Source organism: Phasianus colchicus, chromosome 8 (assembly GCF_987193195.1).
Source record: "Phasianus colchicus chromosome 8, bPhaCol1.hap1.1, whole genome shotgun sequence".
In the NCBI taxonomy this organism is placed as follows: Eukaryota; Metazoa; Chordata; class Aves; order Galliformes; family Phasianidae; genus Phasianus; species Phasianus colchicus.
The window spans coordinates 17,856,465-17,916,595 of record NC_143443.1 but is presented as its reverse complement, the minus strand read 5'-3'; the positions used below and the strand labels follow the sequence as shown (position 1 = coordinate 17,916,595).

General features: G+C 48.3%; 2 protein-coding genes and 1 long non-coding RNA gene across 3 annotated transcripts; 2 read left to right on the top strand and 1 right to left on the bottom strand.

Moving 5' to 3' along the window:
* Positions 1–3,217: 3,217 nt before the first annotated feature.
* SCD (stearoyl-CoA desaturase) lies at positions 3,218–21,997 on the top strand. The gene is made up of 6 exons (XM_031602082.2): positions 3,218–3,532; positions 7,037–7,313; positions 13,083–13,213; positions 16,004–16,209; positions 17,326–17,558; positions 18,719–21,997. Exons 1-6 carry the CDS (start codon positions 3,506–3,508, stop codon positions 18,916–18,918), a joined length of 1,074 nt encoding a protein of 357 aa, XP_031457942.1. The 5' UTR covers positions 3,218–3,505; the 3' UTR covers positions 18,919–21,997.
* A 3,808-nt stretch (positions 21,998–25,805) lies between these two features.
* Positions 25,806–45,041, bottom strand: LOC149917043 (uncharacterized). Its single transcript, XR_016468787.1, has 3 exons — positions 34,784–45,041; positions 28,223–28,784; positions 25,806–28,077 (listed from the first exon to the last, which is right to left on the bottom strand). It is a non-coding gene; the product is annotated as an uncharacterized LOC149917043 (long non-coding RNA).
* Positions 45,042–45,084: 43 nt separating this feature from the next.
* WNT8B (Wnt family member 8B) lies at positions 45,085–55,862 on the top strand. The gene is made up of 6 exons (XM_090145135.1): positions 45,085–45,199; positions 51,555–51,588; positions 52,484–52,667; positions 53,148–53,273; positions 54,734–54,876; positions 55,305–55,862. The coding sequence occupies exons 1-6, from the start codon at positions 45,102–45,104 to the stop codon at positions 55,860–55,862; spliced, it is 1,143 nt and encodes a 380-aa protein (XP_090001261.1). The 5' UTR covers positions 45,085–45,101.
* Positions 55,863–60,131: the final 4,269 nt, after the last annotated feature.

Sequence of the window (60,131 nt, the reverse complement as noted above, 5' to 3'; positions counted from 1 at the left end):
CCATTAACCCATGAAACTGCTGGCAGTGGTGAAACACACTGATGTTCATCTGCTCTTCATAGAGGGCTAAAAGCTTTTGAAAGTCAGATTCTGTATGAGGGGAGGGAGGAGGAAGAAAGGAGGACTGATGAAATGGCATTAAACCACCCCTGCACTTCTCCTTGGATTAAAGGCTTTGGCGTGATTCTCCTTTTCCAAGGAAAACCTCTAAAGCTTCAAGTGCTTCACGCTTCTTCAGGAAAACAATGCAAGAGATGCAGAAAATAATGAGTAATCCTCGCAGATTTTTTGCAAACCTTTATTTTTGGCAGTAGGGAAGGGGAATAGGTCAGCTCTTTCCCCAGTTTTCAGCTTGTTTTCTTCTGTCTTTGATTCTCTTTTTTTTTTTTTTTCCCCTCAAATTCTAATGGTGAAATAGAAAAAAGAAGGGAGAGATGAGGAATGCTGTAAAATAAGATAAACAAATAGCATGAAATAAACGTTGCAAAGCCCTTGCAACAAGCTTTGCACTGTTTGGTTTTTCAACACTTCAGAAGGGACAACTGAGGAGATTCAGTAAAATTTCCAGTATGTCAACACCAGATGAAATCTTCTTGCAAAACTCAACTGCTGTGTGGAAAAGCAATATTTATTTATTCATTTATTTATTTTTAGGGGAGAGGGGTAAGACAATGTTTTGAGGAAATGTACTAGCTTAGACTTGCTCCTGTTTTATTCCTGAATTTTGGCAGTGGTTGGTTAGCACATCCTATGAAAGGGATGCAACTGCTCCCTCTTACAGAACTGCTCACTGATAAGTCACTGGTGATGCCGCTGCTGATTTCTTCTTCTCTTTACTCAGCCTTGATAACCTGCTTTGAGATCCTCTAACAGAGAGGACTTTGCAAGAGCTTTTCGCTACTGCAATGCTTTGGCTAGGCTGTGAACCCACAGGGGGCTTCTTGGAAAAGGTGAAACCAGCCTTACATTAGCACCATGCATTTGTGATGAAATCCCGTGCTGAAGTTCACGGTCTGCTCTGTTCATGGTACAGCTGCTGCTGCTCATCGCTGCCCTGTGCCCCACTCCTGGCATTGCCTCAGTGCATTTATGGAAAACCATGACCTTAGGCATCGGTCACCACATGCAGAAGATTTGAATAATTTTCACAGAGACGATGACTAAAATTGAATCTTTCCTAAGAGATGTGAACTCCACCAGGAAGGTGCTTCTACTGAAGGCTCAGCTGGACAGCTCTCCCTCGAAGGAAAAGCTGCCAGATCCCAGCCCTGCTGCCCTGCCTTGCCGGGGCAGACCTTCACTTCTGTCATGTGGGGGCAAGCAGTGCTCATCTTAGAGAATGGCAAAGACTTCCTACCCTGTAAGTGCCATTTTGGCCATGCTCTGCATCTGAAAAAAGAAACTGGTGGGAAAGGAAAGGGTTCTGGTGGGTCTTGGTTTCCGCAAAATTGTAAAGCTGGAATCCCCAAGAGCCTCCTTTGTACCAGCTGGTAGCATGTCCCTGGTCTGTGGTACTGAGGTTATGTCCACCATGAGGAATGAGCTGCTATACATATATATATGCTAATCAACAAGTACCCAACTACCACCTTATTTCTTTTTCTTCTTTATTTATTACCCTGTTTTTTCTTTCTCTTATTTCCTTAGGATAATGTTTTAGCACAGTGTTCTTCCAACACTCGTGTACAAAGTAAGTAGAATCTTTAACCAAATCTTTGTTTCTCTCCAGTGTTCAGTAACCACCAGCATTGTTAACTGAGCATTTAACAGAGAGCCTTAAAAGAGATGGTTAAAATCCCTCTCTGACTCATGCCAGCTTTCATTGTCTAGGAACGTCTTCTGTTGTGGGTTCTCTCTTTCAATATTGTGTCTGAGAGTAGGCAAGACTCGATCTTCTAATGTAAAACTAAAACACAGACCCCTCTCAGACCTCTTCATCCATCACAGTGAGATGAAAAAGGAGAGACACATTTTTTCCCCTTTGCCAGCCACCTCTGGATACAGAGAACTGAGCTGCTGTTATTTTTCTTCTTTTTTCCCTCCCAGTGATTACAATGCAGCTCATTTTTGACAGCTGCCACTGAATCAGCCCCACTGTATGTGAGCTGGGTCAGCCCGGGGATGGACTGACTCCGCAAGAAAGTGGTTGTCCATCTGCACCTCGTTTGGTCGGCTCCTTTGCTGAGAGATAGTTGCCTAGGCAGGATATGGCTCAGTGGATACGGGTACAATTCAACATGGCTTTTGACGTCTCTGTTCCACTGTGAGTTTTGTGCGAGGAGTGGGCACTGCCTGAACACGGGGTACACTGCAGTTTGGGTGATGGGACTGGAACATTCCAGCCCTTTCTGCTGAACATCTGAGGGTGCCTGGCATGGTGGCCACACGGTGGGGGATGGGGTTAGGAGAGCTGCCTCAGCTCTGCCACCAGGAAGGCAGCAGCTGGAAGGCTCTCTTCACTTTTAATGAGAAACGTCTCCCTGGTAAAGAGCCCGAGCAACAAGGAAGTCCAGGTTCTGTTACTGGGGCTGGTGAGAGAACGTTGTTACAGAAACTGGCTGATACCAGACCGAGCTTTTAATTTTTTTTTCCCTTTCTTCCGCCCTCCACCAGAAAGAACTGTTTGCTGGTGGAAAATGCCCAGGATTCATTTTGAAGATTACAGCCAACGTTTTCCAGACTGTGTATATCAAGATAAACCCCTATACAAATATACATGCGGTTGTGAATGTGCTTTTCTCCACAAACAAACCATACAATTTTTATACATATACATAAGTCTCTCCGTAGAGCTCCCAATACAGAGCAGCTTCTTGACAATGATGTCCCTTCTTTCCAAGTCGCTGGCCAGGCAGGGGTCCCCGCTCCCCTCTTGCTTCGCTCCGCGCCGGGGCGGCTGCTTCGCGGAGCAGAGCGGAGCTGAGCAGAGCTGAGCAGAGCAGTGCGCGGAACCGCGGTGCGCGCCGGCAGCAGACCCGCGCAGGGTGCGCGCCGCAGGGAGCGAACAGCAGATTGCGGGCAGCCAATGGCGAGGGCAAGTCGAGGTGGCACCAAATTTCCCGCAGCCAATCGGCTCGCGAGGGGGAGGAAAAAAAAAAAAGAAAAAAAAAAAAAAAAGGAGGAAAGAAAAAAAAAAAAGAAGAAGAAGAAAAAAAAAAACCAGCCAGGCATCATGCGAGAGCCTGGCCCTCGCCATCCTCCTCTTCCTCAGCATCCTTCCTCCCGCCCCCCGGCCCGCCCCGCCTCCCCTCCCGGGCACGCCGAGAGCCAAGCCCCCGCTGCTACTCGCCGCCCGTCGCGCTGACCCCACGCATCTCGCAGCGGGCAGGGGGTCACAGGGAGGCCGGGGTGCCGAGAGCCCGGCCCCGCTTAAATACCTCCGCATCCGCCTCCCGAGCCGCACAACTCGCCCGGCGAGGGGCCGACAGCAACCAGAGTCCCGCAGCAGCCGCCGCCACCGGGGACATCCGCACACCGCCTCCGAGGGACAGGGACACGGAGCCACATGCCTGCGCACTTGCTACAAGAGGAGGTAAGCGGAGGGGCTTTGTCCGCTCCTCGCCCCGTCTGGTTCCCTGCTCAGGGGAACGGCCCGGGCATCCACGCGTGTCCGCGGCACACGTATGTGCGTGGCGGCGCGGGCCACTTCTCGGCCGGGAGGCGAAGGCGCTCGGCGCGCTGTAGGGCATCGGCATCGCTCAGCCGCCGTCGGGAGACGGTGAATGAAACGGGGGCATCTGCCGCTGGGAGCAGCGCCCGGAGAGGGTTTGGCGAGGGGGGGCGATCTCGAATATACTGAGCATGAAATACGGGCTTGTTTTAAAACATCCATCCAAAGCTGCTAGCAAGGGATAAGTCCTTTGTGGTATGAGGTCGTGGGGATTTGGGGAGTGGAGCGCTCGGGCTGTGGTTTGCATTTATTATTCATTTTCCGAAAAGAAAGGGCTCCCGCTTCGCAGCGTTTTTTTAAAACAAGTACTGCAGCAGGGAGCGTCTCTAGGACGGACGCAAGGTGAAAGCGGCCAGCTGCCCAGATGAAATGAAATGAATGACTGTGTCTGCATTGCCAAAGCCGAGCAAACATACAATGGGGAGACGGCCCATTTTTGGCAGAAGGCAGCCTGAATAACAACCCGGCACTGGGAAGATATGTAGAGTTAGAGAACACTTGAGATTTTATTTATTTATTTTTTGTTTGCCTCCCGGCCGTCACACTCCCCAGGGATGCAGGGGGCTCCTGCTCTCACATTCTCATCCTTCCCTTTTCTGCCTGTGCTGAGGAATGGGAGGTAAACCACAGCCCCCCACCTCGCCTGTCACCAGCACGTGGTGGCTCTTCCCATCCTTTTGTGCAGGTGTTACGACCTTCCAAGGATGCTGTTATGTAAATAATTGTATTCCTTTCACCACCTGAAATGGATGCCAAGGACAGTGTGCTCAGACCACGTTCCTTGGTCTTGACGTGTACTTTGGGGCATATCCTGGAGGCTGGGAAGATTCCTGTCCCTGGGTCACACTGGGCATAGTGAAATGCGCGGGACCTGAGATTCAGTGCCCTGAGGGCCCTGGGCTGAACGCTTGGAGCTGCAGCTGGCTGTAGAGCTGTCTGGTTGCCAGGATCACCTATGCAGTGTTTGATGCTGGTCGGGTATGTGGGGGGGCGTGGAGATGGACACAACATCTGTTGTGCACATGAGAGCTGCAGAGTCATTCAGAAAGGAGAGATCTCACACAGATGATTTAGTTGATGCTCTCCCTCTCTCAGCTCTAGACCCCAGATCAGTTCCTCTCCCATTTTCCTTGGTGGGAGCCACAGGAGTCATGGTGGCCATGAAAGGATAAAAATCTGTTGGTTTTTTTTTTTTCCTCCTGGTTTCCCTGGTCTCCAGCTAAATAGCTGCCTACTTCTCCCTCCTTCCTCCCCCCCCAATCCTTTCCACCAGGTCCGTAACGATGGAGCTGTTTCACAGCCATTTTATGGTCCTTTTGATTTAAGGCTAGTTTACATGTGAGAAATGACCTGTTTGATTATATCACTGTAATTCTAGCAGCAAAGATATGTCGGTAAAATTTTTCACTTGTCTACTGCAACGCAGTAAGAAGTATTTTTTTCTTCTCTGCTGTTTTCTTTCTACTCTCCCTCCTCCTATGCAACTCTGACTGTGACATAATCTATCACAGAGGAGAAAAATGCAGTTCCAACCTCACATTCTTATTGTGGAAGCAGCATGTCCATATGGGGAGTATTACCCGTCTAATTATACCACCAGATCTCTGCTGGGAATTTTTCCTGCATAGACAAGTCTTCGGTCTTTTTGGTTTATTGTCTTCCAGCCAAGGAAGAAAACTGTGCCTTCCTGCCAGAATGTCAGATGAGAATATCTGACACTTTGGAATGGGCAGGATTTTTATTTGCCTAATCTCTGGATTAAAAGCCATTTCTCACAGCTCTTCTTGCGGGGTTGCCTCTAAATTCTCCAGCAGCTCGGAGTATCACACCCTCAGAGTGACATTAATTAGAGAAGCAGGGAGGGTTGGCCAGTGGCTGTAATGCGGAGATGGCCAGTCCCAGCACAGCGGTGCCTGGGCACACAGGGAGCAGCAGGGTGCTCAGCAGCATCTAGGGTTTATCCTTCTAGCCAGGGTATGTTCAGCTGCGAAAGGAAAAGCTTAGAGGGCTCCCTGCCTAGCAATCATTACTCTTCCCAAATGTGAGGAATCTCCTGGATTTGCCAGCTCCTCCCCATAGGAAGGTATGTCTGTAACCCTCTAGTTTCTGCCCTTGGGAAAGGGAGGAGTTGGAGTGGCCATGTAAGCTGCCTGGCCTGATTTTAATGCTTCCCTCAGGAAACTAGGCCATGGCGGGGTGGTGGTCCTTCATACATCCTGGCCGCCTTGGGTTCAGTCCACTTTTAATTCGGGAGAGGTTTCTCTTCAGAAGGGAGCCCCGCAGCTGCAGGCTCTGAGCTCAGCCATGGCCTCTCCTGCTCCCTCTGGGTTGCTTCCCAGCCCGCTGTGCTGCGCAGGCCCACGGCCCCCAGGCATGGAGGCAGGGCAGGGCAGCACACCCCCACCACCCACAGCCCACGTGCACAGCATCTCCGGGTCAGGCCCAGGCGTGTACTTGGGCTTGGGCCTGCGGAAGGGGTGCGAGTGCCAGCAAACACGCAGCTGTCAGGATGGAGGTGGAAATGGGTGATTCAGGGTTCAGTGACCTGTTTCATGAGGGTCAGTCCTGCCTGCTCTTTTCGTCATGCGTGCCTGCTCGGGCGGGCTGTTACTGTGCCAGGGAAAACAAGCATGTGGAGAGGGAATGTTGTGTCATGGTTACAGGAGAGAGCCGGGAGCCAGATCCAAAGAGCTTGCTTCTTAAACCTTCCTGTCCCTGCGTTGGTGGCCTCAGCTCGTGGGATTGCCTTCCAGTGCCTCATTTTGTCGGTGAAGAGTGAGAGAGGGATAAGGAGCCCAACAGCAGCCGTGAAGCGGGGGCTGTGGGGCTGACTGGTCTGTAGGCGAGAGGTCCTGTTGCATCCCAGCCTGGATGGGGAGGCATGGGGACACAAAGAGGCTCTCCAAAGGAGCTTCCTGCCGTTACCTTGTGATCCCTATTGGGCTAACACAAAGACACTTGAGATTGGGAGAAGCCTGATGATTTAAAAAAAAAATCGTATTTCAGATCATATTTCTCCCCCATCTCTTTATTTGTTCACAAGGTTTCCTTTATTTTTGTCTGGTTGTGTACAAGCCCAGACTGAAAGCCCACCTTAAAACTGCCCACTTTTAAAACAGGAGGAAAATAGAAATCCTTACAGCCTGCAAAAGAACTCACCAAAGCACTGATAGATGAAAATACTGGCTTTCAAGTCTTTCTGTTTACTTTTTGCATGGTGTCCACCATTCACCTCCTCCCCCAAGAAAGAAAAAGCCCTCTCCTTTTCACAGACCATCTCTACATTCTTGCATTTGTAACCACCAATTTCTTGTCTTGTTTTCCCTTTTTCCCTTTCTTGAACACATCCATTGCCATCTCTCCAAGGAGTTCTCCTCCGCTTCCAGCACCACCACTGTCACCTCACGGGTGACCAAGAATGGGAATGCCGTTGTGGAGAAAGACTTACTTCATCATGACAATGTGGCTGCAGAACGAGGCATGGTAGATGACCTCTTTGATGAAACCTACCGTGAGAAGGAAGGCCCCAAGCCCCCTTTTCGATACGTCTGGAGAAATATCATCCTCATGAGCCTGCTGCATCTAGGGGCCATAATCGGGCTGACGATGATCCCTTCTGCAAAGATCCAGACCCTGGCATGGGGTAAGCACATTTCTCCTCTTGTTTCTCAAAACATGGTTGTTGGGTGGGATTTTTTTTTTTTGCTCCAGGCTTCAAGAAGGAGAAGAAGTAAGTGGAGATCTTTTAGAAGATGCTCAGCCAGCTTCATAGCAAGCTAGGAAACACTAGCAAGTGTCCTTTGAGGGAGAAGGATTTGACAGGGATTGCCTGGATGATTAAAGAGCAAACTTGCTGCAATGGTATAGAGAGGAATTTTCCTCATGCTTCAATACTGCATCCTTGCTGGCTCTTGGAGGTCCTCTGCCTGGCAGGCATTTACTACGAGAACTGGCAGAAGTAGAGGTCCAATTTTCTGGAGTATTCAACCCTCACAGGAAGAGTCCTGATGCTGACTGGAAAAAAAAAATCTTTACACAAAGAGATTCTAGTCTGCTAGACTTTGGAGTAACACACACCTGAATGCAGCACCTTCTGAGGTGAAGCACAGAAAATGTTTGATGGAGCACAGTGACAGTCCTGGAAAGTTAGAAAGAAAGATATTAGCAAGAGTCCATTCAGGAGTGGCTGGGAATAGAAGACACAGGGAATTTGGTGAGAGGCTGTTGCCCAGAGTAACCATTCCTATGTAAGTCTGCAGATACTCCATGGGTTTGTGAGGGGAAAGAGACAAAATACAGTTGTGCTGAGGGTAAAAGTTCATTCTTGTATCATTCTTATGAGAACACAATTAGCCTCCATCATCCCAGAATTAAGTGTGACAGCTTTCAAAAAATAAATAAGCGGCTCTCCAGGCAGCGAATTCCGATAGAAAGCACAACCAAGCAGAAGGTAGCTAGGAGAAGCTCCTTTTTTTTCTGAGACCTATCCCTGAGCAAGAACCAAACTTCTTTGACTGCTTGAAAGACAGCTGGGACTGAGGCCCAAGCTGCTGGGGCGCCTCACTTTGCATGAGGCTTTATATGAACTTCCAAAGGGTTCAAGAAGCCAAACCGTTCCCAGTGGGGAGTTCTGGAGATTACATCCAGCCCTTGCCTGTCTGTGAAGCAGTGCATCCTGAAATGGGAAGCCCCAGTCATATTCAGAGACATGCTGGCATGGCAGCAGTGCTTTTAGTTTCAGCAGTGTCCCTGTGAAGTACTCAGGTGGGAGCAGTATCCTGGCCAGCCCAGGAGGACAGGCCCCAGAGAGGTCCTCTTGAAGTCCCTTGCGCTGCCTTGCTGCCCCCGCTGGCTGGGACCCAGAGTGGGTCATACTCTCAGTCTGTCATCCTGACAGCTGCGAGCTATAAGCACTGCATCTGTACTGATAAGGAGATGGCTCCCTAGGCTGCCAGACTTTGTGCTTCCCCAACTACTTAAGCATCTCACAGTGAGACATCTGGGGATGAGCCCACTGGATGCCACAGGACTCAAGAGTCTGGCTACATCATCTGCAGAAACAGAGGCAGCGTTCTCTGTTCCCACACTGTCAGCATGGCCTTTCACAGGGATGTTATGAAAGAAAACGTTGCTGGCCTTTCCCTTGTGAAAGCTTGACAGGCCTCAAGGACAGGCTGCATTTTTCCCTGGGGCTGGCAGGGCTGGGCAGGACATGCAGCCTCAGCACAACATTGGAGGAGTGTTTCTGGGCTGTGTGGTGGGGTGTCCCCTTCCTGAGCTCTTGGCTGCAGGCAGGAGCTGCTGACCTGTCTCACACCAGTGTGCTGGCAGCCCGAGTCATCCAATCCCCACCCAAACAGCTTCAGCTTTACGGCAAGGAGGAGGGTGAAGGTGAGCTGGGCCTATTGGTTTAATGTCTGCTGAGATGTGCTGTTATTTCCAATCCATCCAACCCATCTCCTTGAGCTCCCCGGAGATATTTAAGTGGGCTTGAGCATCTCTGTTCAGATGGTAAATGATGGCTTGCACTCTGATGAGCCCCGTCTTACCCTCAAAATGGTCTCTGAGGCAGTGTCCTTGCAAACATATGCTTGTTCTGTATGGCATACTATGGCACTTCTTGGGAATCTGCCCTGCTTTTTTTCCTGACCCCAGTCACTCCTCTTCCTCAGCCAGCCCTGATGTGAAATGCCAGTGGCTGTCCAGCCACTGAGGCACTTCATGATTCCTCAGTGGCTTCTGGAGTGACAAGTACCCCGGGAAGGGGAGAACGTGGAATTTGAGGAACTGCATTGTTTTGGGCAAGCTGGAGATCCATCCTGTGTTAAGGGAGCTGCAGTGGCTTCAGAGAGCTCCCTGTCCTAGATGACATCCTCTGGAAAAGGACCACCCTTTCTCTCATCCTGCAGGCCAGACAAAGCTTTTCCAGCCTATTCTCTGGGGCTGGGATGCTTCCTCCATAAATTTGACTTCTCAACAAGGCTTCTTGCTCTCTCTTGCACTGTTCTTGTCTCAGCTCACTACCTTTTCTTGGAGGGACATAGAGAGCCTCTGTGACTGTTATCTCACGGTCTTCTTGTTACCTTCCCAGCAAGGAAAGGACAACAGTTCCCCTTTGACACACAAAGACAGAATAGCAGGGACTTGTCCACATGCCATGGACTTATGGCAGAGCATCCCAGTTGTAGTTTTGGAACTGTTGGTTTTTGTTTGTTTCTTTGTTTAGATCATTCCTTCCTCAGGCTATGTACATGTAATATAAAATCATTGTGGCCCCAGATGTTCTCTATTGTGTCAGGTAGCTGATCTACCCTACTGTATTTTTTATAAGGAGCAATCCTCTGCTTGTATTCTCTTCATCTAGGCCAATGTCTCCTTGATGTTTCTGTCCCTCTGAAACCAGTTATATTGGTGACTGTGTCCTCTTTTGTTTTCATTTCTCTGTGTGCTAATTCCTCTTTGTCTCCCAAGCTCTCGAGCCCTGCCTTCATCATTGTTTGCTGTTCTGCATTGCTGTGTGCATTGTATCCCCTGATCTCTTTCTGGTACAGAGCTTCCCAGAACGAGCTGGGATTGTTGATCAGGTGAAAGCTCACCATATTTAAAGCTTTCTGAGCCCTTCCAGTGCTATGGCTTTCTTGCTATCTCCCCTTTTTAATTACTGTCTTCTCCTCTACACTTGACAAAATCTGGTCCAGACTTTTTATCTCTAGGGATTGTGGGCAGATTTTGTTTCCTTTGCCAGACTGAGTCCGGAAGGGATGGATGCAAAGGGGATGGACAGTTTCTCACTACTCACTCCTCCGAAACATGATTTACAGGTTGTCTTCCTGGCCCTCAGATACATCAGATGGTGATATTTGTGTTAACTCCTGATGACCCGGCTCCTTGCAGCGCTGGCAGAAACATGGGTTGATACTTTTCTGAACCATAATCTTTCTGGATAATTTAGGCAATAGACAGCCTGAAAATCTCCAGCAAAATGTTTATAGAAGTCTGTTTCTACTTTCCCACTGAGGCTGCTACTGGCAGTACCTCTCCTAGTGTCCTCTCCAGGCTTAATTTGCAGGCAACAGTGCTTCTCTGCTGAGTGCAGAGGGGAAGTTCTGATTTTGCCAGACAGGGAAGTTAAAGTTTAGCAACAGCAGCTCCTACTGCTCCTTCTAAACACTGTTCCCCTTATGCAGCCTGCATATGTTTCCTTACTATTGATTTATTTCTCCCAAGAGCAGCAACTGTTTGCTATCCTCACAATCTGGCTAGGTTGGACTGGGAAGCAAACAGAAAATAATCTAGAGCTGTAGCTTTCCCTCCCTCCCTCTGAGCAGAAGCCCAAGGACACCTGTGGGAGGAGGGACACCTCTTCATGTAAACATCCTTGATGCTGAATGCAGGTGACAATGCCTTTAGCACATTCCTGGCTTCCCATCATAACTTGAGGTCTGAATCTGAGCCGCAAAGAGGTAGAGGCTATTGAGTCATATAAGCATGACTGAATCTGAAGTGTTTTTGATTCATTTTTTGGGCGGCTGAGAGCGCTTTATTGCCAGTGGTCATAATTCTTTATATTTCATTTGAATGGGTCATTGTCAACATCACCTGGGATGCTACAAATACAATATCTTTTGGATATTTTATACTGCAAAGCCACAATCATGTCATGGTACAGAACATGACGCTGAAACCTCAGTTGATGGAGTGCTTAAGTCCTTCAATTTGGGGCAGCGTGACAGGGCAGCTAAGAAAGCCTGGCTATTTCACCTTCTCTGTTTCCTTTCCAATTCCTATCCTAATGAGTGATCTTGGAGAAGCTCTTCTTCATTCCCTGCAAGATGCTCATTCCCTGGCTAAGTCACAGTCATCTGTTCAGGGGGATGAACTCTCTGAATCATCAGGGTACTGATTCCTCTGTTCACCAGTATTTTTTTCGATTGTCCATATCCTGTTCCTGCTCCAGTTATCACTGTCATAACCTATAACCTATAACAGAGCTAACAGCCCCCAGGAAGAGTTCCAGTTTCTTTGAGTCTATATGCCATATATGCACAGCCAGGTAACCAGGTCCTTTCCCACAGCATGTTTCTTCTCCTTAGATAAAGTACAGTTATTGTATGTGGGCAAGAGGCAAGGCAGCATGGAGTTATAGTTAGTTGTAGGACAGTATGTGAGAGTTAACTAGAAAGGGAAGCCTGAGCTTAGCCTATAAATAGCACCTGTACTCACCTAACCTGGTATTTACTTTCTAGCACTGTTAAAGATGATGAAAGATCATACAGTTCCATTTCCATGCCCAGTTCACCCTTAACTCACACCTACTTGCCCCACAGTGGGAGCTGGGCTCCTTTCTTACCAAGTTACCCCCTACAACCTTGATCCAACATCCACTGCAAGCCGTCATTGTTTTTTTTTTTCTACGGACTCCCTGTTTGGTGTTTCTCATAGAGGTTGGAGAGATACTGCTCTCAGCTCTGGTTTAAACTGCTTGTCATTCTTGGAAATCTACCTTAGCTGTCAAGATGTGCACAGTAGGTTACCCAGAAGTTTTATGAAATCTGCTTTGCAGGGCATAGCAGCCTTTGCCCAAGGGAGAATGATGGTGTGTCACACTCCTACCACTAATAGGAAGTGTCTGCAACATCCAGAAGTGGGTTTAGTTGTTACTGCAGTGTCTGATATTATTCAAATCAGAGTCAAAGGCCTGGATTATCTGAATGAAGGAACTGTTTTTAGTCATGTTACTAGTAAAGTGTTTTCTGAATTAAAGATAAGCTTGGTTAGATCCATTTGGCTGGAATTAATGGTACTGTCAAGTACATTGGTGATCCTTATCAATGGGCCTACTTGTAGGAATAAGGAGCTGTTTACGGGATTAAGTGAATAGGCTGAAATCTGCAAATTTCTGCTAATGATGGAGTTACCTTCTGGGAAAGCACGAAGATGTCCTTTCTCCCAGAGCTCCCATTAGATCAGCAGGTTAAATATTTTTCTAGCCAACTCAGACTAAGAAAGGGAGCAGAAGAGAAGCCTAATCATGGGCTTGAGCTGTCCTCCTAAATAACTCTAAAATAATCTACTACCTTTAGGTTAAAAGAATGCAAAAGAGTGACAACAGGTGAGGTAGGGAACTGAAATCCTTGATTGGGAGGAATGGGAGAAGCCACTCCCTGGTAGATGCATCTGTTAGATGCACCTCTCCTCCTCCCAGACCAAGCCTGTCTGATGCTGGGAAGTGCTTTGTACTAAAGTAACTGCACTCTCAAGTTGATATATTACTGCCCTATATATGCTTTCCATGGGTTCTTCTCTTGAATACACAGCTTTGGGGGAAGGTTTGTCTTTCTGTTGCTTTGCCTGAAACTGTGATGCAGGCTGACTTGCTCTAACTGCTCCAATGCTTTCATTTCCTCTCCAGCCATTCTGTGTTTCGTGTTGAGCGCTCTGGGGATAACAGCTGGATCTCACCGCCTCTGGAGCCATCGATCCTACAAAGCCACACTGCCCCTGCGGATCTTTTTGACTATTGCAAACTCAATGGCCTTCCAGGTAAGCTCTTTGTGTGGAAACAAGTCCTCAGAAAGAAGTGCTCCCCTGAGTCTGTGTTTCAGATACACGGCACAAGATGATGACCGGTTCCTCTCTCCTACTACCTTTTGTTAGCAAGTAACCTACCCTTTCCTTCTAACATTGTGGTGCTAAAGTCCATCTCATTGCCTTCACCTTGCCCCTTCAGAGGGTGACTGTGAGATGAACCTTGCTAATGAGATGGGGGAAGGACTGCTCACCAAGGTCAGGGGTAGGAAAGCTCTCCAAAGCAGGAATGTACGCTTCCCTCAAGTGCATTCTCCAGTACTTGCCTTAGGAGGATCTGTGAAGGAGGTGTGGATGTGCCAAGTGCTCTCCTGATATTTGGGTGGCCTCACCCTCCTCTTTCTGATAAGAGAGGGACACATCTGCACAGACTGGGGAGCAAGGCTGTGGAATTTGCTGCTGCAGAAAGATCAAGCACTTGAGCATTTAGGGGTAGGCTTCTTTGATTTTGGAATAGTGATGGTGAGGAATAACCCTAAATTGAAGTCATACCACTAGCTTGCAGAGAGTCATCCCAGGGCAGTGATGTTTCAAGGAGAGAGGGTTGGGCCCATTCTGAGTGGCCCAACTGACTTGCAGGCAGCTGATAAGCTCCTCAGGATATTGCCTAATCACTCCTGAGAGCACTTCATCATCTGCAAAAGCAAACAAGGACGGCAGTCCTTAGGGACTCCATAAAGTAGCAGAGATGGCCCTGAAGAAGTTAGAGTGAAAACCCTAATTGGATTGGCACACAAAAATTATCAGTCTCTCCTGTTTATTGCTATGGAGCAGCTCTAATGGAACTCCATTCTCCAACTGTACTAGAGGGGACTTCATACAGGATAGCTACTATGTAGGAAGTAGTGGGTTGCATGGCAGGCTGTAGCACTTTCTGCTGGAAGAAGGTGCACAGAAAAGTGCCAGTGCTTTGCCCTTAAGTAATTTTCCAGCTGAGGTGTGGGGAGAAGGATAAAGCCCAAGTGGACCAGCTATTTTAGAGACACTATCTCACTTTGTTCACTGTGCAACCATGGAGAATATAATCACTGATGTGTAATCAGAACAGGGAGGGAATGTTTTCCCCAGTCTTGGAAAAGTTTCTAAAACACCATTCACTTTCCTATTCTCTGTTAGTACCAAATCAGTTTTTCATGAAGAAGAGGAAGGACCAAGCTGTTGATTCCAGCTATTGGTCCAGCATGGGAATGAGTTGGGTTGCTGTGTATTAGCCAGTCCCATACAAAGACCATCCTTCACAGGGTTGTAGGGCAGAAGAGGGAAAGAATTTGCTGAGCTATTGCTATAGGGAGTAGACACAGATGAGAGACAGACAGATATTCCAGCTTCAGTAGGAACTAATCCAAAGTTTTACTAAAAATGCAGTACCATTCCTCTTGAGTTTTTTCTTTTAATAGTTTATTTGCAATTTATCTCATTCCTGTTATTGACAGCAGCTCTAAAATCAGACTGGTAACTATTCAAGCCTGAAAAGATCATAGATTATCTCATCTGAGGATTTCCAGAAAATGCCTGTCAGCTGCTCAAAGTCCTGTGGCTTCTGGTTTCAGAGAGTTTGAGCCCTATCTGGCTCTTCCATTGTGAAGACCAGACAGCTGCAGTGCAGCAGAAGCCCCTCTGGTTGTAGCCTATAAGCTGGAAACTCCCAAGGAGGGAGGGTTCTCTGAGGCTTCGCCTGCTGACCTAAGAAAGTCAAGGTTGCAGTTAGGACTGGTCCCAAGCTAAGAAAAGACATATGCTAAAGTTTGGATCAAGATTCTGAGTTTTCTGCCTTGAAATCGCTGATATGTGTTTGTGCACATGGTGTGAAAGACAAAGTAGTACCATGCTCTAGCAGGTGGGCATGGCCTCTCTACAGATTTGTGTCTGCTACCTCCAGCAGAAGGCATAGTTCATAGATGTCCTATGTAGTAATGAGATTAAGGAGTCTCTCATGTAACAGAAGAAAAAGAGATGTGCTTAGATCTGTTTCTTGCTTTCTAGGATGCTGTAATACATGGCTTTGAGCAAATTAAGATCTTGTTGTAGAGGAATGAGTACAGGCTCATTGAAATCTATTCTTAAAAGTGGCCAAAGCAAGTCTTTTGTGATACAAATGATGAAAGCTTTGACATTTTTCAAACCATATTGATTTCCTAGCTCAAAATGAATGGGTAAATTTTGGTAACTGTCATTGAAGTTGTGTGTTTATTTCTAAAACTTTTAAGATTGCTTGATTTAAAAAAAAAAAGAAAAGTTTAAAAAAAGGACTGCCCCCAAGTCAAACAGATTTGGCAATCCCAGGAAAAGTAAGGCAGGCTGACCCGTGGAAAATGTCATTGTAGAGTGAAGGGGCAGGTTGATCAATACTTACTGGCAGCTCTAGGGACATGGTCAAGAGACCAGTGCGTGCTGAGTGTGTGAGGGAGGAGGCATGAACTGGCCAGTTAGGACTGGGTATTGTGGGGTGGGGGAACAAACAGAACCACTCAAAGCCTGTGATGCTGTAGAGGATGTGCAAACCAAGACCTAAAGTTAACTAATTAAAAACACTAAAAGAGAGTAAAAGAATTAAAAAGAAAAAAGAAGCAGATGCTAAAGAACAAAGAAGATCCAACCTCTGCTTTAAAAGTCAAAAACCTCAAATCCTAAAGAAAGACAGAATGACTAATACACATTCATGTCAACAGGATTTAGGCCCTTTTGTAAATTTGAAGGGAGCATCTCCAGACTTAGCCCTAAGTTTCTGCTAATCTTGCCTTGCAGAATGACATCTATGAGTGGGCCAGGGACCACCGTGTCCATCACAAGTTCTCCGAGACAGATGCAGACCCTCACAATGCTATGCGGGGCTTCTTCTTCTCCCACATCGGCTGGCTGCTGGTACGCAAACACCCAGATGTCATAGAGAAGGGCCAGAAGCTGGACCTGAGTGACTTAAAGGCTGACAAAGTGGTGATGTTCCAGCGGAGGTAAGTAGTGGGGGTGTAGGATAGAGTGGGAACCCCACAAGCAGGCTAGGGAGCTCCTCTGGTGGACTGTGAAAGGAGCTGGGGTGTCATGTGAGAAATGTGAGTCCTTGGTCTGCCTGAGGCTTTGCCATGGGATGAGCTCTGTGAGAAGTCAGCTGTGCCTCTTCTACAGAAAGCATTTAGAAGCTGGTGCCAGGGTGCCAGCCCTCCCATACTCCTTTCTCACCTGCCAGCCTTGTAGCACCTCACTGGCATGGGCTGAGTTTCTCATCACAAACCACTTTCACGCCTGCTTGCCCACAGTCCCACTGCTGCCTGGGCTGGCCCAGAACTCACCTATGTGTACCTCTGGGCCATCCCTGGAGAAGCTGTGGTTCATGTTCCTGGTCATGCCTCTGCCTCCCTTCCATTGGTCTGCTGGAAAGTGTCTGTCAGCTGTCTGGGGCTGTACTGGGGCTCATCTTTGGAGAAGATGAGCTTGTCACCAGGGCTGCAGGGATGGGACACTAAAGCCTAACTCAGTCCCAGATGAACAAAGCAGTTTATGCTCTCCTACTTTTTGTGGGTTTCACTTGTGGATCACCAGAGTGGCTCAGCTTCCCCTACTCCTGTCCTTCCAGTGTGAGAGACCCAGTATGCTCAGCTATTTGAACAGGGCAAGCATCCTCTGCTTGCATTTGTTTGTGGGGTATATTGGCAGATAGGGCCAAGTGCAAGGAGCAGCACTTGGCCAGAGCTGGAAAACAGAGCTTCTGTGGAACCTTCTGCAAATGTGGCATTGCTTATAGAGACCAGCATAGCTAAGGGATAAATTGGAGATTGGGAAAAAGGCAGCGATTGGTGTCTGGACTTATGATGATGGGGGCATTTCTACATATGTGTGGCTGGAACACAGACGGCAGGAGTTTAGTCCACATCTCTTGCTCAAAGATAAGACTTGGAAGTCTCCAGCAAGGGTTTCCGTGCACGCAGGGTAAAAGACATGGGACTCAGCATTGAGATACTTCTGCACTTGATTTTCCCTGTATGAGTCAGACAAAAAAATCTCCCAAGGGAGGACTGAACCAGCCGTGCATCTGCCACTGAACAGTTTCCTCCTGGTCCCTTCTTTTCCAGATACTACAAGCCGTCGGTGGTGTTGCTGTGCTTCACGCTGCCCACTGTAGTGCCCTGGTACTTCTGGGATGAATCCATCATCATCAGCTTCTTCATTCCAGCCATCCTGCGCTACACCTTAGGGCTCAATGCCACCTGGCTAGTGAACAGTGCTGCTCACATGTTTGGCAATCGGCCGTATGATCAGAACATCAACCCACGGGAGAACCCACTTGTCAGCGTGGGGGCCCTAGGTACGTTCAGCATCCATGATTTTCACTGCTGGTGCTGCAGATGTTTATGGAGATTTCTGTGAATCCAGGTGTCCTCATTTCCCCTACACCATTCCCCTCCTGCCCTGCAGCTTTTGTATGTGGAGGTGTTTCCCAGTCTAGTCAGTGAGTACATAAGGGCAGTGGGGTTATCAGTTTCCACTAGCCTCTCTGCAGCCTGGAAAAGACTCTGTTAGACTTAGCACCTCCTTATCTCAATAGCAATTTTTTTATTTACCTTGCTCCAAGGTCTCTCTGCTCTGTTTACCAGACCAAAAAATTTGTTCTTCAGTCTCAGCTTCTCTCTCTTAGATTTATCATCTTGAAAACCAGCAGATGCGTATTTGGATATGCTCTTAGGATGGCTAGTGATTTGAGGCTACTTGAAGATGAGACAAGCCAGATCTCATGCATTTTCCCAAATTCTGAGAATCAAGGAAAGTATATCCTAGCATTTGCCCATATCTGTTCCCCTAAACTCAAATCCCAGCTGCTGTGCATCCCTATATATTACTGTAGCTGCACTGATTTCCATCACTGAAAGATCTATTCTTGAGGTTTTAGTAGAGAGGGATTTTAACTACAGAGAGCCAGGGGGAGTCCAGGCAATGTAATTGGGCATTGAAGCCCACCTTAACACTCTCTAGAGCAGATAACTAGCTTATGTAGATTGCTTAGTAGAGGTCTCTGTGCATTGCTCCCATCTGGAAATACCTTTTGGATTTTTGGCATTAAGACTGTTAATTGGCCTCTCCTGGTTTGTGATGGACTTGATGCAGGTCTATCTGGTAGCTCAACCTATACTAGAAGGTGTCTCATTATGGCAGAGGAAAATCCATTAGGATTCTCCCAGTTTATTGGTGCAGTCTGTGAACCAGAACTTTTCTAGGCTCCTGGCTGATGCTCATTTTTTGCCAAAGTCTCATAATTCCTCTATGGCTGTCATCGCCTTTTTTGGGCCAGCACAGGCTTCCTCTAGTGCTGGACTATGTCCAAATGAAATGGGGCAGATCACAGAGAACTGAGAGGAGAGAGCAACCCAGACAATCCAGAACTTGTTGCAGGACTGTGGTGCTTTGGGCCAAGTGAAAGGGGCCCTAGCCTAGAGCTCTTCCCATCCTCTCCTTGGTCTTGTTTTGCAGGAGAAGGTTTCCACAACTACCACCATACATTCCCCTACGACTACTCCACCAGTGAGTTTGGCTGGCGCTTCAATTTAACCACAGCCTTCATCGACCTCATGTGCCTCCTGGGGCTGGCCAGCGATCGCAAGAAGGTCTCCAAAGAGGTCATCTTGGCCCGGAAAATGCGGACTGGAGATGGGAGTCACAAGAGCGGTTGAGTTCCTACTCCCCTTCACACACACATCCACACCTCTCCTTCCTCCTTTTTCTCCCTTTCTCCTTTCCTGACCCCTCTGAACACGCTGGACAAAGGTTTAATGTTCTGTTTACTAACTACTGAATAATGCTACCAGTTTGCTTACGATAATGATAATGAGTTTTAACCTCCTCCTATGGTGTATTTTACGTGATGTATTTAAGACCTGGAGCTCTGCCTTTGTAACACCAGGCCACCACTTTCCCCTTCCCCTGTCCCTTTTTGTTTTCATTTCTAACTTCTCTGCCCTGTTTTCTGCTTTATTTCATCCCTGCCTCCCCCAGTGGAGGAGCTGGTGGGAAGCAGCCTGGGCCATTGCAGCCTGCTGCATACCACAGTGCTGAGGGATGCCCATACCATCCAGCTGGAGAGTTAAGCCAAAGTCAGTGTGACCGTCTCCCCAAAATTCCCTCCTCTCCTTCCTCTGTCCCTCCTTTCTCAAGGGCTGCTGATGCTTGGCATGGCTAAACTGCTGTCTGGGATAAGCAGCCCTGTCCCTTTCCCTTACTGTTGGGTGCAGTGTGGGGAGTGGTCTCCTCCCCACCTCTCAGCCCTCTGGTGGTGGGAGGAGAGCCCCAAAGGTGTCTGAGAGCTCCAGGCAGGTCTTGGGTGGTTTTGTTGGATGCTGCCAAGATTTTGCCAGCAAATAGGATGTGCCAAAACTGAGAGGGGGAGAAGGATGTAAACCAAAGCTTCACCACTGTATTAAGCTGCTTTACATGCTGGAGGAACAGTGTCCCCACAGATGACCTGATGTCCCTGCATGTCCCAGGGTCTGGGTGCAGGGACACAGGAGACATGGCTGGTATGGCGAGGGAGCACCTGTGTGCTCAGGAGGGTGTAAAGACTTCTTGGAAGACCTACAAAGCACGTCTCTCCCTCTGCATGGGCTCTGCTTGGTTGATTAACAAGTGCCTGACAAACACTGAGATGGAGCGAGGTGGCAAGGAGCTGAGGGGTCTTGCAGTCCCCAGCTCCCTGAGGGATGGGGACGCACTCTCTAGAGAACACAGGAAGAGAACGCAGCTCCTCCTTAGTCCCTTAGCTTGCTTCCTGGCCCCCTGTGACTGCCAGCCTGCTGCTCTGCCTGGTGAGCAAGCTGCGTCCCGCTATGCAGGCAGCGCGGGTGGTGAGGCAGCGCAAAGGTCGGTTATATCACCCAGGCCTGAGACAGCGTGGGCAGGCAGCTGAAGGGCGTGTTGGGAAAAAGAAGTTCCTGTGGGTGTTGTTTCCTGTAAGCTGCACAGACTGCAGCAGGAGTTCAGGCGGTTGGGTCGTGGGCACAGTGGCCCCTCACCAGGCTGAATGTGCTTTTTTTTTTTTTTTTCCTCCTTAGCTTCCCTCACCCTTATCCACTTTTATTTTTGCAATTAGTTGTAGCAATAGTATCAATTATGTTGCTTAAACACATGGATGGAACTGGAGGAAAGCATAAGAGGTGACCAGGAAGGGGTAACATTGAGCAGATTGGTGGCATCCCCCTGGTTCTGGAAGGCAGCTCATCTGCATGGCCCCTTGCCCCGCTCCCCACAGAGCAGCCTGGCAAGCCTCCCTGCAGCCAGCTGCTGCAGCTTTGCTGCTCTGAGACATGTGGGAACCAGGACAGCTTTGCAATGCTCTCCGTAACTCTTTAGCTCAGGACTCTCCTGTCCTTTCCCCTCCCTGCCGCATCCTTCTCACTGCTCCTCAGTAGGACCCTTCTGCTCTGGGCTACCAGGACTGATGTGATCTCCAGCTGAGGGCTGTGATGCGGAGCTCACAGCATCCCAAAGGTAGCGGCACTGGACTGAAGGCAGCATCCTTACAGCCCCGCTGCTTTGTTGGGGTCAAAGGGGAGAAACACTCTTAGCTCTACAACGGTGGGCTGCCTTCACCAAACCCCTGTGAACTCCTTGAAGTCTCCAGAGAGGATGAGGTGCTCCAGCCAGTGCTGTGAAGGGGGAAAGGAGAGGAGAACGATTCCTTGCTCCTGGTGCCCTCAGCCTGCAGCATGGCATACCCTGCAGCAGAGAAGTGTGCGTGACATGCTGCAACAGCTCACGTCCTCCCAGTAGAGAAAGCAGGGCCTGACTGACACCAAGGGTTCCTTTTGAATTTCAAGTGCTGATTTGGGTCCAGAATTTGGAATTAGGGTGGAAGCTGAGGAACAGTAACCAAACAGTCCTGGTGTTTGCCCAGTCACTTTCAAGGTGGATTGGCAAATATCTCTGGGTGCCTTAAATCTTTCTTTAATATACATAGAAGTATTGACAGCTGTTTGCTGTTTTTTGTTTTGTTGGTTTTTTGGGATTTTTTTTTTGCTGAATTATGAACATTTGAGGGTTTCTTAATTATTTAATTGCCTACATTGAACTGTGGGTGCAGGTGATTTTGAATGTACTTGAGTTAGAAATTTTTGTTAGATTAAGAAACTGATAGAACATTTTAGGTAGACCTTTGTTTGATATATATATATATATATATATATATACACACCTATAAATATATATATATATTTTTGGTGGCATGTTTGTATCCTGGATGCATCGTCTGTATGTTCACTGTAAATGAGTCTGTGAGAGGTGGAAGCGGATGAGGCGGCAGCGGAGCCGTTCCCTGAGCCCAGGTGAGCACCTGCCTGCTGTGCCATCTGGGACAGTGTCATGTCATGCCTCAGTTTCCCTGCACGGGGCTGCACGCTGCCCACAGGGAGCAGGAGGGAGGCAGCAACACACCATGTGCACAATGATGCTGGAGGAAGCATTTTCCAGGCCCGTTCCCAGTCCCGGTGGTATCACAGAGAGCAAGTGATTGGGTGCTCGGGGAAGGACTGGAGAGCTGAACCTGCGCGCTGCCTGAGCTCTGTCACTTGAGAGTAGGATACGATTTTTCACAGCTTAGGGATTTCTGCATAGTAGTATCTCTCTGTTTTGTGTACTGGAAAAGGAAAAAAAAAAAAAAAAAAAAAAACTTTTTGAAATAATTTCTACTAATATGGAAACAGACATCTGGTTGTGCTGATCTGAAATTTTATTTGTTCATAATAAAAATGTTACTTTAAAGACCTGTTGGGCTTCCAGCGTGACGAGCGGGACTGGGCTAAGCACGAGAACTTAGGAGGCACACTGTCACCCACGCCTTTTGCTGAGCTGGCCTCAGCAGTCCTCGTGGGTCCCTTCCAAAGCGGGATGTTCTGTGTTCTGTGGGCTAGAAGATGCCAATCCTCAGTCCTGCTCCCTCCCACCATTGGCAAGGAAGGGGAGATCAGCCTCTGCCCCTGTAAGGGTGCTGAGCGAGCAGCTCATGATGGCTGCTCCCTCCCGGCACGCCTGCTGCCGGCTGCCCGCGCCGCGGGTTACTGCAGGTTACCCAGCCGGGCTCTGTGCCAGCGCCCGCGGCTGCCGGCCGTGCATGCGGCACAACACGTAATACCGGCAGCCCGGCCCCACGTCACACGAGTTCATTCACCTCGGCCAGGGGAATTTTCCTGCTGCTGCCAGCCCTGCTCTCTCCATCCCTTTTCGAAGCTGGAGGGAAGTGAGAGAAAAAGGGGCAATCCCCCCGCCAAATATCGCTTTAATTGCTGGTTGCTTCTCCCCTACCTCACCCAAGCCCCCTTCAGCCAGAAATGGGGAGTAAGGCCCACACTGCGTAGGCCCAACTTGCTCCACTTGGATGCGGGCTGCGCACAGCCCCCAGCCCCCAGACACTGCGGCCTTGCACACGGCGTGTGGATCTCAGCACAATCGGCCCACGCTCTGCTTCCAAGGCTGAGCTCCGGCCGCAGCGCTCTGCCCCAGGGCGGGGGGCACAGCGGGGCTGCGTGGCTGCTCTGGGCTGGCGAAGGGCTGCTGCTTGTGGTATCCAGCGCTCTTCTCACTCAGCACAACCCCTCTGAACACAAGTGAGGCAGAAGGCCCAACTCCAACCCCGATTATTCAGAAAAGCCTAAAAATAAAGTTAATGATCCCTCCGCCTGCATTTCACGAGAGCAGAGCTCCGATCTCTGCCTCTCCCTTTTTCTCCAAGGCTGTCATTAAATCCCCTGCCCAACACACGCTTTCCGGCACTATCGAGCCCTCCAGCGCTGCCAGCTCAGCACTGAGCTCGCTGCCTGCAGGCGTTTTAAAGCGATTCCTCTTCCCCCTTCTCTGCGTGCTCTGTGAATTCGGGGTGCCGTCCCGATGCACCCCAACTCTGCTTTTTTGTGGATCTCCCCCCCACCAAGGCACGGACGGGTTAAGGCGCTGCTGGGAAGAGAGGGCAGGGAAACAAGAGACCGCTTGTTTCGCACCCACCGGCGGGAGGGACCGAGGGCGCAGCCTGCGGGCGGCCAGGTGGGGGCTGCGGGCACGGCCCTTGCATCCCCGAGCCCTCGGCACCGGGCAGACCCGCACACACGTGGATGCAGCGACCCCCACCCCCGGCTGGCGCCAGGCAGTTCGGCCCTCGGCTGGCGGAGCCCTGCGCACGCTGCTCCCGCCCATTGGCTGAGCCCAGCCGCAACGGCTGACGGTGCACAAAAAAAAACAAAAAAAGAAAGAAAAAAAAAAACCAACAACGGGGAGGTGGGGCAGGCTGAGTTTGCCTGGAGGTTACTGTCGGTCAGCCCACGGCCTCCCAGAGCGTGTCGGCCCCGGCTGTTTACAGCAGCCCTCAGCTCCTGACCCGCGCAGGGCCAATCGGCGGCTCGCCTGCCTTGTGTGATCCCGCCTGGCCCAATCCGCGGCCCGGCCTCGGCGTTTCGGCTCCGCTTGCGGGGCCGCCCTCCCGCCGCGCCCCGGACCCCGCCCGCACCCGGCTGCAACGCGGCCCAAACGCGCGGGGCGCGCGGCGTGCCGCCGCCAGAGCCGCGCCGTCCAATCCCCGTGCCGCCCCTGCACGGCGCGGGCCCCTGCAGCCCAGCGCTGCCCCCGAGCTGCTGCGGCGCCTGCTGAGCTCTGGGGATCGCGAGCCCCTCTGCTCGTGCGTGTCTGTGAACTCATGCATACGTGAAGCTCGGTGTCCTGTATACGCACAAATGCTGTGCTGTGGATCCGGTCACTTTGTTCCTGAGTGCTGCCCTGGCTCGGAATTCTTAACTACAGCAACCTTGTCAAACCTTCATTTCTCGTTAAGCTATATGGAAAACCATAGCGCTTTGCAGAACAAGCAGGATTTCATAATGGAGTGACAACAGCTGTGACATGACAGTTTGGCGTTGTAACAAACACATCTGCTCGTCTCACATGGTTTGTCTCTCTTGGTTCTCCTAAAATAGCTTTTTGCAAAACTCTGCTCTCTGCTGCTCCATCAGCAGTGCTGCCCACCCTTCTCCAGGTCACCTGGGACCCGCACTCGGTGCATGGTCATTGTGACAGGCAGGAACATGGGGAGACTCACGTGGCACCAGCGTTGCGCTTCTGCCTTTTCAAGCTGATGGATTAAGCAGCAATGATCTGGATGACAGCAATTTAGCTGCCATTTGATCACCTGAAATAGACTCAGCCTGACCCTGAATCTCAAAGAAATGATGCTGAGATGCGTTGCTCCTGGGTAACCACCAGGAAGTGCATCATTGGAAAACTGAGGTAAGTAATGTCAAAGTCCTGGAATGTTACAGCTAAGATGGAGGTTCCAAGGCCCTCCCACCTCCAGCAGGTGAGGATGTCAGGCCATGCTGCGCTCACCTGCCCCGAATTCCCTGCCAAAATTCCTCCAACCCAATCGAGGGCTGAGGTACCTCTTGTCACTGGCAAAGACGGAGGGGGCAGGTTTCAACCCACTAAAGCAATTTTAAAGTGATGCATGAGATCCACGCAGGTTAAATAAGCATCTTTTATAGCTTAGAGAGACAGGGAGGTGGTTCCCAGGGTGACTCATAGCAGCAGCCTGACATACCGGGTTTGGAAAAGGGTGAATCACCTCCTAGTGGTGCCTCTCTGCCTTTCATACCCAGATACCTCCGTTGGGTTGGATGAGGCTGGTGCAATAGGGTCCAATCCTGGGTGTTAGTGGTGGCAGCCCTCAGCCTCCAGCTGTGACCCCCAGCACAGAGTGAGCAACATCAGCTGCTCGCAGAGCAGTGACTATGGCTGTGGCTCATACCATCCTTGTCTGGGAGCTGAGGAGGTTCAAAATGCCCCAAGAATTACCGGAAATCGGAAAAGCCAAGCTGAGCTTGACTGATAAGAGTTGTTATTATTTTTTTTTAACACAGGAGGTGATAAACTTCTGGAAAATGTTGCCAATGGGAACATTCAGCACGTGCCACACCGGGAGGGCTGAGACGTGCAGCAAGGAGCTCCATAGCAGGCTGCTAAGTATGGGGCTGTGCCCTCCAGCAACCACACACCCCAAATTAGCATGATGTCTGATGGCACATGGTGAATATCCCATCTTAGGGAATGGAGCTCAGTGTACCACTCCCGACCCACAAGCCCATCTCAAACCCATAAATATGAGCTGCTCTTTGGGCTAATGAGCACGCAACGTACTGGGATTGATGTGGTGGAAGAGATTGTGGACCCACGAGAGTCCTCAGGAAATATTAAAGCTCTATAAGAGCACTGCTAACAATGCACCAGCTTTGCTTTAATGTTTGTGTGCAGTTTATTTTCTGTGTTTATGAAAATTTTCTTTGTCTCTCTACAATTCCTGTTTGGCTCCATCACGTGCAGGCAGAGCATTAGGGGGTATATGAAAAGAGCATAAAAAATGGATGTTTTCTCTTTTCAGAAGTCAGCTATACCAGTATTAGCTTTCATTTGGATTCAGGGCGAACCTGAGAATCAAAGGAAAAACCCCTTGGTCATTTCAGATTTATCTGCAGACAAAGAGCTGGGATTTCCCGGCTGTCTGGGGTTGGTTTTTCTCCAGGCTGTTGTCTCTTTCTGTGTTTTATTTCCTTTCCTTTTGATTTGGACTTCTTCCATTATGATACATATAATCAGTACTTTTGCACACAAATACAGCTGAAAAACCTTTTCCAAGCAAAGGCCAGAAACATTTTGATTTGAAAATACCCAATCCAGAATGCATTGATACAGCACAAACATTTCCCCAATCCCCCCCTTTTTTTTTCTTCTTCAGGATGCTATTTCTGGTTTCTGGCAGCGCATCAGTCCTGATGGAACGATGACAATAGGTTCCTTGGGTGGGATGGAGCTGCTCAGGAGCTGATGCAGGTTCACACCCCTTGGGCTGGGCCAGACTGGAGCCTGAGTCACTCATCATGCATTTACTTCTCACTCTGCTATTGGCTTCTCACACACACTGGGCAGGTCTCCTAATCCTCCTGCAGCTGGCACAGGTGATGCTTTCCTGCTTCTCAGATTTTCTGCTGCAGTCTCTGAGAGAGAGACTTGACATTCAGTGTCCGGCACAGGGAAGTAGGGTTTGGTTGGGCACATCGATGGCTGTGGTAGGGACCTTCTGTCCCAGCTACTCCACCTGGGGTTGAGCTGCCTGTGTTGCTGTGAGGCTGACAGGGCCTTCAGTTCTGCCCCCTGCCAGCCCAGCAGGACAGTGCTGATCCGTGCTGCAGGCAGGTCACAAGCTGCATGAGTGCTGGGGGGTGTCTCTTTGCCCTTTAGTTGCACAACAGCAATACATCTCCATTCCACATGGCCAGTGAGTACAGACATTTCTAACCCAAATGTTTGCCTGGGCACAGCGTACGGTGTCAGCACCAGTGGCTTCTGACCCTCTCTGGTCTGCGGGAGGCAGGTTAGCTGCCTGGCGTCGTGGCATCAGCTCAGCACAAAGGGCAGTAGCACCATAATTATGGATGCTCTTGCTGTTCATTGCCATGCTCACATGCAAAAGACTGCTCAAAGCACATCAAACAGTATATATTTACTGGGCTGGGATTATGCAAACCCCACTTTGGAGCACACTGGCCTGTTAAATGCAGTCAGCTCCCCTCTGTACAAGGGCTACTGAGAGGAAAGGAGCTGTTTGTGATCATAAGGGGGCCTCAGTGCAGCGAGAAGGAGGGCAGTATCCATTCAGTGTGTTAGCTTAAAGATAATCTCTTTGCCCCCTTAGTTTAAATACAATTACCCCATCATCAGTGAAAATCACCGAGACACTCCTGGCAGCTGGCATCAACAGAGCACCTCCTGGGAAAAGCAGAGCTTTACAGCTGCTGAAAATCTTCTTTGCTCCTGTGTTTGGAAATAGCTTTTTCATGGCTGAGAGGACAAGGCTAGGCAACTCTTTGGGGGGAGATGGGAACAGCAATACAAAACCGTTCGTACTGCAAGAGTGATTGCAGGGTAGGCTGGCAGCAGAGGGCAAGAAGGAACTGAGGTGCTGGAGAGCTGTGATTGAGCCATTGGGAGAGGGGGTGGCAGCTAATTCCAGTTAAGGACATGACAGTAAGTGGCACAATGCACTGCCAATGAGTCAATGACAGTGAGATGTCTGGCAATGCAAATCTTAGCTCAAAGCTCATGCAAAGCAGGCTCTGTCCATAAGGGCTACATGTGCATCTGATTTCCCAAATGTCAGCTCTGTAACAACTGGATGAGGAACTTGGCTTCGTGAAACAACCAGCATCGCTTATTTCAGCACTTAAACCCACAGCCAGTGGCTCAATGTCACCTTTACACACTTTCCTGCTTTATGCCTTTTGTCATATAAACCACAAACCAACACTCATTTTTAATTTCTGATTCTGTTTGGGATTTCTGAATGCTTTTGGAACCTATCACAAAATGCCAGCAGTGTGACCTCCCCTCCACCACCACGATAGCTATCTACACAGCCAGCGCCAAGCATGGCAGCGTGATCCTCTCAATTTTCACCGCAATAATACAGGTCTAAAACCATTCCTTTTCCCCACCTCATGCCTGGAAGAAGCACAAAGGTTTTTGTTCTAGTTCCTTCTCAAAAACCCAGCTCCTGCTGTTTTCCTGGTCACACCAGTTGAATCCCCCCATACTTCCTGCTCAGCTGAGCAGTGAGTCAGAGCACCCAGATCAGACCTTCAGTTCCTCCTCTCCTCCTGGCTGCTCAAGTCCCGCCGCAGCAGGACATGGCTCTTGGCAGGGTTGGCAGAAGCATCTTTGGTAGCCCACAGGCTTTCCCATTACAGCAGCCCTTTACCTTCATCCCCACTCACTTTGCTCAGGGCAGGAGCCTCTTGGAGGCTCAGACTCTGTGGAGAGGAAAAGACACAGCTAGAATAGGAAGAGTTTCAGAGCACTCACCCTTTCCTCCCCTGTGGACACCCAAGATGATAGCAGTTCTCTCTCCCAGCTCGCTGACTGGCATTATAATCAGATGTGCCAGCTGTGCACTACCTGCAACCCAGGTGTCTCCAGAGCCCCTTGCTGTGCAGCCAGAAAAGACATTTCCTCCATCAGCAGCAGAAGACCCAGAGTCATGCAGACGAAAGTAAGAGAAGCCAACTGAGACCATTGGCAAAGCTGCCAGGCTGAGCCAGTGCCGCCCACAGAGCAGCTACACTAATTGAAACCTGCTGAAGAAGTAGACTGCCTTGTTAACCACATGTATAGGAAAGCCCCAAGTGAACTTCTTCACGAGTAACCAGTGCAGTATGCCATATGGCCGAGATCCCAGGAAGCTTTCTGCTGAGGGCCTGGGCCATCCCGCTCTGCTGGGTTCCCACGTAGAGCAGGTATGCAATTTGCTAGCTGCTGGGTGCCACGTAGTCAGTGCTCCTCCTAACCTTCCGGGGTCTGTGAGGAATTCACACAGCCAGGTCCAGCACCAGTATGTTACAGTGCAGAGAAGGTCATTGCTTCATATAAGAGTCAGCTGGACCATCTGTAAACAGCTCTGCAACTCCATGGCATCAGAGGGAGTGTCTTGATAACAGGAATGCTGACATGAGATGGAAGTCTGTATATCATTAAAAAAATCAGACACCAGAAGTGGTCATAGAATAGAATCACAGAATCATTAAGGTTGGAAAAGACCTCTAAGACCACCTAGTACCACCATCAATCCATCACCACTGTACCCACTAACCACGTCCCTCAGTGCCACGTGTCCTTGTACACCTCCAGGGACAGTGACTCCCCCATGTCACACTTCAGATGAGAGTCCAGAGCAAACTAATAGTTTTTCAGGTTTTCCCTCTCCTGTTGTTCTCTGTCCATAGCACGGTGGCTCATCTGAACTTCTGTTCACATCCATATAAAGATGATAGCACTGACATGGCCAAGTACTGATCCAGCTGCCTAGAGATCCAGTTTATTCCTAAACTGCTCAAGTACACCTCATGCCACAGGATCACATACTCTGCCAAGGGCACACATCTTAGCGATAAGTCTGTGCTGAAAGGGCTGATTGTGATGCACTGTTGTGTCTGTAGGCACATGCTTTGCCTGTTCAGGGCAATGATGCTGCTCATTTCAGCTTAAAGCCATGGGGCATTTCCCGGTACCAACAGTTCATTTAAATTCCATATGTTTCTATAGATTTGAATGGAGAAATGGTTGCCAGGAAACATGACTGGGCAAAGATAAGAAAGATACATCCTAAGAAGATATTAAGTGAAAGCTTTCCAAGGAGTGATAAGCTCTGGAGACTGGTAATCCTGATGAGTTTTCAAGAACTGATAGACTCCAGAGGCTGATGTTGAACAAGGCTGCCAGCACACATTAGCATCTTCAGCAGGTTGAGTAACTCAGATCACACCCACTGGGCACTGGCTGCTGTGTGCAAGTGAAGACTATGGAGTTACACATGCACCTGGTGAAACCAAGTGCCCTCTGAAGGAATTTCTAAACACCTGCCGAGAAGCCACTGGTGCATCAGGATAACCTCCTGCTTCCAAGTGTGCACGTTGGGTTGGCCTCCCAGCTCCAGCTGGGCAACATCAGTGAACGTGAGCGAGTACACAAGTCATTAAGTGAATGCGCTCTGTGAATAGTTACCCATTATTTCTAATAACAGCTTGATTCTATTAATAACAACAGCTAACAGAAGGTACTATAAGGAATAGCGGCCGTAATCTATTTCTTCCCCTAACAAGAAAAAAGGGAATTATGACATCTATTTGGAAGAAACATATTAGAGATGGTACTCAATGTGGTACGAGGTAGCACTCTTAAAAGTTAGTGGTGTGTCCTGCAGATGCTGTCAGTGCAAGACAGCTTCTTTGGCCAAACAAGCCACCTGCCATGAAACAGTTCGTGTAAAGCCATGTGAAATCTTTGCCACTGCTCACAGCAGTCAAAGGAAGAGGGTTCCATGTGAGAGGCAGCTAACCATGCTGCTCCATCACCCACACATCTCTGCATGCTTCAGTGTATGGCTGAGGACCACAGACTGGCAGACCCAGCCCCACCATTAGTCACTCTACTGTTTGCAATCTGCAATTTTTCTAAAGCATGTGCTTGTTTCAGGTGTTTCCATAGGTGATACCTCAAGGCTGCTGCTGATGTCCAGGGAAACTATGCAGATTCAGCATTTCTAACGTGGAAAAACAACCACGTGTTGCAAGTTGCATTGCCCCAAAAAAGATAGCAGCCACATTTTTACCTTACAAGCCTCCCCCTGGATGTGCCTCCAGGTAATCTGTGTTCCCATCTCTCTGGGGCTGTCATGTCTGTACCTCTACATAAGGAGCAGATTTCTCCATATGTGCATAAAGAATGTGCGTTGTTTGAATTACTACTGCAACCAAACTAGCTTTATTGAGTCAGACCCAAACTATCCTCTGATTAACCACAGGTAGCAGCAGATGCTTTGAGACTGAAAGAACAGTCATATTATCTCTAGCCTCTTATTTTTAATAACTACCAATAGTGTCCTCATCTGTGAAGCACTCCTCCCAAAGAAGTGCTTAAAGGCTTGAACCAGGTCACGCAATCTTGCACATAAAAGCAGCTCCAGCACTAGATAGAGCCTGCAGCCCAAGAGGCAGAACCCCAACATCCAGATGCAGGCAGAGGTGCCTCGTAAGAAGCAAACCCAAAGCACTCATCGCAAAGCAAACTTGTTAGGAACAGTCAAACTAATGAAATAAACACTTTGACAGGCAAAACATGCTTCTAGATTTTCCTGTGGCGTTCCAGCCCTGATCGCAGAAGTTTCACACACACACCTGGCCTCTGTGAGCACACATACAGCTCGGCACCAACACACACCTCACTGAAGCAGCACTCAAGCACAACTTTCTGCTTCAGCAAACGTTTTTCCTGTTATCTCTGCTAACTCCTTCAGCCCCAGCACACTGATGCAAGCAACATAATAATTTATTAAGACAGCATGCTTTTCTGCTGTTTTTCCCTTCTTCACTGTCATCACTGTTTAAGCCCTGGCTGCGAGAGCACTCTCAGCTCAATCAGCTGATGCTGGCAGCCCAATGAGCTGCAATCAGCAGATGCTTGCAGTCAGCAGCTGGCTTCCAGCTCCTACCACGGGCAGATTACAAAGCACTTCACTTCTGTGCTCAGCACCTCACCTGGGAGCAAAAGACCCTCAGCCCATGGGACCTCGTGAGCCCATGCATTGCCTGCAGCCACTGGATTCATTTAGTGCTCAAGTAAAATAAACCAAACTGGATGTGATTGAAGATAAAGGGCAAAGTGAGCTAGCTCAGCTTTAATGGTATTAGTCGTGAATTTTCACTCACTCAAAGTTCTCAAAGCTTGTTTTCCTTTTTTTTTTTTTTTTTTTTTAACCCTCTTATCCCTTTCATCTGTGTGAAACACAGGTGATGTCAATTGTGTTGAGACAGTCCCAAAAATTTTGCTTAGCTTTGACACTTCCACCTCTACCTCAGACTTCAGGGAAAGCCCGCAGGATGTCAGCAGCTGTAAGGCTAAAGGAACTTCGCTCTAGATCCTTTCTACCAGTGCCAAACTGTTATCAAATCCCCATGTTTCAAGCAGAAACCTTCCTGCTTCAGAAAGCAGTGTGCTTTTCTGTCTGTTCCCCCATGCATCAGCAAGCAGGTAGGCTGCCCAGGGAGGTGGTGGAGTCACCATCCCTGGAAGTGGTTAAAAAATGTGGAGATGTGCACTGAGGGACATGGTTAGTGACATGGATTGTTGGCTGGACTAGATGGTCTCAGAGGTCCTGTCCAGCCTTAATGATTTTATGATGGCCTGGCTCCTGTATCCACTGAGGCTTCCAAACTGCTCTGCCAGCAGCTGGGAACCCAAGCAGATGCCACCTTTGTCTGGAAGGGTAGCATTTAGAAAGCTACAGAGAATCAAGCGGGAGTTCTCCAAGGCTGCTTTACCAGAGTTACTAGAGAGAAGCAGCAAGAACCTCAAGATTAAATCCCATCAGTTTAGCAGCTAAATTAATTACAGTGCAGATAGAGTGGATGAAGGAATGTGCATCAGGTAATCAAGTAACACAACACCTACTCAAGTTAAACTCCAGGGACACACACTCCCTCGCCCCAGAGAAGTGTCTCTGGTGTGGCCCCACATGCAACAAGGTGAACATACCAGCTCCTCCACTGCTTCCTCTGGCTTCCTCCATTCTCATGAAGATCAGAGTGGTTTTTTTGTTTGTTTTTGGTTTTTTTGTTTGTTTTTGGTTTTTTTGTTTGTTTGTTTTCTCCTCACCCCATGCATGAAACATGTGCTGGACTGGGACTCAGGAAGTTTGGATGCTCATTCACAGTCTATCAGTGACCTATAGGTTAAGCTTACCCTCTTGTTCCTTAATGAAAAGGAACAATCCCCACCTTAATGAGCCTTCTGCAATACACCTATACTGCAGTCTATGCTGTACATACTAAAGGAATAATTGGGCCTGCCTACATCCCCAGAGTTTTGGGTAATGGGTTGTTTCCAAAATATCAAAAGGTCTACTTGATTCTGTGCTTTTACATAAGAACATTGCGCAGATGGAGAAAATAAATCAACTTCAGATCCGAATACTTAAATAAATTAAGCAATATAAAAGTTTGCTATTACTTTGTTTGCTCAGTGATGAAACAGCAAGGAAAATATAGCCACTGGAAACCTTTCAGCTATGATATCTGCTCTTCAGATATCAAAGGAGATGAGAGCTGTTCAAATGTAGTAAGATTCCCTATGGACATTGTTTGAAGATCAAACATCTGTAACTACCTCAAACAGGACAGCCTGCCAACCACCACAGGGACATGGTCACACTAACACAAGTGCCAGCTTTTCTGTTTGTCTGCAAACAGCAGGGCCAGAGAGTTGCTGAATCTCTCGCTGACCACAGAAGCCAAAGAACAGTAAACTTCATGGGTGATAAGAATGATAGCAATCAACAAGGAAACCAGCTGATTGATGCATAAGCCACACTCTGTCATGACAAAGCATAGGGGTTACCTAAGTGAAATGAACTTGTCAGGCACTGCTAGCACACAAATATCCCCAAGTCTAAAATCATCTAACCAAGATAGCAGCTCAAGGACAAACCTCATCACAGAGAGGGTCTAGCCTCCAGCTCCTTAGATAACACTGCCTAAGCTCTGCCCTTCAACCTGAGAGGTGTGAGGTCACCAGCTGAGAAATATCCTGGCTTAGTCAAAAACACCCCACATCAGAGCTGCTCTGGTGTAGAGCCTACAGATCCACCATTAAATTGCTCAACGACCCTTGAAACAAAGTTCACACAGACATCTGGGAGAGGACACAAAAATATTTCAGATAGCAGCTGCATCCCCAGAATCAACTCATATGCTTGAAGACTAATGGTATCCCAGCAATAAACAGAGACATGACATATTGGCTCTGGGCAGCCTGGTCTAGTAGTTGGCAACCCTGCACATAGCGGGGGGTTGAAACTAGATGATCACCGTGGTCCTTCTCAACCCAAGCCTTTCTGTGATTATATGATACGTAGGTCAGATTACCACATCATCATTAAGAGAGAAAATTCCAGAAGCCCTCATTGTAAATAAGACTAGGGATGCCAACTCACTCCTTCCCCCAAACACAGGATATTCTAGAGTTTCAGAATTGTTTCTGGTTCCTAACTTTATTTGCCTTAGCCCTTCTTCTTTGCTCCCTCCAGAGCAGAAAACAGCAGGAAACTAGGGATAATTGCAGAGGATAATTTGCTACTCAGAGTAATTTTGTTTTCTTTCCTGAGAACTGAGCATTGCTATGCTCCCCTTCCCTTACATGGTACCAACCATAAAAGGCAGTTTTCAAATACATCAACTTCCTCTTCTCTCTAGCAGCTGTTGTAGTAGCTTTCAACAATCAAAGCTTTAACCACAATCAAAGATCTGAGGTTAAATCTCTAGATATGCACTCAGAGTCTTGCTCTAAGCCTATTATTCCCCTACTGCATAATAGCAGCAGCCTATATATTCCCAGCCCAGCTCCCAGATAACCTTTTGGAGGCTCCCATCCCAGCAGGTCCCTTTTATATCAGAGCCTCACTGCTCAGCTGTGCTTCATCCCCCAGCACCTCACTCCCCATACCTGGAAGGGGGAAAGAGGCACAGCTGAGGCTCAGCCTGAGGGCCAGTCCAATTTTCCTCAGCAGAGAAATTACAAGCTGGTGCTAGTTTCAGTACAGGCTATCCAAGATGTGCAGTTGAACCCAAAACAATATCTGAAAGAAATCTATTAGCCTATTTGTTTGAATATGAGAGCTATCCATCATCTTAGCCCTGAACAGAGGACATGGGGAGCCACTCCAAGGTTTACATATGCTGAAGGTCACAAGGTGATCTTGGGAATCCTACCAAAGATGCTGTGAAGGGCTCAGTTTTTTGAGAGCCAGTTCCCACCATACTAGAGTACTTTGAAAATGTTGGCCTTTGTCCTTTCACTGTAACCCAGCTGAGGGGGAGGGAGAACAGCTCCAAACTACTATTTAGCTGATGTTACAAATGATGTCTTTCAGGCCACATTCTCATTATTATAGAGCTTACTGCATTTTACCTGTGTGCTTTAACTCAGCTCAGATAAAGCCTTGGGAATGTCTCCTGGTCACTCAGATCTTCATCAGAACACAGATCACACACTGGGGCTGAGCCTGCGAGAGAACATGGCAGTGGGGAACGTTCTTGTTTTGTTGGGTCACTGAAGGAGGTCCTTTCTTTGTGACACATGTGATTAAGATGGTGGTCACGGTAGGACTTTGCAAAACTCTCCCCTTCTACATCATCTGTGCAACTGCTTTTGGAGAGAAGGGAGAGTGCTAGTTTGGTGGAAATGCTGACAAAATCCTGGTGCCCAGATCTTTTACCTGAGAGATTTGCTGTTAAAGTCAGCTCGGAGAACAAGATGAAATTTGATTAGTCAGTTGTCTTCTGTGCCAGTATGGCCAGAAAGTATTTCAAACTGTTCTTCCTTTGGCCAGATATTTGATAGAGTGCCACATAATATATTTATTAAGGGAGTGGAGAAATCCTGACTGGATAAAAATAGCAGGGCCTGGATTAGAAACTGGCTGGCAAATGAGGAACAGAGCTTCACTGTTGCTTCAGAATGCCTGGTGTCACCAGCTAAGCTGGGGCAGATTGACACAGAAGGCGCAAGGCTAATCTGGAGAAGCACAGTGAGAAACACCAGCTCTTTTGGATGACTGGCTGATATCTTGATCAAGAGAGGGAACGCACAGACAAAACAGGCTTTCACTCAGGTCTGCTCCTTGCAGCCCAAAAAAGCTGGAAAATATGCCATTGGAGGGGAGGTGCACTGAAGGGTTTGCTTTTCTGCCTTGTTAGATGGCAAGTTTGTGCTCGTAATACCAGGAGGAGCAGTATCCATGGTTCTCACATAATTCATGAAAAAAGCACAACCCTCCTCCTCGCTCTGCCCCCCCATCCCAATTTCAAATGTCTTTTGACAGGATTTTTTTTTTTTTTTTTGGGCCAAAGGTAGTTTCCTTTATGATCTGGCGCCTCCTACCTCCAGTGATGTTCCTAGGGAACAACCAGAAATAGGGAAGGGACTGGAAGTCCCATTCTCCTCAAACAGTTGGGTTTTGCTTCCTCTTTGGATAGGTACAACAAGTATCCCTTTGTAGCCACTTCTAACAAAGGTAGCAGTTTGTCCTCAAGCTCCAGTGTGCTATGAGCTCCTTTCCCTCAGGAGCTGTTCGCTGCAGAGGACCACCACAACTGCCAAGCAATTGCCCTTTGGGCTCCAAGCCCAGGAGATGGCTCCTTCAAACACAGAAGACGGCTTCTAGCAGGCATTGGGGGTTGTATACACACCGTGTCTGAGGCGAAGTGTTTGAGGTATGCTTGGAGGGCGTAGTCGTCACCTCTGCTCACAACACAGGTGTCACACCTTTCAGTCACACCAAACTCCAAAGTGGTTTTATGCACTCAGATGCACACACATGCATACACACAGAATTTCCTCCATGACTTCTTATCATGTGTGGTTTAACACCAAGAAGGGCAAGGGAGCATTCAGGTAAATTAATTTATATGAAGACTTTGATGCTGATAAGGTGCAAAGTCTGCCAAAGTCTGCGCTGTGCCAGGTGCTATACAACCCACACCAGAAGGTGTCCACTGACTCCAAAAGCTTATGGTCTAAGTAGAGACTCTGAGGAGGAAGACTGGGTTATGTGAAACAGGGGTAATTTATCCACAGTGAGAGGCTGAGCTGGAATCAGAAGCCCCTGTGTCCTGAGCAGGATCCGATATGTCCCATGAGCATCGCCACCTACAAATCATTGATACAATCTTTAAATAGGCATAATAAAAAGCCTCCCTGGAACCAGCCACACAAATTCCTGCAGACATTTTGTTCTTTCTCTGGTTGCAAACCATGGGCGTGTAGGGCTGTTCCAGCAGCTGCGTGCAAGGCTTCGGACGTAGCAACAGCTACAGGCTGGCTGTGAGAATGACTCCTGTCGTATGCGATCATCCATCAGCACGCCCTGCGGTGCTATAAAAAGAGCCGTGCACAGAGAGCACAGCGCTCTTCGTCGGCTGAAGAAAGAGCTGGAACAGCATCGCCATCCTTGTGTCAGAGAGGGAAATGCAGGAACAGCACGTCCCAAGTCGGTGCCTTCAGCTGCACCGAGAGTTCCACATCCCTCTTTGCTCACCTTGATGACACGATGAAGTCGGGATCATTTTTCTGTATTTCTGAAATCTGAGGAGAGGGAGAGTGGGATTCTTCCTCCAAATCCGCACTGCTATAAAAGCTGGCAGCACAAACTCTGGGAGTAAACATGACTTTCAGGGTGGCTATAGGTAATGACAAAGTTATCTGAAGTACCTCATTCCAAAAAATACGACTCAGTGATGGATTAATATGAACACTCATCTTCTTATGTGGTGGCTGTTGGGGTTTCCTGCCTTCTCCTCACTACCGGTGTGGCATGGATGGTGTAATTAATGTTTTGTGCTCTAAACACAGAGCTCATTCCTACTTTGCATGTGTTAAAAAACAGCACAACGTCACTATTGATTTGTATTCTGAGTCCAGATGCAGGTCATCAAATAGACTTTGGGGCTTGGTAAGAGCTCACTTCATACAGCATCCTCTTCTGCACCTAGCAGGGAGCCATCTCGGCCCCTTGGGGTCGCAGACCCCAGCAACCCTGGGCCAGAAGGTTCCCATTTCACAGGACAGTTTGGCAACCATCTCAGTAAGGTACTCCCATCTCACCACTGATGTGTTGTTGGGAGTAATCCCCCTTCCCTTCCTCTCCCAACAAGCGTACCATGCTCTTGTCTGTTTTCAGCGCAGATGTATCATACAAGGCACTGCCTCACTGCCTGACTCTGGGCAAGTTGTTACCTGTGCCATGCTTCGATTTTCAGCAGCCACTCAACAGCTGACATTTAGTAATGTACTGAGAAGCTGCAGTGGACTGTGTTCTGGGATGCTCTAGTGATGGAGGTCTGATAAGAATGATTTAGTAAAACACTGGTTCAAGCAAGCTTGGCTACTAGCGGTTGTGACAAATGAACATAGCATGGCCAGAATAACTTGCTGTTGTGCCTTGACTCCTCTCAATAGCACCTGACCAGACTGACACCTTCTTTCCTAGGTGTGCTTTGACATTCACACTCAGTAGATTTACTGCTTCTAGTCACGCTTCTCTTTCCTTCAATCTCTGGGTCTCACCTCCTTCAGACAGTGCTATGCTCCAGTAACACCCCTCTCTTGGTAGCCCTCATCAGTGGTGAAACTTTGTCCAGGCTGACAGTAGGGAAGCCAAGGGACTTGTTCCCAGCAGGCCAACAAAAGTGCTGCTTTATTGTTTATGTGGCAGCTGGTTTCCTGAGATGCTTATATCAGAGGTCAAGGTTGTATAACAACAGCGCCCACAACATTCTTCCAACAACCATCAAAAAAAGCACCCCTTCCTTGAGAATTTGAAAGGAAGCTGGATTCTGTCTTTGTCAGCAATGGCATTTATGAAGGATTTGTAATAGATTTTATGATGCCAGTTTACACTGAACTTCTTGGAGGTGTTTCTTCATCTCAGTTGTCTGAGTCAGTCTCTAAGTTACTGATCATCACCATTTATTGGGGCTGACTGGATATTTTGGCAGAAGAGATGATCTTGGTCAGTACTGGAGCCAGAACCTGAGCCATGGGTTTTATAGCAAAGGATTCAGCTTTCCTTACAGCTCATTGGAAGCCACAGCACCACACAAGCTGATCCGATGCTCATCACTGAAAGGCAGCCACTCCCAAGGTGGAAAGTAGCAACAAGTAACACAAGGAAAGCCAAGTGAAATTCTTGGCCAAGGACGGACCAAGAAAGATCCAGTGTTTAAATGCAAGTGAACTGAATCCATGAGATCTCTTACACAAACAGCCAGACCCACCACTCACCCCATTTGGGGCAAGTCAGGGAGGTCCTGTATGCCTTCTCAGTCTCGCTACCTCCAAAGAATTATTGCAAGTTTTTTGACATTTGGTGTTTGTCATAAAGCCTCATTGCCTGCGGCTCAGGGCTCTGGGCTTGCCTTTCACTTGTGAGAACAGCATGTTCCCAGCCCTGCCGATTCGAGAGGAAACAAGCCCCAAGAGTACCTTAAAGGCTTGGACACAAATAGCTCCTACTGTGTATTATTCTCAAGACAGTCTCATGATTTTGCAGGCCTGACTCATCCCAAGTAAATGCCAAGGGTTTGTCATGTTAGTCATCATAGGCAAAGAGGAAGGACCTCACTGGACTTGTACCAGCGCTATATTAACCACTATTTTAGGGCAAAGAGCTGAGGAAGAGGTGCAGGACCCTTACCCTGGTGATAGTCCTAAGATCCCACAAATCACAAGTGCACAGAAGTGTGGTTCCAGACGTCCTTTGCATTCTCCTGATAGCTTTGCATCCATCTCCCTCTTGAAGATCAGTGAGCTGTGGCCCTTCCTGAGATGTCTGTAGAAGACTCACCAGCAGCAGCATCCTGCCCAGAGGAAGCTTGCCACAGGACACATGGAGGCTGCAGAGAGTACAGGTCAGGGCTCTGCAGGCCCTTCACCAGCAGCTTTGCTGTGAGATCCCTTGACATGAAAGTATGCTCAGAAAATTTGTGGATGACACTAAGCTGGGAGGAGGTGAACACTCTCTCAAAGGCAGAGAGATCTTGCAGAGAGATTGTGAAAAACTGGAGGACTCAACAATCCCCAGCTGCATGAATTTTAACAGGAGCAAGTGTTACATCCTGCACCTGGGACAGGGCTGAGCTCTGCTGTCTGGTGGCAGTGAAGGGCCCAGGGAAATGCACAGAGCTGTGTCAGGGGAGGGGAGCTGGGCTATCAGGAAAAGGTCTTGTGTGTTGCCAGGGGTTGAGCTCAATGATCCTTGTCCTCTCTCTCAATGAGTGACAAGGGGAAACAGTTTTAAACTAAAAGAAGGGAAAATTTGATGAGATGTTAGGAAGATAATGCTTCCCAAGAGGGTGTTGTGGCCCTGGCACAGACTGCCCAGAGAAGCTGGGTGCTCCATCCCTGAAGCTGTTCAGGGCCAGGTTGAGCAGCTGGTGGGAAGCAAGGCTGGGTGGAGCCAGATGATCTTCAAGGTTCCCTGCAACCCAAGCCATTACACAATCCTATGACTCTTGTGGGTCCCTCCCAACACGGGATATTCTAAGATTCTGTTATTTTACTCACGGTGACCCGTGGATTTCACCCCCGCTGAGGACTCGAGGCGCATAGGTGTGGAGGTGAGGAGAGATCTTTCGAAGCAGAACCCCCGCAAAGCCGGGCCGTGGCAGCACACCTGTGACCGGGATGCTTCCCAGCAGCAGACGAGGTGGGAGCACCCTCTGCCGGCTGCTGCACGGCTGGGAGGAACGCAATCCGACACACGCCTCTCACGCTCATTAGGCTGCGTAGCGTGTTAGAGGTAAGAAAGATCACAGAATCCTGTCAAACCCTCAAATGAACCTCTCCTGTACGTGCTACAAAAAGGACTCCAGGTCGATCAGTCGATCAGCACGGACGAAACAAACGGCTGTGGTGAGGGCTGGCCAGCTGTAAGTCAGCCCGGGCTACTTACAGCTCCTGCAGAGCGCAGTCACGCTTTCAGCTAAAAAAGATCAAAGTGTGCCACTGGGCAGATTTCTTAATGAAAGGGTTTGACTCTGTGCAGTTTGAAATCAGCTCGTTTCCAAATATTCCTGATAGTATTAATATTGAGAGGAGCACATGAAGCTTGAAGGGGAAACAAAATGTACACCTGTGGTGCAACAGTGCACCCATTTGAGCAGCTTCTAGGTATAGTTGCCTTGTCTTCCTCATCTCAGAGAGCCACGCAGGCAATTATTTACACGACTCTGCTGAGCCACCCTCCTGCTTCACCTGCCTCCTCCTCTGGTCCAGAGAACTCCAGACCTTTCAAACCCCTCTCCAGCTTCTAATCACAGAATCATAGAATTGCCAGGGTTGGAAGGGACCTCAAGGATCATGAATCTCCAACTCCCCGCCACACGCAGGGCCACCAGCCTTCCCACCTAATGCTAGACCAGGCTGCCCAGGGCCCCATCCAATCTGGCCTTGCACACCTCCAGGGATGGGGCATCCACAACCTCTCTGGGCAGCCTGTTCCAGTACCTCACCACTCTCTCTGTAAAGAATTTCCCTTCTATAATCCTTCTATAAGTGCAGTGAGATGCCTTCTGCTCCCCATGACCTGGTCTGTGGTGGCCCACACAAGGCTGTCCAAAGGCTGTCCTAGTGGCTGTGTCCTGCCCAGGCACAGCATGTGGCCTAGGCTCCTGGTACCAAAGGAAGCACAGTTTTCCTTCAAGGTGCATGGAGACAGGAGCAAGGTGCAGCTGGGCATGTTGTTGGAGTTGGCACAGTCTCTCTCATCCCAGGGGATCTCTTTTCCAGATAGCTAGGGATGTGATTTGATTTACTGCATCCTGTTCTTCCTAATTACTCCTCCTCAGAGCGCTGCATATAATTCCCCTGCCACTCTCACTGTCCTGTTCCCCTAAGCTGATAGATCCTGAAGTGGGTCATTCCCAGGTACCTTTCATCCTTTCAGCACTTCTGTCCTTTTCGGTGCCCAGTCACAGCATGCTGGTAAAAGATGCTCTGGATATTGACTTGCTTTCTAGATTCTCAAAATAAACACTTTTTTGGGAACACTGTGTGAGCCTCTGCAAGTTACTCAAGGAAGGGAGCCAGAGTGATGCAGAAAGAAAAGCCTTTTTGCTCAGACCCCAATGAATCTTATTGAGGACTTCAGGTTTGGCTTTGGGTTTCACCTCTGTGATCCTCCTTCCAGCCACGGCAATAGGGTACCCTGAACTGTCCCTGCATTAACTGTAGGGACAGATTTAATACCGGTAAAAAGAAGCAGACCTCATGGGAGGTCATGTGTCAACTCAGTGTGTGTCAACAATGCAGGGAACAGCAACAGAGAACGTGAATGCTACAGAGTTAGGCTTACAGTGATGAGGTCAAGCAGCTATTTACATGTTCAGGTGTGTCAACACTACTGATACTGACATTATTTCTGGTTCAAATTGATTAATATATAAACAAATAGGCTTCTGGGCACACTGGCACCTTTCCTGCCTTTTCAGAATTGAAATACTCGAAAAAACAAATCAGCTTTTTCCATTGTGTATCAATCCTTCTAATAAAAGGTATTACATTTCCCCAGCTTTGTTTCCAGAGCCACTTGACTGCAGGAGCAGAATAACACAGGGCACTTTCAGTAGTGGATTGCAAGTGATACTCACACTTTTTGGGACCCTTAGGGGATGCTTTGACAAGGACCAAATCCTGCTGAAGCCAGATTTGGCTGTTGTAAAAGGCAAAGTGCAGTCAGGTCAGTCAAAGCCTGTTTACTGCTGTGGGATAGCAGACCTTCCTGAGGTGTCTTCTCTCTCTTTCAGGGCTGAACTGGGCATTTTCATCTCACAGTTCTGGCACATTGGTAATTTTTTTTTTATTTCTGCCTGACCTTTTTAATGAGATACCAGTGGGCTGGACTTGAAATATTTACCCTACACTTCTTAACCTCATGTCCATTTCCATCATTTGCACTGTTATCAAGGTAGAAGGCAGAGCTTTAGAGACTTTTTCAGTGGTTACTTTTACAAGGTCTTTAAAGAGATCTTCTCTGTGCTCTGTAAATTAAAACATCTTATACTCATGGTTTTTTGTTTTTTGGTTTTTTTTAAACAACAAAAAACATAGATGGCTGCAGCTCTTCTACCTCTTCTTACTCCCAAATCCCACCTGCCTTTCTTAAAGGAGAGCAAACAGTCAAACAGATATTTCAGAACCCCATGCAAAAGTCCCATGGGATCTGCACAAGCCAAAGGGTCAGATAGGGTGACACACCACCAGTCCCTCTGGTTATAAAATGTATTTTAATACTCTCTGAGCCCATTTTAGAAAATTTACAGAGCTTTTGTTGGTAACAACAACAACATTTTGAGAACATTATAAAACAATTTCAAATTCCATTTCTTTAGTGAGTACTTCATAGGTTCCATTATACAGCCTTTGAGAACTGTAATTAAGTGCTTTGAAACATGTTTGGGTCTGTTTTGCGTCAGGTGTTGCCTCCAGTCTCTTTGGCTTGAAAAAAATGCTTATTTATGGGAAAGTTACTATTGCATTTAATGGAAATCAGAAACAGACCGGGAAGGCTACTGGCTCTGAAGCACTCTGTGCTCCTTGTGTTTATGTGAACTTGGGGGAAAGCCTGCCTGCTTATTGGGACAGCCTGATCATAAAAATATGATCTTTGTTTTGCATTTACCAGTTTGTTTTTTTCCTCCTTTTTGCAATCCCCTTACTTAACTTGCCATGAAGTAAATAACAATAGCTCACCCCAGCAGACCCTCCTTTCCAGTTGGTCAAGATGTAACTGAAGTTTAACCTGATTTCAAAACACTGTTGCTGCTGGACCCAAGGAATGAGAAAATCCTGTTCAAGAGCACAGAAACAAGCATTTGAACACTCATAAGAAGTACCTGCCATCAGAAATGCTTGCCAAGTACAAAGCACATTTTGAAAACTGATGGTGACAGTATTTTCTTCTCCCCTGAAGAAGCAGACCCCTTCAGGATCATAAATCAAACCTTCAAAACCAACGCACTGTGCACAACATTACAGTATCAAAATAATAATTGAGCTTATCACACTTACTTTTCAGTTTCTAGGGCTTCAGCCTCTACAAGACATACTTTCAGATTTTTTCCCCAGTGGATGTAACACCTTATCTTTTAAAATGCTCATAGCTTCAGGAACTGGTGGGGCATTAATTAGTGCAAATACTGCCATCCTGGCAGTACTAGGAAGAGCTGGCAGGCACAGCTGGTCCTGGAATAGGCTGATGGTGGCTGCACTTTTGTTTCACCTGGGTGCTTGCAGTCAGGCTACTCTGGCAGTGCTAGGGGCAAAGGTAGTGCTCTGCCTGCAGACCATGTACTGTGTCCAAGGTCTGGCTGAGCACACATCTCTGCTGGCCACATGGACAGAACCACCAGCCAGGGGGATCTTCTCATTTTGGGAGCTTGGCAAACATCCTCACCCTAGGCTGGTCCAGTTCTTCTGCCTTGCAGCTGTTCCCTGGGTGAAACAAGTTTGATGGTTTTCAGTACATGGTTTGGCTGACCATGTCCACAGCATAAGATCAGTTGTGAAACATGGAGAACGTGCAGCTCACATTCAGGAGAAAGCATGTGGCTCAAGGCATGAAAGGGCTTGAGGGCAGGCTGCACAGCAATGTTGCTAGTCTGTCATGGGCACAGGGAAGAGAAGAGCATGGAGCTGTCTGCTAGTGTCCTTATGGAAGCTAACTGACCTCCCCAACAGATCCCATAGGGCATTGGGATGCAAGCATGAGCTAGTGAAGAGGATGCTCCTAGGGCTCCAGGAAAAGGTGATGAATATGTGGTCCCACTGGCCTGGGACCAGTAAGAGTGACTGTAGTGTGGCAGTAACATGTCCTCTACGGCCAGGAGGGATGGGCTGGGTGCCCTGCTGAAATTCATAGGATTGTAGAACTACAGAATGGCTTGGGTCGTGGTTTGGGATAGGTCACCGTGATGAGGGAGGAGCAGATGGAAGTGGGAATAGGCACTGATTCCCCTTAAGCTTCTGGGGGAGACTGAGGCAGGGATGGTATTTGTTTGTCTCCAAACATGGGGCATGGATGGACTGGTCCCAACACCAGCTGGGAGCACCCAGATGTTGACAGGAGGAGGTGAAGGCACCCAAGCAGCCCTTCCCGCTGTCCTGGGGGGGATGGAGAGGCAGGGCAGTGCGATGGAGATTGAGTCTAGTGATTGCTTTAAGGGATTTGCTGTCTCTTTCTTTCTCCCTCTCTCTTTTTTTTCTTTCTCTCTCCTTTTTCCCCCCTTTTCCCTCCCTCTTATCCCTTTCTTGGTGCATTTGTCTTCGAGGAACCTGGGGTGTTCTTTTCATCAGTTCAATCTCTCTCTGGCACTTGAGTTCTGATTGGCTGAAGGTCTTAGGAAAAAAAAATCTTTAATTAAGTAGATAATCTCTTCTTAGGAAGTTCTGCGGCTTCATTTCACCAACCCCCTTTAGCTCTTACTTTAGGATTGGTTAACCTTCGCAGAAGTTGGGATTCAGGGAGCATACGCTTCTTCATCACACCAGGAGCACTGGGTGGAAAATAACTCCATCCGTTTCCTAATTTTATTGTGTTTTTTTTTTTTATCCTTTTTTTTTTTCCCCTTCAGTGTTGGTACCCAATTTTGTTGGTTGGTGGTTATTTTTGTTTTGTTTTGGTTTTTTTTTGTTGTTGTTTTTTGGTTTTTTTTTTTTGTTTTTTTTTAGGATGTCCTTTCTCCCTCTTTATTTGGATTTTATGTTTCACATGGACCCTTATCTGGGCATCTTCCTTCTCACTCCCTTCTTCCAGCCCTGCTGTGCCTGGTGAGTATTGGGAGCACCCCAGTCTGTGTGGCAGGCAGGTGCCCTTCCTGGAGACCCTAAGGATATTCCTCCTCACCTTCCTAAATATTCCTCTTTCCATTAGCTCAATTCTGGTCTCCTGTGGGACCAGACACTTAGCTAAGTTCCAAGAGAACCATTGGGCAAAAAGGCTCAATCTAAGCAGAGATTTCCCCTTATTCCCCCTTCTATGGGACAAATCCTAATCTCGGGTAAATTACAGCAGATGCCCCTAGAGCAGATGTAGAAGACCTACCCCTTGGGAAGGTACCCATTGGGACAGGCAGGGATTTTTGCTTTTCCGAAGGCTCGCTGTCTGTGTGAGTCTTGTCTTAATCAAATCAAATGGGGCTTCTCTCATTCTCCCAGGAGAGGACAGTCCCTGATTAAGAGCTCAGAGACAGCAGGGATAAGCTCGATGTGTGTGAGCATCACTCCATGAGAGCAGCCGGAGACCCGACTCCCCGGCAGGCACGGGGTCAGGATTACATACGTCTGAAATTCATGTATTATGGTTTGCTGGGGAGAAGCTTTTGCTACAGTTTGGTTTCCAACCAGCTGGGTCTCAGCAGAGCAATCTGTACAAATCTGCACTCCCAGTGCCCTGCTGCTCATCCTCAGAGTTGCTTTACTTTATCACCAGAAATCTATTATAGGGTGAAAACAAAGAGATTATGTTTGCATCAATTCTACTGTCATCCCTCATTTAGTGTATCTAGCTGATGTTCAAGTGGAGATGGACTCAAATGATTTGTTTCTGTAGATATTTTTTTTCATGTGTGATTTCTATTGAGTACCCAAACTTTATTCTCCCCTTCTGTGATGCCCTGGGGAATTTGCTCAGTGGATCTTTTCCCATTCAATTACAAAAATTCCCTGCATCTCCCATAGCAGTTCTATGGCATTCTTACTGTGGATGGAATAACCAAAATTACAGAAACTCAAGACTAAATGGGAACTCATTCCTGTTAGGGTGGGAGTGAAATCTCTGTTCTCTCAGAGGTCTTCTCCTCCCCTGTGTATTTAAAATATTATACAATAGCAAACTTGAGATAAATTTTCCTTCCTGAGGGAGGAGGATATCTGTTATGCAGAGAGGCTGGGCATGATTTATGTCATTTTTTGCCTTCTGCCTGTATATATCCCTTGCTTTCCTCAAATTAAATGGACTTAAAATACATTAAAAGAGAAAATAAATCAACATTTGTTAGAAAAAGTTCAAAGTGTGTGGATTTTCAGAGCGCCAAAGTGATGTTAAATGCAAAAATCTCAGACATTTTCACTGGGAATGGGATATTTAAATGCCCCGCTTGCCTTTCAGAAGGTTTTATCTCGGGGAAAAGTTTATAGCTCAAGATAGTGTCCATCTCCTAGGTCAGAGTTTCCCAAGAGAAAGGAAAACTGCAAACTTCATTTGAAATTATCATATTTCAGACCCTGTCCCTTAATTCTCACAGACAAAAAAAAAAAAAAAAAGTTCATGGGAATCATGCAATAATCCTGTTTGCATTTTTAGCTGTTTATCATTATCTGATCCAGCTGCTTAAAATGCAACTATATAGATATATATTTTTTTTTCCAGTGATTTCATCATAAAACAGAGAGCAGAGCAGGGGGAGGTATTTAGATCAGCAATAAAATGCTTTTTATATATGTAGCTGCTTTCCTTCTCTGGGTGGGGATTAGATTCTTCCATATCAGCATGCTTGTAGACTGCCAAAGTATCAGAGTTGTATTTAAGAACTAAAAATAAAATAAATAAATATAACAAAACAGAGAAAAATTAAGTAAAAAAATGTAAAGCCCTCCTTAACGAGTTGCCTCCCAATTTCCTCGCTTATGGGAATAATATAACAATCTCTATTTTAGAAACTTGTTTCTAAATGTTTTTGGATTTTTTTTTTTTTTTTTTTTTTTTTACTACATCTGTGGGATTGTCTCTGGTTTCTGATGTCACTGGTTTTCTAATAACTTGAGGATGAAATTCAGATCCAAAGGGAAATTGTAGTGAAATACAGAAGTGTAAGATAATAATCTAAATACAGCTCCAGAGAGAGAAAACTGAATCAGCAGCACAGTAGTCTGAGTGGGTGATTGGGTATCTTAAGTTCCTTAACGGGAGACCTGATATAGAACTGAGGAGCAGGGTGCTGTTATTGGGTAAAGTTGTGCATGAGTAGAAATTGTCAGAGGCTTATCAGCATTTGATATGTATAAAATATAATGGAACAGCTGCTTGGCAGAGTTGTTTGCTGTTGGGTTCAATAGGATGCAATAGAGAACCCCTGCTATAGCTATGCATTAGCTTTGAAATAATTTCCTAGTACCTGACTCAGTGAAGCCTGCTTTGCCCTGTGTCTGCTTTTCCTAGATGAGCAGAGCAGTGGAAGGGATCACACCATGGCCAGGGCACTGCATGGGCCCAGGGAAGCTGTGGCACTCAGAACTGCTCTCCCTGCCTGCCGAGTCTGCTTCTGCTCCACTGCTGCTCATGTCATGCTGTCCTGCAGTCTGAAAGTGCAGGGAAAGAGCATCAGGTAGCTAGAAGCTGTACGCTGTGCAGAAGAAGAGAATCATTTCAGGAGTTTCCTGTTGGGTGTGTGATTTCAGCAACTCATAAATCTGTGCGGTGACAGTGAAGCTGTGGGAAGTGGGCTGGGTGCGGATGCAGCAAGCTACTGAGCCTTGGATTACATTCTGCTTCATTTGATGATATAGATAATTGTTAAAAAAAAAAAAAAAAATTACATTGCAGAGACAAAGATGAAGAGAGGTTCTTTTTCACAGTGATTTTCTTTGCAGAAATTGCTCTAGTGGCATTTCCAACATCGTGCTACTTCTGTGGAATAAGTGGCTTAATTGCTCCCTGTCCCACTAGAGATTGTGTTCAGGAAAGAGACACATTTTTCTTAGCTAGACCATAGGCACAGGGATGAAATGCACAGTCTGTCTCCATTACCACATTCAGTTCCATTTCAATATAAATAAGAAAACTGCCAGCTGCTTTCCAGATATATAGTGGCCCATTTTGCAACAGGTATTCAAACTGCCCCATTGTCCCTTCTCTTGAATCCACTTGTAGCTGCAAGAGTTAAATGGAGGGGCTAAGCTTACAGGTCTGAATGAACTCTTTGCTCCTCTAAGCCCTACAAGCCACCCAGCAGCATGCCTGCCGGCTGATCGGAGGGCTCCGGGAAAGCGCCTTCTGTCTCTCTGACTTAATAAAAACACTGAGAATATCCTGCTGGGAAATTGCTACCGTACCATTTGCTCAGCTGCAGATCAGGAATTGGTGTATCCTGAACTTGGCCTTTTTGTGAAGCTGAAGGTTTATCCTGGGAGGAACAGATATATTGCTTCAGTGCAGTTATGGCACCCAGCGCCTGCTAGCAGACTGGTTTTTGGTTAACCCTGAATTGTGCATTACTGTCCCCTCCTGCAGCTTCTCACATTTCCCAGTCCAAAATGAGGCCAGTTTAAAATAAATACTTCTTGCACGTGATGAATTTACCATTTTCTATTAACAAAGTGAGAATCAGTGCAGATTGGATGTATTTGTTGTTTTGGTCAGAAAAGCTACATAAGATGACTTGTAATTCCCTAGATCTTTCCAACAAGGCCATTTCAGTAGAATTTCCTCAAAGCTGCTACCAGCGCCTTAGATTCACATTATCACTGTGAGCACTTAAGTTAGCATGGTCTCCACGGCAAAGCTCTTAAGAACAAGGCAAAGGGCAGGAGGGAAACCAGACGGAAAATAACTTGTTCGTGCTGCTACCCAGTTGTGCTAGGATGGGGACCCGCAGAGCTCACACAGTCTGAAAAGCCCCGGCTCATGCCCCTGTGTGATTTGGGTTACTGTTGCTCCAATCATTCAGCTGCAGATGCCGTCTCACCAGTTCCCAGGAAATATTTAATTAGTTATACAATGCAGAAGTGGCTCCCAGAGGAAAATTTCTCTGCAAAACAGCCACCAGCTCCATGTGAAAGCACCCAGTGGGGCTGAAGGACATCTGGGGCTGAATTCTCGGTCCAAAACAAAGGGGAAGGGTGTGCTGCTCTCACACTGTGCCCTGGACATGGCCCCCTCCCTCCCACTGAGGCCCAGGAGAGCCTTTCCTACCATAAGCTGTATCAGTAGATACTTGGTGGACTTGCCAAAGAAGAACTTCGAAACCAGTTCTCTGAACTCCTCAGTTGTGAGTAATCACAAAGGCCAGGTTTCTTGTGGTTTTTAACAAGCTGGAATAGCCAGCCCTCCTTTTTGTGGTGTACCTCTGAGATCCCCATTAGGGCTGTTCTAACTGAGGGAACTGTGGGACAGCTCTGCTGTGTCCCCTGGCATGGGATAGTAATGCCTGCTGTGGTCTGCACTGCTGGGATGCCGGAGCCAGCCCTAGTGTGCCCCAGCACCAAGGCTGGGCCAGCGTTGGCTGAGAAGCAAAGGCATCCTCTGCTGGGATATGACCAGCAAAGTGAGCAGAACATCACCTTAAGCAGAAGCTGCAGAGCCTCATTTCTCTCAGTAAATACCCTAACTTTTGCCCTATTACTCATTGCAGTGTGTACTCTCAGTGTCCTCCCCGGGGATACAGCACTCAGCCACCTCCCCAGAGAGTTGCCAGGTGCCCATGGGACAGGAACTCCCCAGGGTCACCAGAAACAGTCATGATGGTTATTTTGCAAATCTGGAGATTTGGAATGAGTAGGATAAACCTCCCTCCCCTTGCTTCATTTCTGGCTAGGGACTGTGGGGATTTGCTCTCTGTCCTTTCTGCCAAGCACAGCTAACCTGAATTCATTCCCTAGATCCCGAGTGATAATCACAGCACCACTCGCAGTCCTGAAACTGATGATCACTTGCACTGAAATAAGCCCTTTGGCTAGAAAAAGGTCTCAGTGACCCTAACTTGCAGCTCAATCCTGCTTATGGTTGTGATGTTGCAGCTCAAGACTATAGCAATGGGAAAGGCTCATGGGGATTTTTTCCAGTTGAGAAATACTCAGCTGGATGCTGGCCTGTGACCAGACTGGACAAGCTGGCCAGGACAAGTGGCTGGACAAGCCCATGGCCAGGCAGCAAAGATAGAGAAGCTATGGACAACAGGCTCTCAGGCTGTAGGTACCATAGAACATAGCACAGACAGAACACCATTCAGCACAGATTCTCTTTGAAACCCATCTTTCAAAAACAGCCTGTGCTGATGTGCAATTGGCCTGGTACCTCCCAAGCAGAATGCACAGGACACTCCTAGTTTCCAGGTGAGAACAACTTACTGTCAGGCCACCGCCCATCCCAGGTGGCAGCCACTGCCCAAACGAAGGCAGAAGCTGAGCTCAGTCATCCACAGATGGCAGATCTCAGTAGGGATGGCAGGGTCTTCTGGTCATGGAGCTCCCAGGTGGGAGCAATGAGAAGAGATTTGCTTTTTCCTCCCCTCCCACTGCCAAGTGCAAGGAGTGAGTTAAAGACGTTGTCATGACACAGCAAGCAAAAATCTCGTGATTCAAAAATAAATGAGAGTTCCTTTCATTTGCTTTCATGTATATTTAGAAAGAGGGCCCGCATTTTGAAGTTTTTCCTCTTCTGTACAAGAAATAGAAGTTGCTGATCTACAGAGTAGAGGAAATAATGAAACTTGCAGAGCTGAAGGCTCTGGGTACTAAAACAGGACTAGCACATTCTCAGAAGAAAAATTATTTCCTTTTAGCAAGAATGCAAACAGGCACCTTTGGAAACATTTCATCTAACTTCTTCATATTTCACTTGGAAAACATTAGAAAATTTCACTTTGGCACAGCAAGAAGAGAGTGTGGTCAGCCAGATCTGGTGTTACAGGAAAACAAGGAACCACAAGGCAGGTGGATGTCACTGAGACATGCACCATGACCAAAGCTGTGGTACGACATCCTCCTCTCTAAGGGACATGGCCCATCTCTTGGGGCTGGGGGCAATACTACCCTGAGTCAGCTGAGCAGCAGATGGGTTTAGTAAAAAGCAAATCTGGGGGAGCAGAGAAGATGGGGGAATCGTTGTAACTAGTAGCTATGAGAAGAGCAAAAGGAAGGAGCAATGAGTGAGGGAAATGGGATGGATGAAGGGGTGCTAGGAACAGCTGAGGAGAAGACGGAGAGCACAGCCATGGGGAACAGGGGGCCTTGGGGCAGGGCAGGCAGACAGGACCCCAATAGGTATGGGCAGGGGAAGGTGCTGAGGGACCAGAGGTGCCTGCAGCCAGGAGCCAGGCAGGGTGATAGGAGAGCCCTGGGATGCCAAGCATTCCCCAGGCCCCTCCACCATCACCCCCTCCCTGCTGACACTGTCTCTGTCTTCCAGGTCAGTGAATAATTTCCTGATGACGGGCCCCAAGGTAAGAGAAATCTCTTTGATCTCTGTCCTTGATCCCAGGGGAGGGAAGGGGGGCTCCTCCTTCCCACTCCTCTCCAACCAGCTTTGGCCAGAGCTCCCCTCAACGCCATGCACACAGCAACAAGGCAGGGGAGGGCCAGGGATGTCCTCCTGAGAGCTCTGCAGGCTGCTGCAGCCCTCAGCAAAGGGGCCTGGGACTCTTCTAAACTGATTGGGTCAGATTGTGGAAATGTGTCTACTGACCCCAACTGCCAATCTCACCTGTCATCCATTGCTTCCTGCTGACCAGCTCAGCATTAGGACCCATGTTCATCCAGCTGGAGGAGCATTTGCTGCAGGCCCTGCAGAACACACTTTCCCAAGGAGCACAGCTAGAACTGCCAGGGCTTCATTCAGTGGTTTTGATTCCTCTCCTCCTTGCACCCCTTTTTCAGAGCCTTTATTTCCTAAGTAGGACCGGCTGCAAAATTCACCTCATATTTTTGTTTGTCTTGAAAAAAACATCTTCAAAAAACAAATCCTCTTACACTGTAGAGACGAGGGGTTCCCTCACTGCAGGGCTGGCTAACACACAGCTCCTCACATGGCTAGCAGCCCACAGCTCCACTTGGCCTTCTCCCTCCAGGAGGCTCAGCCTCTGAGGCAGCACAGCAGAAAATGCACTTCCTGCTGCTTTTGGCAACCAGTAGACCTCACAGAGCTAAGCTCAGGCAGCCCCCTCAGCTGTGCACATCTTGTCTCTATAGATGGTACGTGAGTCCTTTTGCAGCTGACTGCCAGACTTCTGGCAAGACTGGGGCCACGCTTCTCAGCACACCTAGATTCAAAGACAGCAGGACCCTCAGTGCCAGGCTGATGCTATCCCCATCTTGATCCACTGCTTTGCTTTCTCCTAGGCCTATCTTATCTACTCCAGCAGTGTGGCTGCTGGGGCACAGAGTGGCATTGAGGAGTGCAAATTCCAGTTTGCCTGGGATCGCTGGAACTGCCCCGAGCGGGCACTGCAGCTCTCCAGCCATGGCGGGCTGCGCAGCGGTAAGGAAAGCATTGGATACCACTACCGGGACCCACTTGCTGCAGGTTAGAGCCCAGCAGCCCTTCCTCTCTTCCCAAGTGCCTCCTTTCTACCTGGGCTGTTCCTCTTCTGGGGCAGGCTGGGCTGTGGCCTGGCAGAAGGCAAGGCTAGAAGGGGATGTGGGGAAGACCTTTGACCCTTGGAGAGGGCTTCTTCCTCCCTGGTATGTATCAGTGAGATGTGGGGACATTTGTGCATCTGTGCTGTATAACCACTGGTGAGCATGATAGCCAGGTGCAAAACTCATCCTCACCCTTAGAAATGGCACTGATTGGTCTGGATCAAATCTGGGAACTTCCATTTTCATGCAGTTCAAGCCAAAACTAAGCTCATCTGACCTGTAGGACCTCTTTTCCACCCAACACAACCCTGCTCATTGCAAACATCATCTAACTCAGTCTCATGCATGGTAGGAGCCATTCTTAACACCAGTCTTGCCATGAAATCTTTAACATGTTTGCTCTCCTTGTGTTTCTGCTCGACAGCAAACCGAGAAACTGCCTTTGTCCATGCCATCAGCTCTGCAGGTGTCATGTACACACTGACTCGGAACTGCAGCCTGGGGGATTTTGACAACTGTGGCTGTGATGACTCCCGCAATGGGCAGCTTGGTAAGGAGAGACAAGCGGTTCTCCCACTATTCAAACCCTGGACTGCTGAAGGAAGCTCTCCTCCATTATTCCACCAGGATTACTGTTAGGAAAAGCAGGATGGCATCTATAGACTTTTTGAGTATTCATCAGTATGTTGGGCACACAAAAGCACAGTTATGAGAACTGCTGTGGCAGCGCCCAGCATTCATCTCATCCCATCCCTGCAGCCACTGGACAGCCTTGGTGGGGAATTCCAGGGCTTCACCACTTTGACTCTCCCCTCAGAGCTCATGCAATAGTGAAGTGTGGGCGTTTTGGAAGGAAAAATTCAAATTTCAATTTATTAAAATCTTTTAAAAGCCTCTCCTTACTCAGCTGTACTTGGCAGGCTGTAGGTGTCAATTTGTCACAAATTCCGCTGGAGCGCCCAGTATTGTGTAATTTGCTTATTGGCTAACAGTTTTTACAACAGCCACTGCTTTGTAGGTGTCTGAGGCCTGGGATGGACCATCTCTCAGACCAAGACTTTAGGAAACACCAAATTTTATTTGAGCTAGTCATGCTACAATTTCTTTCCTCATATTTGTTTTTCATGAAAATTTTCCAGTGTGAACTTAAAGCCTTGACAGGCAAAGGAAACTTATGTGTGTCCAAAACATCATGGTTCAATTCCGAATATCACTGTGCTGACTCTAAGCTGCTGTAGCCGCACTGGGTACGCATTTCTATTCTCCCTTTGGTATCCACTGCAATCACCCACCTTCCCATCAGAAGCACCGCTGCCTTTCCCTGCAAGAAAGAACCAAGGCAATGGCATGGCCTTGCAGGGACAAAAGGCACAAGACCAATTAAACCACAGTGCCCATGATGCACCACCAAGGCACACAAGGGTCAGAATATTTCAGATTTCAATTCTTCCCAGAGCATTTGGTATTTTTCTCTAGGAAAAAAGAAACAGCATGATGTGTTTCCAGGCAGCTGTGCTAAATTATCAAGCCTACACTAGGTTAGAAAAAATACTTTCCACAATTTCCTGTATAGTTTCCCAATCTGTGCTGACTCCCTTGTTCCTTTATGATAATTGGAAAATCAGAGTCTTCTGAGATGCCCAACATCAGCCTGGGATTTTGTGTATGTGTAGGGCCTCCTTCACATAGGTGTACCAGGGCTGGGCAGTTTTTCTGGTGGAGGGGACTCTGTTCTCACTAATCAGGATATGCGCTTAGGGCATCCATTCCAGCTCTAAGGATTCTTCTCTGATTCTATGCACACATGGACCACTTATTGCCTAAGCCTGAGTAGAAATGGCACAAGCCCAAGGGGAGGGAATCTGGAAATACCACTAGGCAAAGGGCTGGCTTTGTCCCCCAGCCTCCATTTCTTCCATCACTGCTGGCAATCACCCTTTCCCTCCTTGGGGGCCACAGCACAGAGAGGAGCTCGGTCCCTAGCAGCACACCTCTTATCTCGTTTCCTAGGAGGGCAAGGCTGGCTGTGGGGAGGCTGCAGCGATAACGTGGGCTTTGGGGAAGCCATCTCCAAGCAGTTTGTGGATGCCCTGGAGACTGGACAAGATGCCAGAGCTGCTATGAACCTGCACAACAATGAGGCAGGAAGAAAGGTGAGCCCCCTTCCTCCTTCCAGACCTGGAAGCACATATTTGATGTGTTCTGGCCATTCACTATGGAGTCTCACTACTTGCCCTGGCTAAGAGCATGTGCAGAGTAGAAGCAATTATTTTGCTGAGGAGAGGGGGAGCAAGGTAGCAATACTGGTAGCGTTTGTCCTAATATAGCAAACCTTCCGTGCTTACCCTGCTAACTCCTTCCTGCTGCCCTCTTTCTCCCTCTTCAAGAAGTAGAACACCTTGGAGAAACCAATGTAGACCTTCAACCAACCCCCCCTGGGCAGGTCTATTGTACAAGGAGGGGCCACAGCAGGCCCCTCCACAATTATAAACCAGACTTATCCATAAGCTGCATCACAGAAATGACCCTTGTGACCCCTCTGGGCTTCTTCCTACATCCCCTCTCTTTCCTCATCTCACAGGCTGTCAAAGGGACCATGAAGCGGACTTGCAAATGCCATGGCGTGTCAGGAAGTTGTACCACACAGACCTGCTGGCTGCAGCTGCCCGAGTTCCGCGAGGTGGGCACTTACCTCAAGGAGAGGTACCACAAGGCCTTGAAGGTGGACCTGCTGCAGGGGGTGGGGAACAGCGCTGCCAGCCGGGGGGCCATTGCTGAGACCTTCAGCTCCATCTCCAAGAAGGAGCTGGTCCATTTAGAAGACTCTCCTGACTACTGCCTGGAGAACAAGACGCTGGGGCTGCTGGGCACAGAGGGCCGGGAGTGTCTGAAGAGAGGCAAGGCACTCAGCAAGTGGGAGAAGCGGAGCTGCCGGCGGCTGTGTGGGGACTGTGGGCTGGCCGTGGAGGAGAGACGGGCCGAGATGGTGTCCAGCTGCAACTGCAAGTTCCACTGGTGCTGCGCTGTGAGGTGCGAGCAGTGCCGCAAACGGGTCACCAAATACTTCTGTGTCCGCAAAGAGAAGCGGGAGCGGAGCGGGGGTGGCGGGGCCAGCCGCAAGCTCAAGAGGAAGCTCTAACTGCCTCCTGCTCCCCCGTGGTCCTGTCTGCCCCTCCTCTCTTCTTCTTCCACTTCCTACCTCCCCTGGCACCATTTCCTTCTGGGTTAGTTTTATCTAATTTCCAAGCGAGGCCCCTTCACCCAACATCACCTCACTGTGGGGCTTGGACAAGGCAGAAGAGCTTCTGCAATCCCTCAGCCATGCAGTGCACTTCCTGGTAGTGCAGTGGCTGAGGACTTCTGGGAAGGCACTTAAGCGTTAGCATAACCAGGTGAGATTTGGTCCCTCCAGCCCAGGGTCACTCTATCCAGTGACTATAGTTTTACAGCTGAAAAAGCAGCTGCCCTCTGTAGCTCCTGCTCTTTTCAGCTTGCCTGCTCCCCAGACAAGTACAGTTCACACTGCTCCAGTCCTTTCAGCAAGTAAGATCAACGCTTAGGAAAGCACAAGGCAGCTTAATGGCATCACCAGACCACTCAGGGTGGCAGTCCCTAAAAAGAGGCTTCTCATGCCATAAAAAAAATTGAATCCCTCTAAGAAAAATAGTGCTGTCTTTTATTAAACCCTGCGCTATGAGGAAGATGTATGCAACTGCTTCCTGCAGTGAGCCAGCTACCTGGGCATCGTCTCCCATCTGTTACAGCTTAATTGAGCTCTTCAGTGCAGCAAGATTCCAGCTCATTAAATATATATACTAGGAAGGGATCACGTCACTTGCTTTTTTTACATGCTTATTTTGAATCTTCTAAGCCTTCAGTCCTGCCTCCTCTTCTCACCCCAGTGACCTCGACTGATGGCATACCAACACTCACACTTGTACAGTCCACCTTCCCTCCCCAGTCTCTCGCAGAGAGGAACTCGCAGCTGAGCCCATTCCCCTCATGGTGTACTTGCTGAGCACACCTGTCAGCTAACCAACCATATACTTCCTCCTACTCTGAGAAAAAGTCAGTTACTATTTAATGGTGTTGTAAATAGGAAAGTGAAGCACTTTGAAGTTTAATTTATTGCACAGTTACTGTGATGTATACATAACAGTTTTTCCTCTACAACTTACTGTATATATTCTATAGGCTAAGCAAGCAGCAGGAAGACTTAGTTGATGCATCTCTCTTCCCTTGCCGTGGCTGAGGCAGGGAGGGAGGAGGCTATCAACTGCAGACACAAGGGAAGCTCACTGCACCCTCAGTGATCTCCTTGGGGCTGTAAATTTATATTCTACTTTGCTGTTTGAAGTATCTCTAGACATATGAGAAGCCAGCAGAGTTAAGTGACTGGCCATTAGACCTGTCTTGTAGCTAATATTTGTAAAGGAATAGCCAATGCAATAAATCAGTAGCCAAGTGCTTGCAAAATTCTGTTGTGTCTGATTAGCTGTGTGTTTTGTCCGTCCAATTCCATGTGTGGATACGTGCAGCTACAGCTCTGGAGACTATAACTGAGCCACTTGCTCATCTGTTCAGCACAAAAAGAGCTGATCAGTTCCCCCACCTCAGCCCCTACCACCATAAGAGAGGGCCTGCTCTCTCCTGGAACATAGCCGAGCCTAGAGGAAAAGGGGGCGGGAAGGAGGCAGAGGGGCCCAGTTGCCCATTTCAGACACATGGAAGACACTCAGCAGTCTGTATGAATCTAAGTTATCGACTATCCCCTTCATCTCTGGGCTATGTTGTTGGGGATGGGCGTTCAGACCCAGGGCAACCTGAGGTCTCACCAGAGAAAGAGACTCCACAGCACATACGAATCTGGCAAATTTCAAGAAACCATCTCAACCCGTTCTCAGGGAAAGTTGAAACACTCCTGCTCCACACACAACCCCAGCTGCGTGCACGAAGGTTCCTGTTAACATGTGGCCCACCGCCCTGTCCTCTGCTTCCCTGTGCTGGGGCTGCATCCTGAGGCAGGAGGGCAAAGAGCCACAGAGGGCTTCCTGCCTGACAGAGCCGGCCCAGGGACAGCTGCAAGGCACAGGGCAGAGCTTCCACTCCTTGCTCTCTGTGCCCCCACTGTCACTGTGCCCCATGCAGGCTGAGGACTAGGCTGGGATGCACCCACTGGACACAGTGATGCGGGAACGGCCCCCATCCCCACATTCCTGGAGCGAGGAGCACACAGGGAGCGCTGCAAGCAGGGCCCCACCAGCACGCATCGCTTCCTGCAGGACAAAATGGCGACGGCGCAGCTGCAAAATGTGCTGACCTCAGCAGCGGGTCGGGGCCCGCAGAGGTCCCCCTCCCCAGCGAGAGCAGCCCTGAGCAGTAAAGGCACTGCGGCCATTGTGCGGTGGGATTGGATGCTTCCATGTATTCATTTCGGTTTAATGAAGGCGCATTCCTCAGAGGAGAAATATTTACATTCAGCTTCCCAGGTGGTCACCTTCGCCCAGATGACACACAAACAGGCACCCCCCGCTCCCTTTTCCAATCCAAACCTCTTTAGAGGTCTCCAGGAGGAGGGGGGCTGCCGGGGAGCAGAACAGAAAAGGGAACAAAATGCTAATAAATCAGCCAGCCGGCCCTTTTCCCCTCCCCTCTGCGGAGTCAATGGAAAGTGTCATTTCACATGCTAATCCCCCTCCGCTCTCTTCACAACACCTTTTCCGAAAAGTGTTTGGGAAAAGTCCTTGTGGCCCGCTTACAGCTCCCTGCCGCTTCAGATTCCTTCTTGTCTAAGGCCGCGGCCCCCGTGTGGGTCTCTCCCTCCAGCAGGGCTCCATACAAAAAAAATCCCAACAAAGACTTTGGAGTTCATCAGCCTCCCACTGAAATTCACAGCTGCTGAACAAACTAATCCCCTCTCTTGGCCTTTCTTCCTTTCAATGGGTTCTTGGCTTCAAAGACACTTTGGGAAAGGACTTTGTAGGGACTCACACTGCTCCCTCAATAGAAGTTAGTGCAAGCATTATCTTCAGAGCAAGTGGCTTTACAAACAAATACTGCCTAACAATCTCTGCCCCTGCAGCTCCCCCAAACACACACAAACCTAGCCCGCAGACATGATGTTATCTGCAACAGGATTAGAGTCCTGTTCTCCATGCCCGGGGATCCCTTCCTCCTGCCTCCCCATTCTTTGTCAACCCCAAGACCTTCTCATCACCCAACAGAAATCGTTTTTTCCATGCTGGGCCGCACAGGGATGCTGCGGCAGCATGTGTACGCATGGGGGAAAGCATGGCTGCACAGTGGTACCTGCCATAGTGTTGCAACTGAAACAGTGCTTTCCAGTAGCACCTGTGAGGCAACAGAAAGCCCCAGGGCCACAGAGATGGAGGTCTCCCACCAGCCTCCCCTCTGGTCACCTCGCTGCCTGGTTTCCCTAACAAATTTTAGAGATGGAGCTCACCTGAAGGAGAACCGAGCAACAGTGGGACAGAGGGGACAAGAAAGGACTCACAGCAAAGGAAGGATAAAGAGCCGGCCTCTGCATGAACCCATGAGCAGCAGGAGCAGTGCATGCAGGAGGAAACTGAAGTCCAATGCATCCAAGAAACACACGGAAAAAAAAAATCCTTACTTCTTAGTGTTACAGGCAGCCCCACAAGAAGCAAAAGGGCTGGGCTGCACAGGTGCTACAGTAAAGTCCAGACTGGCAGAGTCTACCAACTACCAGGTTTGTTAAATTACCGCAAAATGCCTAAGAACATTCCTTGTATACTCACTAAGCAAATGGATGTCACTGGCTACCTGCTTGCTTGTTCAGCAAGAGAGGGGTCACAACGTAAGTGCAGTCCTTAATCATCAGCCTGCACCCCTCTGACAGGGGAGAGCTGGGAGGCAACACTGGCTGCTAACTGCTCCCACTTGGCTGCTGCACCTCTGCAAGTGTCCCTGACACTGGGAGCAGAAATAACAAAGGCTGTTTTTCCCTGAATGCATGTACCGTCACTCTAATACCCTAAGAGCCTCATAAGCTCTGCTCCCTTCCCCGCAATGGATCTTCAAATTTTTCCCATCCAATCTTTTTCAACTTTTACTACTTACAAGCCCTCCAGCCACAAGCTGTGTAATACAGCCCTGAATGTTTCGGTTTTCTGCCTCCTGATGGCTGGCCTGTACAAGCATACTAGCTAACCACCTAGCAGCATATATACAGATTACAGCATTCTCTCCACTTTATCTCAGTACTGCTGTTCCACTTCAGCCTTCTTACATCCTTAAAAGATTACCTGAAATCAGCCAACAGATTTAAAAGTTATTAACTAAAGGCAAGGATTGACAGTTCAGCAGCATACATTTGATTTCTGCAAATCAGGTCAGATCAGCATGCTAATTTAAGCATAACTGCTTC

Excerpts from the sequence above, each read along its gene's own strand:
- SCD (XM_031602082.2), top strand. The coding sequence starts at position 3,506 with ATGCCTGCGCACTTGCTACAAGAGGAG. Across the intron at positions 3,533-7,036 it reads CGCACTTGCTACAAGAGGAG|GAGTTCTCCTCCGCTTCCAG; the intron begins GTAAGCGGAGGG and ends CATCTCTCCAAG. Across the intron at positions 13,214-16,003 it reads CAAACTCAATGGCCTTCCAG|AATGACATCTATGAGTGGGC; the intron begins GTAAGCTCTTTG and ends CTTGCCTTGCAG.
- WNT8B (XM_090145135.1), top strand. The coding sequence starts at position 45,102 with ATGTCCTTTCTCCCTCTTTATTTGGATTTTATGTTTCACATGGACCCT. Across the intron at positions 51,589-52,483 it reads TCCTGATGACGGGCCCCAAG|GCCTATCTTATCTACTCCAG; the intron begins GTAAGAGAAATC and ends GCTTTCTCCTAG. Across the intron at positions 54,877-55,304 it reads ACAATGAGGCAGGAAGAAAG|GCTGTCAAAGGGACCATGAA; the intron begins GTGAGCCCCCTT and ends CTCATCTCACAG.